The 72,089-nt window shown below is 44.6% G+C and overlaps 3 protein-coding genes across 6 annotated transcripts; all 3 read right to left on the bottom strand.

The window, feature by feature from the left end:
- Positions 1-16,722: 16,722 nt before the first annotated feature.
- Positions 16,723-40,454, bottom strand: LOC120061265 (acetyl-coenzyme A synthetase, cytoplasmic-like). 3 transcript variants are annotated; one of them, XM_039010952.1, is made up of 18 exons: positions 39,468-40,454; positions 38,471-38,666; positions 32,791-32,986; positions 32,208-32,280; positions 31,472-31,547; positions 31,144-31,255; positions 30,260-30,307; positions 25,786-25,923; positions 25,488-25,658; positions 23,400-23,533; positions 21,675-21,807; positions 21,002-21,058; positions 20,796-20,876; positions 20,498-20,606; positions 20,232-20,300; positions 19,758-19,934; positions 19,554-19,628; positions 16,723-19,383 (listed from the first exon to the last, which is right to left on the bottom strand). In XM_039010952.1, the coding sequence occupies exons 1-18, from the start codon at positions 39,592-39,594 to the stop codon at positions 19,256-19,258; spliced, it is 2,100 nt and encodes a 699-aa protein (XP_038866880.1). In that variant the 5' UTR covers positions 39,595-40,454; the 3' UTR covers positions 16,723-19,255. The 3 variants fall into 3 exon arrangements, with proteins under 3 accessions (XP_038866880.1, XP_038866881.1, XP_038866882.1); XM_039010953.1 differs by lacking the exon at positions 30,260-30,307 and having other exon boundaries at positions 39,468-40,453; XM_039010954.1 differs by lacking the exon at positions 38,471-38,666 and having other exon boundaries at positions 39,468-39,580.
- A 298-nt stretch (positions 40,455-40,752) lies between these two features.
- LOC120061608 (WD repeat-containing protein on Y chromosome-like) lies at positions 40,753-59,578 on the bottom strand. The gene is made up of 22 exons (XM_039011513.1): positions 59,493-59,578; positions 58,420-58,606; positions 53,796-53,955; positions 53,554-53,638; positions 52,649-52,764; positions 52,434-52,504; positions 51,556-51,686; positions 50,959-51,026; positions 50,589-50,737; positions 50,274-50,411; positions 49,942-50,049; positions 49,583-49,810; positions 49,407-49,477; positions 49,025-49,229; positions 46,954-47,172; positions 46,624-46,755; positions 46,235-46,450; positions 44,909-45,077; positions 44,279-44,411; positions 43,855-44,026; positions 43,518-43,613; positions 40,753-41,189 (listed from the first exon to the last, which is right to left on the bottom strand). The coding sequence occupies exons 1-22, from the start codon at positions 59,576-59,578 to the stop codon at positions 40,956-40,958; spliced, it is 3,174 nt and encodes a 1,057-aa protein (XP_038867441.1). The 3' UTR covers positions 40,753-40,955.
- Positions 59,579-62,917: 3,339 nt separating this feature from the next.
- LOC120061263 (microtubule-associated protein RP/EB family member 1-like) lies at positions 62,918-69,152 on the bottom strand. 2 transcript variants are annotated; one of them, XM_039010951.1, is made up of 7 exons: positions 68,923-69,152; positions 67,993-68,280; positions 67,635-67,780; positions 66,684-66,876; positions 66,201-66,310; positions 65,911-66,060; positions 62,918-64,598 (listed from the first exon to the last, which is right to left on the bottom strand). In XM_039010951.1, exons 2-7 carry the CDS (start codon positions 68,111-68,113, stop codon positions 64,548-64,550), a joined length of 771 nt encoding a protein of 256 aa, XP_038866879.1. In that variant the 5' UTR covers positions 68,114-68,280; positions 68,923-69,152; the 3' UTR covers positions 62,918-64,547. The 2 variants fall into 2 exon arrangements, with proteins under 2 accessions (XP_038866879.1, XP_038866878.1); XM_039010950.1 differs by having other exon boundaries at positions 67,993-68,116.
- Between the last annotated feature and the right edge of the window lie 2,937 nt (positions 69,153-72,089).

Here is a 72,089-nt window from a genome sequence, read left to right as displayed (position 1 = left end):
TTTGTCCGTGTGGTGACTTAAAGAGTAAAATGAAGTTCTCAACATCTTAATGAATTTATCTGAACTAACATTTATCTGAATTTCTGTTGGTGTCCATTTTGAAAGTGCTGAACGAAGGCCTACATCTTCGCAGCTCGTTTGCTTGCACTTAAATGTAATGTTTGTGTATGGTTAAAAACTCAAAACTCATGTCGGCATTTGTTATTATCGATTTACACAAATCCACAAGGAGTCAGTAGAAACCATATTTATTTAAGTAAGTCAGCCACCTCATCTATCGTTTTTAAAAAGGCATAAAATGAGGCTGATTGAATTTTTTCGCTGCCAGATGAGGCTCCGCTTAAAGCCAGGTGCATCGGTGGTAAGGATTCACTCCATGGTGCTGAAAAGAAAGCTCTGCTGTTGGGACAGCTTTATGTAGACCCTAACTATTTGCGTGCACGGTTTGTCACCATTATAGTGTAATTAATGTATTATTTAGTGTTGTGTTGTGTAGTGGCTTTGCTGGCATGCATCTAAAAAAAATGGTTGCGTTTGCCCCACCAAGATTTACATGCTAAAATCCCCACTGGAGAAGGTACTGCTCCGTTTCAGCCGTTATGGGCAGCCTAGCTGTGTGGAGGAGAAGGTACTGCTCCGTTTCAGCCATTATGGGCAACCTAGCTGTGTGGAGGAGAAAGTACTGCTCCGTTTCAGCCGTTATGGGCAACCTAGCTGTGTGGAGGAGAAGGTACTGCTCCGTTTCAGCCGTTATGGGCAGCCTAGCTGTGTGGAGGAGAAGGTACTGCTCCGTTTCAGCCATTATGGGCAGCCTAGCTGTGTGGAGGAGAAAGTACTGCTCCGTTTCAGCCATTATGGGCAACCAAGCTGTGTGGAGGAGAAGGTACTGCTCCGTTTCAGCGGTTATGGGCAGCCTAGCTGTGTGGAGGAGAAGGTACTGCTCAGTTTCAGCCATTATGGGCAGCCTAGCTGTGTGGAGGAGAAGGTACTGCTCCGTTTCAGCCATTATGGGCAGCCTAGCTGTGTGGAGGAGAAAGTACTGCTCGGTTTCAGCCATTATGGGCAGCCTAGCTGTGTGGAGGAGAAAGTACTGCTCCGTTTCAGCCATTATGGGCAGCCTAGCTGTGTGGAGGAGAAAGTACTGCTCCGTTTCAGCCATTATGGGCAGCCTAGCTGTGTGGAGGAGAAGGTACTGCTCCGTTTCAGCCATTATGGGCAACCTAGCTGTGTGGAGGAGAAGGTACTGCTCCGTTTCAGCCATTATGGGCAGCCTAGCTGTGTGGAGGAGAAGGTACTGCTCCGTTTCAGCCATTATGGGCAACCTAGCTGTGTGGAGGAGAAGGTACTGCTCCGTTTCAGCCATTATGGGCAGCCTAGCTGTGTGGAGGAGAAGGTACTGCTCCGTTTCAGCCATTATGGGCAGCCTAGCTGTGTGGAGGAGAAAGTACTGCTCGGTTTCAGCCATTATGGGCAGCCTAGCTGTGTGGAGGAGAAAGTACTGCTCCGTTTCAGCCATTATGTGCAGCCTAGCTGTGTGGAGCAGAAAGTACTGCTCGGTTTCAGCCATTATGGGCAGCCTAGCTGTGTGGAGGAGAAAGTACTGCTCCGTTTCAGCCATTATGGGCAGCCTAGCTGTGTGGAGGAGAAGGTACTGCTCCGTTTCAGCCATTATGGGCAACCTAGCTGTGTGGAGGAGAAGGTACTGCTTGGTTTCAGCCATTATGGGCAGTCTAGCTGTGTGGAGGAGAAGGTACTGCTCTGTTTCAGCCATTATGGGCAGCCTAGCTGTGTGGAGGAGAAGGTACTGCTCCGTTTCAGCCATTATGGGCAGCCTAGCTGTGTGGAGGAGAAAGTACTGCTCCGTTTCAGCCATTATGGGCAGCCTAGCTGTGTGGAGGAGAACGTACTGCTCCGTTTCAGCCATTATGGGCAACCTAGCTGTGTGGAGGAGAAGGTACTGCTCCGTTTCAGCCATTATGGGCAGCCTAGCTGTGTGGAGGAGAAAGTACTGCTCTGTTTCAGCCATTATGGGCAGCCTAGCTGTGTGGAGGAGAAGGTACTGCTCCGTTTCAGCCATTATGGGCAGCCTAGCTGTGTGGAGGAGAAATTACTGCTCCATTTCAGCCATTATGGGCAACTTAGCTGTGTGGAGGAGAAGGTACTGCTCCGTTTCAGCCATTATGGGCAACCTAGCTGTGTGGAGGAGAAAGTACTGCTCCGTTTCAGCCATTATGGGCAGCCTAGCTGTGTGGAGGAGAAGGTACTGCTCCGTTTCAGCCATTATGGGCAGCCTAGCTGTGTGGAGGAGAAAGTACTGCTCCGTTTCAGCCATTATGGGCAACTTAGCTGTGTGGAGGAGAAGGTACTGCTCCGTTTCAGCCATTATGGGCAACCTAGCTGTGTGGAGGAGAAGGTACTGCTCCGTTTCAGCCATTATGGGCAGCCTAATTGTGTGGAGGAGAAGGTACTGCTCCGTTTCAGCCATTATTGGCAGCCTAGCTGTGTGGAGGAGAAGGTACTGCTCCGTTTCAGCCATTATGGGCAGCCTAGCTGTGTGGAGGAGATGGTACTGCTCGGTTTCAGCCATTATGGGCAGTCTAGCTGTGTGGAGGAGAAGGTACTGCTCTGTTTCAGCCATTATGGGCAGCCTAGCTGTGTGGAGGAGAAGGTACTGCTCCGTTTCAGCCATTATGGGCAGCCTAGCTGTGTGGAGGAGAAAGTACTGCTCCGTTTCAGCCATTATGGGCAGCCTAGCTGTGTGGAGGAGAACGTACTGCTCCGTTTCAGCCATTATGGGCAGCCTAGCTGTGTGGAGGAGAAAGTACTGCTCCGTTTCAGCCATTATGGGCAGCCTAGCTGTGTGGAGGAGAAGGTACTGCTCCGTTTCAGCCATTATGGGCAGCCTAGCTGTGTGGAGGAGAAAGTACTGCTCCATTTCAGCCATTATGGGCAACTTAGCTGTGTGGAGGAGAAGGTACTGCTCCGTTTCAGCCATTATGGGCAACCTAGCTGTGTGGAGGAGAAGGTACTGCTCCGTTTCAGCCATTATGGGCAGCCTAATTGTGTGGAGGAGAAGGTACTGCTCCGTTTCAGCCATTATGGGCAGCCTAGCTGTGTGGAGGAGAAAGTACTGCTCCGTTTCAGCCATTATGGGCAACCAAGCTGTGTGGAGGAGAAGGTACTGCTCCGTTTCAGCCGTTATGGGCAGCCTAGCTGTGTGGAGGAGAAGGTACTGCTCAGTTTCAGCCATTATGGGCAGCCTAGCTGTGTGGAGGAGAAGGTACTGCTCCGTTTCAGCCATTATGGGCAGCCTAGCTGTGTGGAGGAGAAAGTACTGCTCGGTTTCAGCCATTATGGGCAGCCTAGCTGTGTGGAGGAGAAAGTACTGCTCCGTTTCAGCCATTATGGGCAGCCTAGCTGTGTGGAGGAGAAAGTACTGCTCCGTTTCAGCCATTATGGGCAGCCTAGCTGTGTGGAGGAGAAGGTACTGCTCCGTTTCAGCCATTATGGGCAACCTAGCTGTGTGGAGGAGAAGGTACTGCTCGGTTTCAGCCATTATGGGCAGTCTAGCTGTGTGGAGGAGAAGGTACTGCTCTGTTTCAGCCATTATGGGCAGCCTAGCTGTGTGGAGGAGAAGGTACTGCTCCGTTTCAGCCATTATGGGCAGCCTAGCTGTGTGGAGGAGAAAGTACTGCTCCGTTTCAGCCATTATGGGCAGCCTAGCTGTGTGGAGGTGAACGTACTGCTCCGTTTCAGCCATTATGGGCAACCTAGCTGTGTGGAGGAGAAGGTACTGCTCCGTTTCAGCCATTATGGGCAGCCTAGCTGTGTGGAGGAGAAAGTACTGCTCCGTTTCAGCCATTATGGGCAGCCTAGCTGTGTGGAGGAGAAGGTACTGCTCCGTTTCAGCCATTATGGGCAGCCTAGCTGTGTGGAGGAGAAAGTACTGCTCCATTTCAGCCATTATGGGCAACTTAGCTGTGTGGAGGAGAAGGTACTGCTCCGTTTCAGCCATTATGGGCAACCTAGCTGTGTGGAGGAGAAGGTACTGCTCCGTTTCAGCCATTATGGGCAGCCTAGCTGTGTGGAGGAGAAGGTACTGCTCGGTTTCAGCCATTATGGGCAGCCTAGCTGTGTGGAGGAGAAGGTACTGCTCCGTTTCAGCCATTATGGGCAACCTAGCTGTGTGGAGGAGAAGGTACTGCTCCGTTTCAGCCATTATGGGCAGCCTAGCTGTGTGGAGGAGAAAGTACTGCTCCGTTTCAGCCATTATGGGCAGCCTAGCTGTGTGGAGGAGAAGGTACTGCTCCGTTTCAGCCATTATGGGCAACCTAGCTGTGTGGAGGAGAAGGTACTGCTCCGTTTCAGCCATTATGGGCAGCCTAGCTGTGTGGAGGAGAAAGTACTGCTCCGTTTCAGCCATTATGGGCAGCCTAGCTGTGTGGAGGAGAAGGTACTGCTCCGTTTCAGCCATTATGGGCAGCCTAGCTGTGTGGAGGAGAAAGTACTGCTCCGTTTCAGCCATTATGGGCAACCTAGCTGTGTGGAGGAGAAGGTACTGCTCCGTTTCAGCCATTATGGGCAGCCTAATTGTGTGGAGGAGAAGGTACTGCTCCGTTTCAGCCATTATGGGCAGCCTAGCTGTGTGGAGGAGAAGGTACTGCTCCGTTTCAGCCATTATGGGCAGCCTAGCTGTGTGGAGGAGAAGGTACTGCTCTGTTTCAGCCATAATGGGCAGCCTAGCTGTGTGGAGGAGAAGGTACTGCTCTGTTTCAGCCATTATGGGCAGCCTAGCTGTGTGGAGGAGAAGGTACTGCTCTGTTTCAGCCATTATGGGCAGCCTAGCTGTGTGGATGAGAAAGCATTTTTGTTTCCTTTAGTGTCCTTGCATCAACAGCCTTTGAAATTTCTGAATCCTTATGATGAAATGGGATTTCTGGATTCAAATGAAGTATTTAAAATGTGTGTGTGTGTGCGTGTGAGAGTGTTTGTACATACGTACCTACGTGTGTGTGTGTCAAAGGGAAACTAATTAAGCGAGGTCACTCACTCAAAATTGAGCAAGTAAGATTATTGCAACAATATTTCTGTGAGAAAATGTATTGTGTACACAGTATTCGCTTACCAGGGGCAGAAGTTTACGATAAATAGAACTTGGTGTGGGTCTTCTCTGGTGGTTATAATTCCATCAGCATATGTTCCTCCACCAGCATCCATTATTCATGCAGTATATCTACAACTACTCCAACACCTGACTCCCACCGCTTCACCACTTATCTTCACACAACTGTTTCCCAAGAAACATAGCTAAGGGTTGCGTCCAAAATGCCACCATGTTCCCTATGTAATGCACTCATTTTGTCTAGAGCCCTATGTGTCTTGGTCAAGAGTACTGCACTAAATAGAATAGGGTGCCATTTGGGACGCAGTCGAGAAGTGAGTGAACCTTTTCAGATGATTAAAAGGGATGTAAGGTCCTGGGGCAGACGGAAGGGAACACTGAGGTGGCCCAGTAATGACTTTTTAATTGCATTTGTCCCCTGAGGAACACCCATCCACACCACAGGGGAATAGTTTAACTTTAACCCCATACACACATATCCACCCTTCATGCATCAGGGCACAGGGGGAAGGGCGAGCTCAACTTCAGCAACACCTGGTTGTTCCTGATTTCATTCCAGTGTGGATACAATCTGGGTTTTACTTGTGAGTAAACACTAGCATGAACTAGCGCAATTCCCAACATACGCACGCACTCTCACATTCTCAAACACGCACGCACTCTCACACACGCACGCACTCTCACACTCTCAAACACGCACGCACTCTCACACTCTCAAACACGCACGCACTCTCACACTCTCAAACACGCACGCACTCACACTCTCAAACACGCACGCACTCTCACACTCTCAAACACGCACGCACTCTCACACTCAAACATGCAGGCACTCTCACACTCTCAAACACGCACGCACTCTCACACTCAAACATGCAGGCACTCTCACACTCTCAAACACGCACGCACTCTCACACTCAAACACGCATGCACTCTCACACTCAAACATGCAGGCACTCTCACACTCTCAAACACGCACGCACTCTCACACTCTCAAACACGCACGCACTCTCACATTCTCAAACACGCACGCACTCTCAAACACGCACGCACTCTCACACTCTCAAACATGCACGCACTCTCACATTCTCAAACACGCACGCACTCTCACACTCTCAAACACGCACGCACTCTCACACTCTCAAACACGCACGCACTCTCACACTCTCAAACACGCACGCACTCTCACACTCTCAAACACGCACGCACTCTCACACTCTCAAACACGCACGCACTCTCACACTCAAACACGCACGCACTCTCACACTCAAACATGCACGCACTCTCACACTCTCAAACACGCACGCACTCTCACACTCAAACACGCACACACTCTCAAACACGCACGCATTCACACTCTCAAACACGCACGCACTCTCACACTCAAACATGCACGCACTCTCACACTCTCAAACACGCACGCACTCTCACACTCTCAAACACGCACACACTCTCAAACACGCACGCATTCACACTCTCAAACACGCACGCACTCTCAAACACGCACGCATTCACACTCTCAAACACGCACACACTCTCAAACACGCACGCATTCACACTCTCAAACACGCACGCACTCTCACACTCAAACACGCACGCACTCTCACACTCAAACACGCACGCACTCTCACACTCTCAAACACGCACACACTCTCAAACACGCACGCATTCACACTCTCAAACACGCACGCACTCTCAAACATGCAGGCACTCTCACACTCTCAAACACGCACGCACTCTCACACTCTCAAACACGCACGCATTCACACTCTCAAACACACACGCTCTCACACACTCTCAAACACGCACGCATTCACACTCTCAAACACGCACGCACTCTCACACTCTCAAACACGCACGCACTCTCACACTCTCAAACACGCACGCACTCTCACATTCTCAAACACGCACGCACTCTCACACTCTCAAACACGCAGGCATTCACACTCTCAAACATGCAGGCACTCTCACACTCTCAAACACGCACGTACTCTCACACTCAAACATGCAGGCACTCTCACACTCTCAAACACGCACGCATTCACACTCTCAAACACGCACGCACTCTCACATTCTCAAACACGCACGCACTCTCACACTCTCAAACACGCAGGCATTCACACTCTCAAACATGCACGCACTCTCACACTCTCAAACACGCACGCATTCACACTCTCAAACATGCACGCACTCTCACATTCTCAAACACGCACGCACTCTCACACTCTCAAACACGCACGCATTCACACTCTCAAACATGCACGCACTCTCACACTCTCAAACACGCACGCATTCACACTCTCAAACATGCACGCACTCTCACACTCTCAAACACGCACGCACTCTCACACTATCAAACACGCATGCATTCACACTCTCAAACATGCACGCACTCTCACACTCTCAAACACGCACGCATTCACACTCTCAAACATGCACGCACTCTCACACTCTCAAACATGCACGCACTCTCACACTCTCAAACATGCACCCACTCTCACACTCTCAAACACGCACGCATTCACACTCTCAAACATGCAGGCACTCTCACACTCTCAAACACGCACGTACTCTCACACTCAAACATGCACGCATTCACACTCTTAAACATGCACGCACTCTCACACTCTCAAACACGCACGCACTCTCACACTCAAACACGCACGCACTCTCACACTCAAACATGCAGGCATTCACACTCTCAAACACGCACGTATTCACACTCTCAAACATGCAGGCATTCACACTCTCAAACATGCAGGCACTCTCACACTCTCAAACATGCAGGCATTCACACTCTCAAACATGCAGGGATTCACACTCTCAAACATGCAGGCATTCACACTCTCAAACATGCAGGCATTCACACTCTCAAACATGCACACACTCTCACATTCTCAAACACGCACACACTCTCAAACACGCACGCACTCTCACACTCTCAAACACGCACGCACTCTCAAACATGCATGCATTCACACTCTCAAACATGCAGGCACTCTCACACTCTCAAACACGCAGGCACTCTCACACTCTCAAACACGCACGCACTCTCACACTCTCAAACACGCACGCACTCTCACACTCAAACATGCAGGCACTCTCACACTCTCAAACACGCACGCACTCTCACACTCTCAAACACGCACGCACTCTCACACTCAAACATGCAGGCACTCTCACACTCTCAAACACGCACGCACTCTCACACTCTCAAACACGCACGCACTCTCACACTCAAACATGCAGGCACTCTCACACTCTCAAACACGCACGCACTCTCACACTCTCAAACACGCACGCACTCTCACACTCTCAAACACGCACGCACTCTCACACTCAAACATGCAGGCACTCTCACACTCTCAAACACGCACGCACTCTCACACTCAAACACGCATGCACTCTCACAATCAAACATGCAGGCACTCTCAAACACGCACGCACTCTCACACTCTCAAACATGCAGGCACTCTCACACTCTCAAACACGCACGCACTCTCACACTCAAACACGCACGCACTCTCACATTCTCAAACATGCAGGCACTCTCACATTCTCAAACACGCATGCACTCTCACACTCAAACACGCACGCACTCTCACACTCAAACATGCAGGCACTCTCACACTCTCAAACACGCACGCACTCTCACACTCAAACATGCAGGCACTCTCACACTCTCAAACACGCACGCACTCTCACATTCTCAAACACGCATGCATTCACACTCTCAAACACGCACGCACTCTCACACTCTCAAACACGCACGCACTCTCACACTCTCACACTCTCAAACACGCACGCACTCTCACACTCTCAAACACGCACACACTCTCAAACACGCACGCACTCTCACACTCTCAAACATGCACGCACTCTCACACTCAAACATGCAGGCACTCTCACACTCTCAAACACGCACGCACTCTCACACTCTCAAACATGCACCCACTCTCACACTCAAACATGCAGGCACTCTCACATTCTCAAACACGCACGCACTCTCACACTCTCAAACACGCACGCACTCTCACACATGCACGCATTCACACTCTCAAACATGCACGCACTCTCACACTCTCAAACACGCACGCACTCTCACACTCTCAAACACGCACGCACTCTCACACTCTCAAACATGCACGCACTCTCACACTCTCAAACATGCACGCACTCTCACACTCAAACATGCAGGCACTCTCACACTCTCAAACACGCACGCACTCTCACACTCTCAAACACGCACGCACTCTCACACTCTCAAACATGCACGCACTCTCACACTCAAACATGCAGGCACTCTCACACTCTCAAACACGCACGCACTCTCACACTCTCAAACACGCACGCACTCTCACACTCTCAAACACGCACGCACTCTCACACTCTCAAACACGCACGCACTCTCACACTCTCAAACATGCACGCACTCTCACACTCTCAAACATGCACGCACTCTCACACTCTCAAACATGCACGCACTCTCACACTCAAACATGCAGGCACTCTCACACTCTCAAACACGCACGCACTCTCACACTCTCAAACACGCACGCACTCTCACACTCTCAAACATGCACGCACTCTCACACTCAAACATGCAGGCACTCTCACACTCTCAAACACGCACGCACTCTCACACTCTCAAACATGCACCCACTCTCACACTCAAACATGCAGGCACTCTCACATTCTCAAACACGCATGCACTCTCACACTCTCAAACACGCACGCACTCTCACTCTCAAACATGCACGCATTCACACTCTCAAACATGCACGCACTCTCACATTCTCAAACACGCATGCACTCTCACACTCTCAAACACGCACGCACTCTCACACTCAAACATGCACGCATTCACACTCTCAAACATGCACGCACTCTCACACTCTCAAACACGCACGCACTCTCACACTCTCAAACACGCACGCACTCTCACACTCTCAAACACGCACGCACTCTCACACTCTCAAACACGCACGCACTCTCACACTCAAACATGCACGCATTCACACTCTCAAACATGCACGCACTCTCACACTCTCAAACACGCACGCACTCTCACACTCTCAAACACGCACGCACTCTCACACTCTCAAACACGCACACACTCTCACACTCTCAAACATGCACCCACTCTCACACTCTCAAACACGCACGCATTCACACTCTCAAACATGCAGGCACTCTCACACTCTCAAACACGCACGCACTCTCACACTCAAACACGCACGCATTCACACTCTCAAACATGCACGCACTCTCACACTCTCAAACATGCACCCACTCTCACACTCTCAAACACGCATGCATTCACACTCTCAAACATGCACGCACTCTCACACTCTCAAACACGCATGCATTCACACTCTCAAACATGCACGCATTCACACTCTCAAACATGCAGGCACTCTCACACTCTCAAACACGCACGCACTCTCACACTCAAACACGCACGCATTCACACTCTCAAACATGCACGCACTCTCACACTCTCAAACATGCACCCACTCTCACACTCTCAAACACGCACGTACTCTCACACTCAAACATGCACCCACTCTCACACTCTCAAACACGCACGTACTCTCACACTCAAACATGCACGCACTCTCACACTCTCAAACACGCATGCATTCACACTCTCAAACATGCACGCATTCACACTCTCAAACACGCACGCATTCACACTCTCAAACATGCAGGCACTCTCACACTCTCAAACACGCACGTACTCTCACACTCAAACATGCACGCATTCACACTCTCAAACATGCACCCACTCTCACACTCTCAAACACGCACGCACTCTCACACTCAAACATGCACGCATTCACACTCTCAAACATGCACGCACTCTCACACTCTCAAACACGCACGCACTCTCACACTCAAACATGCAGGCATTCACACTCTCAAACATGCACGCACTCTCACACTCTCAAACACGCACGCATTCACACTCTCAAACACGCACGCATTCACACTCTCAAACATGCAGGCATTCACACTCTCAAACATGCAGGCATTCACACTCTCAAACATGCACGCACTCTCACACTCTCAAACACGCACGCACTCTCACACTCTCAAACACGCACGCACTCTCACACTCAAACATGCAGGCATTCACACTCTCAAACACGCACGCATTCACACTCTCAAACACGCACGCATTCACACTCTCAAACATGCAGGCATTCACACTCTCAAACATGCAGGCATTCACACTCTCAAACATGCACACACTCTCACACTCTCAAACACGCACGCACTCTCACACTCTCAAACACGCACGCACTCTCACACTCTCAAACACGCACGCATTCACACTCTCAAACATGCAGGCATTCACACTCTCAAACATGCAGGCACTCTCACACTCTCAAACACGCACGCACTCTCACACTCTCAAACACGCACGCACTCTCACACTCTCAAACACGCACGCACTCTCACACTCTCAAACACGCACGCATTCACACTCTCAAACACGCACGCACTCTCACACTCTCAAACACGCACGCACTCTCACACTCTCAAACACGCACGCACTCTCACACTCTCAAACACGCACGCACTCTCACACTCTCAAACACGCACGCACTCTCACACTCAAACACGCAGGCACTCTCACACTCTCAAACACGCACGCACTCTCACACTCAAACATGCAGGCACTCTCACACTCTCAAACACGCACGCACTCTCACACTCAAACACGCACGCACTCTCACACTCAAACATGCAGGCACTCTCACACTCTCAAACACGCACGCACTCTCACACTCAAACATGCAGGCACTCTCACACTCTCAAACACGCACGCACTCTCACACTCAAACACGCACGCACTCTCACACTCAAACACGCAGGCACTCTCACACTCTCAAACACGCACGCACTCTCACACTCAAACACGCACGCACTCTCACACTCAAACACGCACGCACTCTCACACTCTCAAACACGCACGCACTCTCACACTCAAACATGCACGCACTCTCACACTCTCAAACACGCACGCACTCTCACACTCAAACATGCAGGCACTCTCACATTCTCAAACACGCACGCACTCTCACATTCTCAAACACGCATGCATTCACACTCTCAAACACGCACGCACTCTCACACTCTCAAACACGCACGCACTCTCACACTCTCAAACACGCACGCACTCTCACACTCTCAAACACGCACGCACTCTCACACTCTCAAACACGCACGCACTCTCACACTCTCAAACACGCACGCACTCTCACACTCTCAAACATGCACGCACTCTCACACTCAAACATGCAGGCACTCTCACACTCTCAAACATGCACGCACTCTCACACTCTCAAACACGCACGCACTCTCACACTCAAACACGCACGCACTCTCACACTCAAACATGCAGGCATTCACACTCTCAAACACGCACGCATTCACACTCTCAAACATGCAGGCATTCACACTCTCAAACATGCAGGCATTCACACTCTCAAACATGCAGGCACTCTCAAACATGCACGCACTCTCACACTCTCAAACACGCAGGCACTCTCACACTCTCAAACACGCACGCACTCTCACACTCTCAAACACGCACGCACTCTCACACTCTCAAACACGCACGCACTCACACTCTCAAACACGCACGCACTCTCACACTCTCAAACACGTACGCACTCTCACACTCTCAAACACGCAGGCACTAATTAGGTGGTTGATGTTGCTGTGTCATCAGCTTAGCGAATGAGCTCTCCTACTTTATAGCTCTAGGAGCCTTATACTGCTGAACTACACATGACCTTTATGCCTAGCCATCATTTTCTTGCAGAGGTAATGCTATGATATGAACTTATTATCCATGTGCTGTGCCTGATGCAGTACATTTGCATTAAAAAACACTTGGTCTATTCTAGAAAAACACCGTATTTTTTTCCACTGGCAATGACACAATGACACATACAGCGTACAGTGAGTCCTGGCTGACATCTCAAACGTCTTAGTCTAAGCAGGTCTGGGTGCAGATCAGCTTTAAATGGGGGTCTACGCTGGCTGAAATGGCAGGTCACTCCAACCAGCCAGTCACCTCAGTCCACTGGACAATCTGTACACACAAAGCAAGGCCCAGACTCTTGTCACAGCTCCTTCCAAAGTGCTGATTTGTTCTGGTTATTTCTGAAGCAGGTTAGAAAGATGGCCAGGGACAGAGAGAGGTGGAGAGAGAGAGAGAAAGAGTGAGTGAGAGGGACAAAAGAGAGAGATTATAGAGAACTAAATCATTTGAGGGAGAGATAAAGATAGAAAGAGAAAACAACACGAGCGCATCATTGTGATGACAGAGACAGACGGGTTATTGTGTGGAGACGAGGCTTTAAATTCCTCCATTTGTCCATCTATCTGATCTGTAATGACATGGATTTACTCACTTGGGCTTGCACAGGTCTCTAATAACACGGATTTACTCAGTATGAACCCACACTCACATTGTAGTTGGAAATATAATACCTCAGCTAGACAGAGGGAGAGACAGACTGACAGCATAGCTAGGTAGATGGAGTGAGTGGGGAAAAGTAGGAGAGGTAGAAGAGGGGAAAAGTAGAAGAGGTAGAAACAGAAGTACAAACAGAGACTCAAATCCCCCTGGACCAGAGCACACAGCCCAGGGAGGAGTGATGGAGGAGAAGAGGGACTTAGGGAGTGGGGACGGTTACTGGCTAGTTCTCCCTTTCCCTTTCTCTGTCTCCCCTCCTTCCTTAAGCCTCAGGGGCTGGAATCCCCAACCTGAATGGACTGTGTCACATGGAAGGGGACTTTGAGGGGAAAATCCAATAAGGTGCTAGAGTAGATTGACCAGGCCAGGTTAAAGGCTGAGTCAAGCAAGTCTTTTTCTCGATCTGTTACTTATTGCCTACCCTTTGTTTCTCTCTTTCTCCCTCTTTCTAGTCACTCCTCCCTTCCACTGCCTGTCTTCATCAAATCAAATCAAATCAAATGTATTTATATAGCCCTTCTTACATCAGCTGATATCTCAAAGTGCTGCACAGAAACCCAGCCTAAAACCCCAAACAGCAAGCAATGCAGGTTTAGAAGCACGGGGGCTAGGAAAAACTCCCTAAAAGGCCAAAACCTAGGAAGAAACCTAGAGAGGAACCAGGCTATGAGGGGTGGCCAGTCCTCTTCTGGCTGTGCCGGGTGGAGATTATAACAGCACATGGCCAAGATGTTCAAATGTTCATAAATGACCAGCATGGTCAAATAATAATAATCACAGTAGTTGTCGAGGGTGCAACAAGTCAGAACCTCAGGAGTAAATGTCAGTTGACTTTTCATAGCCGATCATTGAGAGTAACTCTACCGCTCCTGCTGTCTCTAGAGAGTTGAAAACAGGAGGTCTGGGACAGGTAGCACGTCCGGTGAACAGGTCAGGGTTCCATAACCGCAGGCAGAACAGTTGAAATTGGAGCAGCAGCACGGCCAGGTGGACTGGGGACAGCAAGGAGTCATCATGCCAGGGAGTCCTGAGGCATGGTCCTAGGGCTCAGGTCCTCCGAGAGAGAGAAAGAAAGAATTAGAGAGAGCATACTTAAATTCACACAGGACACCGGATAAGACAGGAGAAGTACTCCAGATATAACAGACTGACCCTAGCCCCCGACACATAAACTACTGCAGCATAAATACTGGAGGCTGAGACAGGAGGGGTCAGGAGACACTGTGGCCCCATCCGATGATACCCCCGGACAGGGCCAAACAGGCAGGATATAACCCCACCCACTTTGCCAAAGCACAGCCCCCACACCACTAGAGGGATATCTTCAACCACCAACTTACCATCCTGAGACAAGGCCGAGTATAGCCCACAAAGATCTCCGCCACGGCACCAACCCAAACATTCACCGTACATCCTCATATCCTCCTGCCTTGCACTCCTCTGTCACCTTCTCTCTCTCCCTTCCTCTGTCACCTTCTCTCCCTTCCTCTGTCACCTCTCTCCCTTCCCCCTCCCTGCTCTCTGAGGCCTCTAGAACCCTCTCTTCCTCCTGTCCAGTCTCCTGTTGTCACAGTCAGCCTACTGCATGCATAAACAACAACGGCCTGCCTCTCCACTGCACATTATGCTCACAAGGGTCAAGCGGCTGGACAGCTGGGCCAACACGCCCAACCAGTGCACCCAGGGGACTCCCAGGGCTGTCCCCTCATCCTGCCTGCCTGCCACCCCCAGACGGACCCCATCAACAGGCCATGGTGGGGGACTGACACACCCTACTTTAGTCTTAAAATTACACATGTATGGGCAATACACACACGCAAGTACAGAAACACGTACAGGAACACACACAGAGACACGAACGCCCGCACACACACACACGCACACACACTGTGAGACTGAGTTTCCTATGATTTAAATCCTGTCTCAGTGGAGCTGCCCTTCCTACCCAGACTACAGCACAGACAAGACCAGCCCCCTCCCATTAAAGAAACTGCAAGTTGGCCGTTTGACTGGCTGGCCAGGGTCTACTATTACTGACCTGAATAGACTGTATCTATCACCAGAGGAGGGTTGAGAAGATGAACCTACGGATGAATGGATCAATCTGAGCTTGTGTCCAAAATTGCACTCTATTCCCTATATAGTGCACTACTTTTGACTAGAGCCACATCGGCCCTGGTCAAAAGTAGTGCACTATATAGGGAATAGTGTGCCATTTCAGATGCAGCTTGGGGGTGCTCAGGTTTTATGTGTGGAGGGAATGCTAAAAAGAGGACAAAGCATAGAGGCACATACCGTAGGTCTCATACTGTGAACTAGCTAGGTATGGATTTTGGTGACCTGGACATACAATAACCTGACACATCATGTGGTCCCCCAGCAACTCTCTCTCACACACACCTCACCAAAACATGAGGACAAACCCCTTTGCTTCACCTGTCTCATTGATGAACGACCACAGCGTCGTTAGGGCTGTTCATGTCCCTGAGCAAAACTGAGCTGGAAGAAGGGAGCCAGATATATATAATGAACACATGCTGCTGGACATGAATACAATGAATACGTCCAGCCTCTACCCCAAAACCAATAACAACTTCATCAATTATTCAGTCCCAGCCATCCCCATGGGCAGCAAATGGTTCATGTTACCGATCAACATCACACAAGTGCGTATCAATTTCCTATACTAGATAAGCATGTATTTCATTATATAGACTCAATAGAATTTGAAAAATCTATATATTCATAGCTAGAGTTCAGTGGAGGCTGCTGAGAGAACGGCTCATAATAACGGCTGGAATGGAGAAAATGGAATGGTATCAAACACATGGAAACCACATGTATTTGATACCATTCCACTTATTGCACTCCAGACAATACCATAAGCCTGTCCTCACTAATTAAGTTGCCACCAACCTCCTGTGGAGTATACCCTCTCTCCAGTCTACACACAATGACAAAGGATACTACTATAGTTACTAAGTCTCATCTATGCTCCATCACTGCCATCTTGGGGGTGGTGCTGGTTCCACTTAAACAGAAGGCAGGTTCCATTCTAGGAGAAATCTGAGAAGAAATCAATCAGTGAGTAGAACACGATGAAGAGCGAGTGGATCATTAATATATTTATTCATCTTCGACTCTACAGGATACTGGCTGGTGGCTTCCAGTTAAATAGGCAGTTGATGAAAAAGGGCATGAACAAACAATACAAAAAAATAATGGGTCAGCTACAACTCAATTATATAAGCAAGCCAGACAGCACACACATAATTACTTAATTTACAGCAGTAGCATATCCTTTAATACATTCACACTTTCCAATATTAGACTATTTTATGATTCAGTCAAATGACCAGAAAAATGGATGCGACACAAAAAGGAAAGATTAAGGGAAAGATTAAGGACTTGTTTACTCATCTTATGATAATGTATCCAAGTGACCCTGAAATTTTTTTTATGCCAATTATTGCAGACAAATGTCAATTATCGACAAGATGAAGAAGCCCCTAGTTGTTTTAACAGTCAGCGTAGCATAAAGCAGTAAGGCTGATTAGGGAAGTATCTATGGTAGTGCCTCTATGGCACTGCCCGTGCTATCTCCATTTCGAAGTAGTCAATTTTCTTCTTCACGTTTGGCTGATCCCTCCTGATGACACGGTTGGACATGACCCAACAGGGTCACCAGGAGGGATCAGCCAATGAAGTTGGAAGTCCCACCCAATGATTACACTAAAATGGTGGAAGCATTCAACGGTGCTGCCCATGCTAACATGGCCTTTTGGCCACTACAGGACTCTATCATTCTTTTTGTCAGATACCCAAAGATCCTGTTCTTTAAAACTAGAGTTCTTAATTGAAACAATACAAAGCAGTCAATAGCCTTTGTTTCTGTAAAAGTTGAGGGATGGGCCTGGAGAAATGGAACCACTCAAATTCAAAGATAGAGCTATGGCTGCAATGTCTGACCATCCTTGATATTACAATTAGTTTAACCATGTTTTGAGCCCATATATTGTTTGTTTACAAACATTGGAATAAAACAAGCTTATAGAGTTCTGATGGTGTACACCAGTTAAACTAAGCCCATGAGGCATTTATATATCTTTTTCAAGAAACAATGGATATATACATCATCCATTTATGAGTAAAAACAGTAGCAACTAAGGATTCCAGCTAATAACTGAACACAGTATACTGTAGGTCTTGTATAATAATAGCACCATCTACTGGGAACGTAGAAAGTCAAGAAGAACTGCAAAGGTGTGAGATGAGACGCAGCTGAGCGATTACAGCGCTCCAACATGCCCAGCACAGAGTTGTACTCATTAGGACATGCGATGGAAAACATTTTTACAAGTTTTACAACAGAAAAAAAAAAAAAAAATGTAAAGTCAAAGTAGTCTCTCCCTGTTGGTTTGTTTTCTACCATTTGGTGCCTAGAACACAGGTTTATATCCCTAAATAATAAAAACAGATCACAGGAAGCAGTCAGTCCATTTACTGTTATTGCATGTCACTTTGATACAAAGGGGCAACAAAAAGATAAAACTGCAAAACATGTGACATAACAGACAAATGCTTTCTAAACAAATAGCTTAGTCTTTTTTTCCCTTTTTTTTTTTTTTTTTTTTTACAATGTTGGCACATGAACACAATGATAGTTTATGAAATATATATTTAAAATACTAGAATACATTTAAACAGGTTTTGCATTTTATGTTTGGTCCCACTTTAAACAAACTGAAGGATTTCAAAACTTCATAAGGACTATATAAGTTATTCACAAATCATATACACTGAGTTACAAAACATTAGAAACACCTGCTCTTTCCATAACAGACTGACCAGGTGAAAGCTGTGGAACACTTGCGACACCTTGTAGAGTTTATGCCCCGACGAATTGAGGCTGTTCTGAGGGCAAGGGGGGGTGCGACTCAATATTAAGAAGGTGTTTTTAATGTTTAGTACACTCTGTGTAGAAGCAAAGCCATAGCATATATAAAGGGTAATAGAACAGGTCCTTGAATCTATGCCAAGTGTGGCATAACCCGTCAGACCCTCTTAAATAGCATGACAGTTGCTGGTGAATGACATAGGCCATATAAATGGGTTTTTGAAAGCTTCAGTTATCCTTCATTTATTTCTTCAAAGGGGGACCTTGGATTTATTTCTAATACAATCAACCCAGTCTAAACAGAGGAAAGAGGAGTGTTCAGCGCAGTTCTGCTAGTACACACTAACAAGCCCCCTCTGATACTCGAAAAAGACAAAGATGGAGTGGAAAATGCATCTCAACAACTTAAAACATTTCAAGCGTGCAGACAAACATGCATAGCGATCCTTTGTCAAACGGCAATGAAATAAAAAGGACAAAAGTCTACATAGTTCAAATGGAGAGAAAAAAAAATAACTTTTGAATCTAATAGTACATCAAGTGTACTTCATAAGAGGGGAGAACTGAACTTCTGACAAACTAGAGGGATTTTGTTGTGTTTCTTTAACCCCAGTGTTGGCTTGAGTCCCACAGTGAAGGCTCTACAGTTACATTTATACATCTCCTTCTGCTCCTCGTCCTCTTCCTTCCTGTTTAGCCTCGGTAAGAGTGTCAGGGCTCTCTGACCTCCTCTGTAGTTGTGAGCTCACATTGCGCCACAGCAGCGGTTCTGGAAGAGCAGTTCGATGACCGAGGAGTCGGCTAGCGTGGACACATCGCCCAGGTCTTGCTCGTTACGGGCAATCTTACGTAGCACACGCCGCATGATCTTACCTGTGTACACAGAGGGGGAAGTAAAGGCAAGTCAGTCACTAATGAAGTTACCAGCTCTCATTCAAAACACCTTTCAAATCATAGTGGAAAATGTTACATGTTCACATACAAAACCATGTTTGTACAGAATAAAATCATAACCAACAATCATAACCAAGGTACACGCTCACCTGATCTGGTCTTGGGAAGGCCTGGGGCATTCTGTATAAAGTCTGGAGTGGCAATGGCACCAATCTTCTCTCTCACTATCAAAGCAGATAAACAGTACAGAAACCTATTGTCGGTGTGGGATGCATGCAGACAGTGTAGGACAATCCCCTTTATCATGTTCAGTGACAGTACTGTAGTTGGCTTTATACACACATAAAACGTACCTTGTTTCTTTAACTGGGCCTCCAGGGTGCGGCTGAAGCTGACTCCGTCGGTAAGCGTGACGAAGCAGTAGAGACTCTCCCCTTTGATAGGGTGCGGCCTGCTAACTACCGCTGCCTCGACCACCGCCTCGTGCTCCACCAAGGCTGACTCCACCTCTGCCGTGCTCAGCAGGTGACCTGATGTACACACAACCCACAGGATTATCATATAGTACAACAGTCCACTGATCTCTACTGTAAATCACAAGTAAGAGAAGGTTATCTTACATGCAATGCAGCATGACTAGAAGACAACCATTAATATTTCACAACAGCAGACAGTGCCCTAGTAGTGGTAGTTCTATACCTCCCCAGCTCAAGATATATGAACACCTGTTAGAGCACTATACTAGCAGTAGTGCAGATGACAGGACAGACGACTCCAACACACTGTACATCACATTTCACAGAGCTCCAGCTGATGGAAGTGCTCACCTGAGACATTCAACATGTCATCTATCCTCCCTGTGATCCAGTAATACCCGTCCTTATCTCTACGGCAACCTGGGGGGGAAAACAGCAATATATTAATGCGATTTCCATGTCAACAACAGAGGGTCTTAATTTAGTATACAAAAAAAACCCTGTCCATGACACAATGAGACTCAAAGAATACATATGGTAAATGTGTGAGTTATTCTACAAAACGTCAGTCATTAATGGTGCTCAGGACTGTGTTAGCCATGTTAGACTCATCTTACCGTCACCAGTGACGTAGTATCCTGGGAATTGCTCGAAGTAGGTGGTCTCAAACCTCTGGTGGTTCCCATACACAGTCCTCATGACTCCTGGCCAGGGCTGTTTGAACACCTGAGGGGGATAAGAAGCAAGGATGTCCAAAGTCAAACAAGCAGTGAAGATCCACTTCATCAAATATAGACAGCCGACAGCATACTGCAGTGAGAATATTGCGTATTGGAGTGAGAATTAATCTAATGTTTAGTACTGGGTAGATCTCTACATAAACTTCTGGATAACTAATTGCTCCCGTTGTCTTACCAGGTAACCCTCGCTTGGTCCCTCAAGCTCCTCCCCAGACTCATTCAAAATGGCAGGGACAACTCCAAAGAAAGGAAACGTCTGGTGGAGAAATGGGAAAAGACCAGAAGGCAATTTAGACCAACTTATCCCACATGATGACAGGGAGGGAGCATCTCAGTGAGCAGGAATTGGGAAGTTGATATTGTCAATATAACAACACTTACAGCAGAGCCAGGCTTCATGGGCGTGGCAGCAGGTAGAGGAGTCAACACGTGGCCACCCTGAGACAGCCAATGGGAAGAGATTCAGTCAGAACAGAGATTACAGTTACAGAAAGATGTCCATTCAATAAATTCATCCATGTCTTTAACGTATTGAATCAAGACAGACTGCGTGACCGAAGGTAAACGCCCCATTCCTCCCCCACCGGAAGCATCTTACCCAGAGCTAAAGAACCAAATCACATTCTGAAATGTTTTGATCAACATGATAAATGTAACCTACGTCTGCCTTATTTATGAACAGCTGAAATAAAAAGCCCACAGTGATTTGAACCAACACTCCAAAAATATATTAGGATGTAGGCTATTTCTGTCTGTTGTAACTAAGAACATTGCAGTAGCACACAGACTGCCTGTCGGTGTCGTGCTTATGTTTGTAATAGCCTACTGTTACAGACAATGACGTTTGTTGTACAAATCGATCATGTCTTCGGTACACGTCGAAGTTTGTAGGCTACGCCAGTCAAAGACCGATCATCGCCACAGGGGACAAAAAAATGTGCGTGAAGTAGAGAGTCAAGAGAATGCAGCCACTCCATTCAATAAAATCTATTCAGTAACATTATTTTTTGATGTGTGTTAATCTAAAATTCATTAAAAAGAATAAACTGCTGACGGTCTCAGTCTGCCAGAAGGTGTCGACCACGGGGCACCTCTTCTCCCCCACCACGCTGTAGTACCACTGCCACGCCTCCGGGTTGATGGGCTCCCCCACCGTCCCCAGCACCTTCAGAGAATCCCGCTTGTACCTGACACACACAGGGAGGGAAAGGGTTAACAGACACCCCCATAGCCTCAAACAAAACATGCAGACATTTGCCAACACTTATATATATCAGTTTATAAACTGGGTGGTTTGAGCCCTGAAAACATGTATTTTTACCGCTCTAATTACACTGGTAACCAGTTTATAATAGCAATAAGGCACCTCGGAGGTTTTCGGTATATTGCCAATATACCACGGCTAAGGGCTGTATCCAGGTACTCCGCGTTACGTCATGCTAACATGGCTCCGTGGAAATCTAATGAGCATAATACAAAAATCCCCATCAAAATCTGTCAGTTTAAGCTAAAGATGTGTTTTAACACGGGCTGCATCTCAATCCACTGCATCCGCCGATGTCAGCCTTACACATCTGCTGTGAAAGGTGGCAAAGCTAGAGCGGTGTTTGTCAGGTAACGAGACAGCCCGAAAATCAGGATGTCTCTATGGAAAGATGGTGTTCTCTGTTTTGCTCTACGACCCGCACAAGAGTCATAGGACTTGTCTGAAGTCTGTAAATCCGATCTGCCAACTTCTGTCTGTAGCATCTGAACCGTTTGGGCTACACACTAATATGACCCCTTTGTGGAAAGGTGAATGTCTCACGAACACGTACGTCGTTTGTTTTGCTCTAGGACACCCACAAGCCTCGTCTGAAGTTCCCTCAGTACCAGTTGAGTAAATATGGAGATCAGATATATTTAACTAAACTTTCTTATATCTCTCAGATATAGGACTTCAGAACAAACTTTGTTTGGGACTGTCTGTTTATCCATGTATGAAGCTGACAGTGCTGAGTAAAACCTTAAACTCAAAAACAGCAGCTCTTTGCTGTATTTGTTGCCAGCCTCGCTCTAGTCATGGTTTAAAAAGATTAGAAATCTCACAGTATCAACTTTGCTGTAGCTTTCTTTTACACCTGCTACGTTACTGCAGACACGGTAATCTGAGCCATCCGATTGGCCAGTGGTAGGCCTATAGTGCACTTGATTGGCTCCCCCCGGGAAAGGCAGAGTTCGTAACTTCAGACATGAAATGGTTCAAAAAGTTGCCTACCCGGTACACAGAGCAGCTGAAACAGGTGCACCTACTGCCAACAGCCTGGGACAAATAAAAAAATAATAGGAAGGCAAGGCGTACTGTTGTTTTTTTAATAGAAATGTTTGGCGATCGACTAGGAATACCTTGGAGATCGACCAGTCAATAGGTGGTTGGTGACCACAACCTTATTAAGTGGTCCATAAACTCAAATAGCTAAATTATTCTTGGTATGACCATCTTAAACCAATTCCATATAGTTTAGTAGAACCCCCCCCCTCATCTTAGACTCTAGTGGATTAAATGATAATATAAACAGATGGAGAACTCAATCTGTAGATACAGGAATGCTTCTTCTGTACTATGAAGCCCTATCATACTCAGGCCAAGGTCATGTTCAATAGGATAGATTTTTTTTAAATTTTAAACAGGGTCAACAAGGAGGTACTGTCCAATTTGAACAGTTTTGTTACAGTGTGCCCTAATGAACACAATCCTTGTGCGGAACAGGCTGAATGAGCCAAGAGTGTGGAGACTCACTTCTGGACGGGCTCGCTCCCATATTTCATGAGGAGGCGGATGGCTGTGGGCGCCGTGTAGAACTTGGTGACTTGGTACTTGTCGACTATCTCCCACATGCGGCTGACGTCCGGATAGGTGGGCAGACCCTCGAACTGAACATGTATCAAATTCACATCAAAACAGAGGCAGATGGTGTAAACACAACCTCATGATCATAACCTAACTAAGTCATCAATAGCTGTCTGAACTACAGGAACAAGTAGAGGTAGAAAATAACATCCCCTTCCATCTTCCCCTCCTGTTTATACACACATGAGAATACCTTTTTATGAGTCGCTTTATGATATTAGTCAATAAAACCATGACTTGGTTATAAAACAAATATCTCTAACGTTTGTCAAACTGGACTATGGACGTTTTAGACACATTTAAGGTCATACAACATTATGAAGTCCTGTTGCACAACATTGTAAAGCCTTCGTTCAATATAACAATGATAAACTTATCACATTTAATCATAAAAATACTCTGGGTGTGTCCAAGTGTCCAAAAGAGCACCCTATTCCCTATATATAGTGCACAACTTTAGACTAGGGCCCTATTCCCTATATACAGTTGAAGTCGGAAGTTTACATTCACCTTAGCCAAATACATTTAAACTCAGTTTCACAATTCCTGACATTTAATTCTAGTAAAAAGTCCCTGTCTTAGGTCACTTAGGATCACAACTTTATCTTAAGAATGTGAAATGTCAGAATAATATAGTAGAGAGAATTATTTATTTCAGCTTTTATGACTTTGTTGTCCTTAAGCCATTTTGCCACAACTTTGGAAGTATGCTTGGGGTCATTGTCCATTTGGAAAACCCATTTGCAACCAAGCTTGAACTTCCTGACTGATGTCTTGATGTTGCTTCAATATATCCACAGTTTTCCTACCTCATGATGCCATCTATTTTGTGAAGTGCACCAGTTCCTCCTGCAGCAAAGCACCCCCACAGCATGATGCTGCCACCCCCGTGCTTCACGGTTGGGATGGTGTTCTTTGGCTTGCAAGCCTCCCCGTTTTTCCTCCAAACATAATGATGGTCATTATGGCCAAACTGTTCTATTTTTGTTTCATCAGACCAGAGGACATTTCTCCAAAAAGTACAATCTTTGTCCCCATGTGCAGTTGCAAAGCCAGTTGTAGTCTGGCTTTTTTATGGTGGTTATGGAGCAGTGGCTTCTTCCTTGCTGAGCGGCCTTTCAGGTTATGTCGATATAGGACTCGTTTTACTGTGGATATAGATACTTTTGTACCCGTTTCCTCCAGCATCTTCACAAGGTCCTTTGCTGTTGTTCTGGGATTGATTTGCACTTTTCGCACCAAAGCACGTTTCATCTCTAGGAGACAGAACACGACTCCTTCCTGAGCAGTATGATGGATGCGTGGTCCCATAGGGTTTATACTTGCGTACTATTGTTTGTACAGATGAACGTGGTACCTTCAGGCATTTGGAAATTATTCCCAAGGATGAACCAGACTTGTGGAGGTCTACAATTTTTTCTGAGGTCTTGGCTGATTTCTTTTGATTTTTCCATGATGTCAAGCAGAGGCACTGAGTTTGAAGGTAGACCTTGAAATATATCCACAGGTACACCTGCAATTGACTGAAATGATGTCAATTAGCCTATCAGAAGCTTCTAAAGCCATGACATCATTTTCTGGAATTTTCCAAGCTGTTTAAAGGCACAGTCAACTTAGTGTATGTAAACTTCTGATCCACTGGAATTGTGATACAGTGAATTATAAGTGAAATAATCTGTCTGTAAACAATTGTTGGAAAAAGTACTTGTCATGCACAAAGAAGATGTCCTAACCGACTTGCCAAAACTATAGTTTCTTAAAAAGAAATTTGTGGAGTTCCGACTTCAACTGTTTATAGTGCACTACTTTAGACCAGGGCCCTATTCCCTATATATGGTGCACTACTTTAGACCAGGGCCCTATTCCCTATTTATAGTGCACTACTTTAGACCAGATTCCAAACAGAATAAGGTTCCATTTCAGACAGCCCTCTTTCTCCTCTAAATGACAGTATTAAGCCTGTGGCCATCCACTCACCAGAACACTGGTGGCCCCGTTAGCCAGGGGCCCGTAGGTGATGTAGGAGTGGCCCGTGATCCAGCCGATGTCGGCCGTGCACCAGTACACATCATCAGGATGGTAGTCAAACACCAGTTTGAAGGTGGTGGCCACGTAGAGCATATAGCCACCGATCGTGTGCAGCACACCCTGATTACAAGACACATGATCACCACAGCAGCATTTACACGTATGTGAAGACAGAGTGCAAAAATCTATATCAAAATGAGAGAAAGGGAGTTAGAAACGGAGTGCCACTGCTGCATAGCATGTGTACCTTGGGTTTCCCGGTGGAGCCGCTGGTGTAGAGGATGAAGAGGGGATCCTCAGAGTCACACCACTCTGGTTCACATTCCTCAGACACACCACTCAGCAGGCTGAGCCAGCACTGATCCACCTCAGGGTTCCACGGCACCTGGCGGAACCACACACACTCTGGTAAAAACCACACAATGACATGGATCCCTGAATTTTTACAGCTCTTGAGAGACCACATCAAGACATCCTGATAACGATCATAGGCAAAAAAAAAGAAAAAGAAGTCTAATCTTACTTTGATTCGGTCAAGAGCAACAACCAAGCCTAATTGATAGCAGTAGGAAGAAAAGTATAAATGCTTCTAATCCCTAAATCAGGAGTGAGAATGTTAGCTCAAATCAAACATGGTCAGATAAGACAAAAAATGAGCTATAAAAGGTGCTGGTAAGTCTAAGTGAATCAGCGTGGTTTACACTTTAACAGTCTGAGACAATGGCGAGAGAAGTTAAAACATTTGTTAACTCCTAGAGTTCACAATCAAATTACTCTCCTAAAATGCTGCTCTCGGGGTTAACTTCTTATGGCTGCAGGGGCAGTATTGAGTAGCTTGGATGAAAGGTGCACAGAGGTGCCCATAGTAAACTGCCTGCTCCTCAGTCCCAGTTGCTAATATATGCATATTATTATTCGTAATGGATAGAAAACACTCTGAAGTTTCTAAAACGGTTTGAATTATGTCTGTGAGTATAACAGAACTCATATGGCAGGCAAAAACCTGAGAAGTTCCACTTCCTGTTTGGATTTTTTCTGAGGCTGTTGGAATTTCAACCAAGCTCCCATTGAAATTACAGCGAGATATGGATGAGTTTTCACTTCCTACGGCTTCCACTAGATGTCAACAGTCAATAGAACTTTGTCTGATGACTAATGTGAAGGGGGGCCGAAGGAGACAGGAATTAGTAATCACTGCCATGAGGTGACCACGCGCCTTCACATGAGGACCTCCGTTCCACCGCTCTTCTGAAGTCAATCTAATTCTCCGGTTGGAACGTTATTCAAGATGTATGTTAACAACATTCTAAAGATTGATTCAGTACATCGTTTGACATCTTTCTACTGACTGTTACGGAACTTTTGGACATTTCGTCACGTTATAGTGGATGCGCTTTGTGACTTTGGAATTGTTTACCGCTAACGCGCTAACCAAAGTAGCTAATTGGACATAATCGAACAAATCAAGCATTTATTGTGGACCTGGGATTCCTAGGACTGCATTCTGATGAAGTTCATCAAAGGTAAGGAAACATTTATCATGTATTTTCTGGTTTCTGTTGAGTCCAACATGGCGGCTAATTTGGCTATTGTTCTGAGCTCCGTCTCAGATTATTGCATGATTTTCTTTTTCTGTTATTTTTTTAAAAATCTGACACAGCGGTTGCATTAAGGAGAGGTATATCTATAATTCCATGTGTATAACTTGTATTATCATCTACATTTATGATGAGTATTTCTGTTGAAACGATGTGGCTATGCAAAATCACTTGATGTTTTTGGAACTAGTGAATGTAACGCGCCAATGTAAACTCAGATGTTTTGTTATAAATATGAACTTTATCAAACAAAACATGCATGTATTGTGTAACATGAAGTCCCATGAGTGTCATCTGATGAAGATAATCAAAGGTTAGTGATAAATTTTATCTCTATTTCTGCTTTTTGTGAAAGCTATCTTTAGCTGGAAAAATGCCTGTGCTTATTGTGGTTTGGTGGTGACCTAACAATCGTTTGTAGTGCTTTCGCTGAAAAGCATATTTGAAATCAGACACTTTGGTGGGATTAACAACAAGATTACCTTTAAAATTATAATAGACACATGTATGTTTGAGGAATTTTAATTATGAGATTTCTGTTGTTTGTATTTGGCGCCCTGCAATTTCACTGGCTGCTGTCATATCGATCCCGGTAGCGGGATGCAGCCATAAGAAGGTAAAGGTCACTACATGGGTGGGGCTAATGAAATACACTGAACAGATGTTCTAAAAATATGGGTAGGGCCCTGCATTTCTTGAATTTTTTTTCTGAAATATGCCAAATGTGCATAACATTGATAGTGTTGCACATGTATTGATATACACTCAGTGGACAGTTTATTAGGTACAACAACCTGTTCACAAAAATGGTTCTCTCCAACATACGATGAGTCAAGTGGTCGTGGCTTGCTATATAAAGCAGGCAGACAGGCATCGGAGCATTTACTTACTATTCGATTGAACGTTATAGAATGGGTCAAACAAGTGATCTAAGTAACTGATCGCCGGTGCCAGGCGCACTCGTTCCAGTATCAGAAATGACCAGTCTCCTGGGCTTTTCACGCACGACAGTGTCTAGGGTTTACCGAGAATGGTGCTACAAACAAAAAACATCCCGTCAGCAGCAGTCCTGTGGGCGAAAACAGCTCGTTGATAAGAGAGGTCGAAGGAGAATGGCAATAATTGCGCAAGCTAACAGGCGGGCCATAAACAGGCAATTAACGGCGTAGTACAATAGTGGTGTGCAGAACGGCATCTCGGAACGCGCAACTAGTCGGTCCGTGTCACTCATGGGCTATGGCAACAGTCGACCACACCGGACTCCACCCCCATCAGCTAAAAACAAGAAGAAGTGGCTCCAGCACCAACAGTGGACAATTGAGGAGTGGAAAAACATTGCCTGGTCCGACGAATCCTGGTTCCTGTTGCGTCATGCTGATGGCAGAATCAGGATTTGGCGTAAGTCCACGGCCCCATCCTGCCTGCTGTCACCGGTAGAGGCTGGTGGTGTAATGGTGTGGGAAATGTTTTCCTGGCACACGTTAGGTCCCTTGATACCAACTGAACAACATTTCCACACCCCGGAGAATTTGGGTTGTTCTGGAGGCAAAGGCGGGTCCGACCCAGTACTAGATGGGTGTACCTAATAAACTGAGTGTATTTGACAGTGGTGCACAATCTCAGTAAGGCTTTAAAAAAAAACAGACATTATCTGAAGCATGAAATGAAAGACCCCACTTTCAATTACATCTACATGGAGTCAGGGGTCAATTACCTCTTATCTGAAACCTTAGTCATTGTTTATCCTTCAGTGAGTGTGGTTACATGCACACAATAATGTGATTATTGTGGATAGTCAGATTAATAAATAGTTTGAATAAAAGTTTACATGCTTTGCAAGAAGAATGATTTCTTTAACAATCCTGTTTGTATGGACACATCTGAAATCAGGCTACTTGATGGCACTCTGATAAATGCAGAAAACACGCAATCAAAATAAACGTTCTACAACAGCAAACATGTTATTTTTGGGAAGCATATTTGATTCGGAGTTCGAACATGTGAAAACTACTTCTAAGACCCATACATTCAGTTGTTCCGAACTCACTTCACTCACACTAAAGCGGTTGGCTCGCTCGGCTGGTGCTACCACAAGCAACGATCAACTACACCGCTGGAACGCCGATTACGTTGTTTACAGGGCTTAATAATTAGAAAGATTGCTCAGAAAATCTGTTGTTTTAATTGGCGTATGTTTACTTCGATTTTGACCTTACGCCGATTAAGATAGCAGAGTAAGGCGTTTACATGACTATTGCATAATTTGCCTACTGCCATAAATCAGTTTAAGGTCGAATTATTAGTGTGCATGTAAACGTATCCAGTGTTTCTTTCAGGTCAAACCTAATAGTATTTATCACCATCTTAAAGATGCACTACGCAGAAATTGGTCAGACATTTCCTGGCTGGTAAAATTCTAATAGTTAATTCTAATAGTCTAATAGTTCTAATGCCTAATTTCAGTTTGTGACAATACAAGCAGTGAAATATAAATATGCAGTGAAATACAAATAACGCAGTGAAATATAATTTCCATAACCAAAAATATTGTATTTTCAGCTGTTTGAAAGTAAAAGACACAAAAGCGATACATTAGAACGGGAAGGATAGAAATATTTTTTTATTTAACTAGGCAAGTCAGTTAAGAACAAATTCTTATTTACAATGACAACCCACCGTTCCCCGGTAGGCCAACAGCCTTGTTCAGGGGCAGACCGACAGATTTTTACCTTGTCAGCTCGGGGATTCGACCTTTCGGTTACTGACCAAACGCTCTAACCACTAGGCTAACTGCCGCCAAAAAAAAGCTCACATCTACCGCTTCTTAGACTTGCTCTCAATTAGTGACAAATCTATAACACACATTTCTATGTGGATTTGGTCAGGTAGCCCAAAAAGTTACATAATGCAGCGAAAGTAAAGCCTAAAGCCAGGCAGAGATCAGGTAAGGGACCCCTGACAGGTGTGAGCTGACAGACAGAAACTCAGACAGAGGGGTGTTACTATATGTGTAACACGATTCACCCCCAGGGTTAGCCTACCGCTGACAAGTAGATCAGACAGGTGTTAAGAAGAAAAGGACAAGAAATGGAGAGAATTCAAGCTCAGGGAAATCTGAAATACCTGAGGGACGGGACGGATTTTCTTTACTCTGTCTTTCTGTTTCTCCTGCTAGAAGGGGTTAATGGAAATGGTTAGGCCTATTTGAACAAACATAAAAAGAGGTGGCTTCATGTCATTTGAACCATGACATCGAGACAAAGCCGTACAGGCTTCGCCAAAGGACTATCTACGTGTTGACTGTTTCTGGAGATACGTGAAAAACAAACACAGTAGGGAGTTAACATTAAAGTGAAAATAAGGTATTTATTAATTAAACAGTAGCCCCAGTAGCAAATGTTAAAGGTGAGAGACCTGCCCTATGAACACAGTGGTCGTATTCATTAGGCACCAACCGGAAAAAACTAACAGGGAGGGACAGCGGTCTAAGGCACCGCATCGCAGTGCTAGAGGCGTCACTACAGACCCGGTTTCGATCCCAGGCTGTCTCGCAACCGGGAGACCCATGAGGCGGCGCACAATTGGCCCAGCATCGTCCTGGTTAGGGGAGGGTTTGGCCGGCTGGGATGTCCTATCGCGCGGGCCAGGCGCATGCATGCTGACTTCGGTCGCCAGTTGTACGGTGTTTCCTCTAACACATTGGTGAGGCTGGCTTCCGGGTTAAGAGAGCAGCATGTCAAGAATCAGTGTGGCTTGGCAGGGTCGTGTTTCGGAGGACACATGGCTCTCAACCGTCGCCTCTCCCGAGTCCGTAGGGGAGTTGTTGCGATGGGACAAGACTAACTACCAATTGGATAACACGAAATCGGGGAGAAAAAGGGGTAATTGTCCAAGAACAAACACCCATTTTTAATTTCCGTTGCAAAACAGTTTGCTGTGGTGTGCTCTAATGAATAGAACCCTGTAGAGACAGAGGCGCGTGAGAGAGCTTTTGCTGGTGGTCTCACCTGCAGGTCAGGACAGGGCCGCTTGGCTGGGGGAGACTGAGAGCTGAGGGGAATGGCCTCCACCTCCTTGGACAGGTGTTTAAGCATGATACACCTCTGTACTGGGAAACTCCTGACAGATGGAAAAGAGAGTTGGGCAGTGTGAAAGAGTAGAAGAAGAGACAAAGTAAAAGGACAGAGTCGTGATTCACATGAACAAAGTCTGCATGACCCTCTCCAAGTAAACATACAGATATCTATCGGTAAGGATGTGTTGTAAATATCAAGCAAAGAGAGAGTAGAAGTCTGTATACGCGACTGGCTAGTCAGATAGAAAGTGTGTCCTTACTTGTCCCTGCATTTCTGTAGTGCGTCGTCAGCGATCACCTTCAGGTTGATGAGCTTATCTCCTCTGTAGAAGCCATCTGAGAGAGGGGGGGTATGATGGGATGGGGGAGTTCAGAACGGATGAGGTCAAAGGGTGCACACCGATCAATGAGAGAAAGGCAGGGCAGTGCTTGCTATCGACAGGACTTCACTGGTACTGTCGGTCTGACTGCATTGGCATAAACCTGTCACAACCTGGGAACAATCTTCATATTGATATTTTAAAATCCGCTGACAACAAAAATGAATGATTCTTAGATTATATTCATATGTAGCAAAACATTTTAGTATTGCGTGCTCAGCTCCAAAATGTTTTAGGATATCAAATGAATGCATGTCTGGGTTCTAGTGTAATTGAACAGCAGCCAACGGGTGTCGCTAATGTGCAACGTTTTTAATTCCCTTAATTCCCCATGTAACAGTCTTCAGCCATAGACCAAAATTGCCCAGGACCACACCCAGTCACTCACAATGGGTCACCATCTAAAGAGGTTATGGTGGTTATCCGATTAGTGTCACTCCAAATCCAAAGCTGTACAGTGATGCAGTAGGCCTGTACAGTGGGCTGGGCTCACTATGATGAGTACAAAGCCACGCTAATTAACACTGTGGATTAGGGGGTCAGGGGATAATCTGTGGCACTGTAATCCAATCTAATAAGAGTGTCTTTATTACTGCAGTTTAGTTTGCAGTCTCACCGGCCGTGATCAGCAACGAGCACTGGGAGTCCAGGATCCTTTCGCACAGCGACTCTGCCGAAAAGCCTGCAAACTGGATAGTACACACACATAGAAATACACACATCAAATACACAGTGTACTGTGTGCAAATGCACTGTAAAGTGTTTGCCTATTCTGTTTGCCTTGTAGGGTGTTGGTAGATAGATCTGTTCCTTCTAAGTCTGTATGAGGAAAAAGCTAGCAAAATGGGTATTACAGCCACTTTACCTACTAATTCAAGGTCGCTGAAGTGCACTTTAATGACGGTATAAATCCGGCTGGTATGATGTGCCTATAGGTTTTAGGGTTGTCAATGATACCAGTATGACGTCAGGAAGAAAAGGAGCAAACATGAAGCAGACTTAGAGCAAAACAGTCCTAATGTTGGAAAACACAGCCTCATGTTGTCACCCAGTCACACTTATTTCGCAAGCTAGAGCACACAATATTTTACATAAAGTAGGATTTTAAAAGGATCATAAAGTCTGCTTCGTGTTTTATTTTTTGCCACGGAAAATCTGCCTAATCCAGACAGTTTAGGTGTATGTTGTTAATTACTCACCACGATTGAGTGCACAGCCCCGATGCGGACACAGGCCAGCATGGCCACCACCAGCTCCACCACCATTGGCATGTAGATGGACACGCGGTCGCCCTTCTTCACCCCCTGGGACTTGAGCACATTGGCAAACTGGCAAACCTGCTGGAGCAGCTCTCTGTATGTCACCGTGCTCTCGTCGCCAGGCTCGTTCCCTTCCCTGTAAGGGGACCAACAGCATAGATATCATACAGAGATACAGTGCATTCTGAAAATATTTAGACGCCTTCTCTTTTTCCACATTGTTACGTTACAGCCTCATTCCAAAATGGATTAAATAAAAATCCTCAATCTACACACAATACCCCATAATGACAAAGGAAAAACTGGATTTTAGAAATTTAAAACAGAAATACATTTACATAACTATTCAGACCCTTTGCTATGAGATTCAAAATTGAGCTCAGGTGCATCCTGTTTCCATTGATCATCCTTGAGATGTTTCTACAACTTGATTGGAGTCCACCTGTGGTAAATTCAATTGATTGGACATGATTTGGAAAGGCACACACCTATCTATATAAGGTCCCACAGTTGACAGTGCATGTCAGAGCAAAAACCAAGCCATGAGGTCGAAGGAATTTTCCATAGAGCTCCGAGGCATACACCTGGGGAAAGCTACCAAAAAAGATCTGCAGCAAATGAAGGTCCCCAACAACACAGTGGCCTCCAGCTTTCTTAAAATGGAAGAAGTTTGGAACCACCAAGACTCTTCCTAGAGCTGGCTGCCCGACCAAACTCCGCAATTGGGGGAGAAGGGCCTTGGTCTGGGAGGTGACCAAGAACTCAATGGTCACTCTGACAGAGCGCCAGAGTTCCTCTGTGGAGATCAGAAAACCTTCCAGAAGGACAACCATCTCTGCAGCACTCCACCAATCAGGCCTATGGTAGAGTGGCCAGACAGAAGCCACTCCTCACCCCAGTAAAAGGTACATGACAGCCACTTGGAGTTTGCCAAAAGGCACTTAAGGACTCTCAAACTATGAGAAACAAGATTCTCTGGTCTGATAAAACCAAGATTGAACTCTTATGCCTGAATGCCAAGCATCACTTCTGGAGGAAACCTTACACCATCGTTACAGTGAAGCATGGTAGCGGCAGCATCATTCTGTGGGGTATTCCAGTGGCAGGGACTGGAAGACTAGTCAGAGTTGAAGGAAAGATTAACAGAGCAAAGTACAGAGAGATCCTTGATGAAAACCTGCTCCAGAGCGCTCAGGACCTCAGACTGGAGAAAAGGTTAAATTTAAAATGGATAAAAATGGGATTTTGTGTCACTGATCTACACACAATCCTCTTAATGTCAAAGTGGAATTTTGTTAGAACATTTTAGAAATGTTTATTTAAAAAAAAAAAGTTAAACGTTGTCGAGTCAATAAGTAGTCAACCCCTTCGTTGTCAAGCCTACGTAAGTTCAGGAGTAAAACTGTGCCTAACAATTCCACAAGTTGCATGGACTCATTCTATGTTCAATAGAGGGTAACATGATTTTTGAATAACTACCCCATCACTGTACACCACACATACAATTATCTTTATGGTCTCTCATTCGAGTAGTGAATTTCAAGCAGAGATTCAACCACAAAGACCAAGAAGGTTTTTCAACGCCTTGCAAAGAAGGGCACCGATTGGTAGATGTGTAATAATGAAAAAAAGCAGACGCCGAATATCTCTGAGCATGGTGAAGTTAATTAACAGGTGTCCTTCCTAACTCAAGCATGGTGGTGGCTGCATCATGTTATGGGTATACAGCTAAGCACAGGCAAAATCCTAGAGGAAAACCTGGTTCAGTCTGCTTTCCAACAGACACTGGGAGACGAATTGACCTTTCAGCAGGACAATAACCTTAAACACAAGGCCAAATATACACTGGAGTTGCTTACCAAGACGACATTGAATGTTCCTGAGTAGCCTAGTTACTGTTTTGAAAATCTATGGCAAGACTTGACAATGATCAACTTGACAGCGCTTGAATCATTTTAAATAAGAATAAAATGGGCAAATGTTGTATAATCCAGGGTTGGAAAGCTCTTAAGATTCACAGTTGTAATCGCTGCCAAAAGGTGCTTCTACAAAAGTATTAACTTTGGGGTGTGAATACTTACGTAATATGATATTTAAATTTGAAATACATTTGCAAACATTTCTAAAAACAAGTTTTCACTGTCATTATGGGTTGTGTAGATGTGCGGGGAAAAAAAGATTTAATCCATTTTGAATTCAGGGTGTAACAACAAAAATGTGGAAGTCAAGGTGTACGAATACTTTCTGAAGGCACTGTAGATGTTATCCCCCCAAAAATTCTGAAGACGAGTAATACTAAACCCCTGCTTTCTACTCAAACCATTCAAGCACACCAACATGCTCACAAACCTAATATTCAATGTGGATAAATTCTAGCTAAGTATCCCATGTGCCTACAGTTAAAGTAATAAACTGTGACATTGTGGCTCTCTGCTTTACTCAGCAATGTGCCTGAGCTGTGGAATCATTTGTCTCTTGGAATCACCTTTAAAAACGAGAAACGCATGACCGGCAAACTAAGGACAAGCTCTTAAAATGGCAGTGTGCGCACTAACGGTAGAATTTGGGACTGTGTGGTTACTGGGCATGATTGTACCTCTGTTAATCCTTAAGAGTCTATCGACTCCCGTGCTTCAATCGAAGTATCAAAATACAAAAATCTGCTTCAGAAACGGTCAGTTTAAGCTAGAGATGTCAGCTTGAGAGATATTGCATAGGCTACGTCTCAGTCCAACGCATCCGCCTATGGCCGCGCTACAGCGGTGTTCGTTAGACATCCCGAATATCAGTCTTCACGAAAACGTCTGTAACGTCCAAACGGTTTGGCCTACAGTACTATTATGGCCACTCTATGGAAAGGGGAAACTCACGAACATGTTGTTCTCTACACCCTCACAAGAGTCACAGGACCCGTCTGAAGGGAACCCATACAAACGAATGGAAGGATGAAGGTAGATTTGTGGCAACAAATATTTTTTATATATACCTAAAGTGGTCCTAAAAATTCAAAATCAAATAGCTAAATCATCCATGGTATGACCATCTTGAAACAAGTCCATATGTTAGCTTAGTCCCCCACCCCCACCCAACAGCTTAGACTTTGAGGTTAAAGCACTGTGTCCCTTACACAGTTGGCCCTCTTATCCCACTGGCCCATAACAAGAGCCCCTAGGGACTTCTACAAAATTAGAGCAAAACTCACTGTAACCAAGTTCACCCAATCAGCCCACATTCCACCCAAGGATAACAATCACTAATTGTGTAGTTGCTCTGCCATACCTTGTTAATTTGAGTACGAAAGTAACTCTGCCAGACAGAAATCAGTGTGGGAGAGAAGATAATGGATTTCTCATTTGAGGTAGCAAATGCATTTGAGCAAACAGCACATAGACTTATGATAAACTTAATAGCATTTGGAGTTCTCCTCTACAGTCCAGGACACACATTGCTTAATATAAACAAAACACAGCCGTGTCTAATAGGAAATCTAAAGGAAAGGCCGAGTTTGGTCTTTCCTATTGTGCAACACAATAGGCCTCCCAGATACTGTAGAAGGCCACTGTTATCTCACAACGTTTTATGTGCAAGAGCGCGAGGAGGAAAATACCCATGCAAAGCTCTGCTTTCACACAACATGGATCTCTCACTAGAGACTGCCCACTGCTCCCTTTTAGATTTATGTTTGTGAGCTGCATTCTGCTCATTGGCAGAAAACTACACCATTGCTGGTAGGTCAAGGTCATCCAAACAGTTTCCCTCTCTCTGGTGGTGACAGAGTGTGGCGAAACACACACACACACTCCTATAAATAGTCAGCAGAAGAAAAAAATCTTTCCACTCACGTTCAAGATGTCAAAGTACAGATGACAAAGACGCCAACTCTGTTGTGAGGTTGGCAGAGGACAGACAAAAACATAGGCCTGCCTATTACCTACACATGCACTAAATAAACAAACTATAGTTAAGCAATAAGGCCCGAGGGGGTGTGGTATATGGCCAATATACCAAAGCTAAGGGCTGTTCTTATGCACGACAACACAGAGTGCTAAGACACAGCCCTTAGCCGTGGTATATTGGCCATATATCTCAAGCCTTATTTCTATTATAAACTGGTTACCAATGTAATTAGAGCTATAAAAATAAATGTTTCATCATACCCATGGTATACGGTCTGATATACCACGGCTTTCAGCCAAATCAGCATTCAGGGCTCAAACTACCCAGTTTATAATACAAATTAGATAATTTAGGGACAAAACAGCTAAAGTAGACTATCCCCAGACAAAAAGCTAGCCTATTACAACATTGCGAGACCAAAAAGTAACTTGATAAAGAAAAGGACATATCCATTGGATTGAATAAGCTGAGAAGTAGCAGGGCAAATCTAATGGTATGGCTGACAGTACATTGGAACTGATAGGACAGACATTCACACTTGAGGAGTCATGAGCACTGGAAGAGACTGCAGAGAACATTGCATTTTACGCTAGAGCAACGTGGGACAAAGAAATGTCTAAGTTTTGCAAAATCTCTCCCAACTTTAATAACTGTAATGACTAGCCTGTCGGCAAGGAATACACTTCAAAATTCTACTAGTGAGAAAAAACATCTCCTATAGTGAGAAGTCGGTTTTCTAAAATCAGTTAAGTTGAGACCTCCGAGTAACATACGCAGTCAAAGTCAAGTGTAGGCCCAATGCTGTTCATCATTAGACATCAACTGGTAAATGCACAACAATTTGCAAGACACATACACTTGAGACTAGAGCATATCAAAACTGCAGCATACATCGATGTCAGTTCCCTGTGGTCTAAATGACCTAGTCTGGTGTGGTTAATGGGGTGAGCAAAGAGCATGTGTGTATTGTGTCTCAACTTCAAAGCTCTCCTATTCACTCATACCAACAAAACACACAAGTAGCTACCACATCCCTAAATAACCCACCCAGCACTAGAAGTCTATCCGTCCTCATAGATTCACTATTCATTCATGAGGACATCTCTGACCTGGGGCTGGCTTTACAAAAGAGGGGGGCGGGGGTTTTGAGCACTAGTCATTTCAGACAAGATCAGATACAAAGGACCGAGGATCATTGTAGAAGCATTCAGCCTCCTGTCCTAGAATTCCATCAAATTGTTCCAGAGGGGCACTCTCCTCAAGCAGTGAACCATACAATGTCAAGGAGAGAGTGCTTTGACAGCCTCCATAACCCCTTTCAACACACATACACAGGCCATCAGACTTTTAAACAGCCATCACTAACACAGTGAGGCTGCTGCCTACATACAAACTTGAAGTTATTGGCCACTTCAATAACTGGATTACTAGTCACTTCAATAATGTTTACATATCTTGCATTACTCATCTCATATGTATAAACTGTATTTTATACCATCTATTGCATCTTGCCTAAGCCGCTCAGTCATTGCTCATCCATATATTTAAATATTCTTATTCCATTCCTTTACTTAGATGTGTGTATTAGATAGTTGTGGAATTGTTAAGATTACTTGTTAGATATTGCTGCACTGTCGGAACTAGAGTCACAAGCATTTCGCAACACTCGCAATAACATCTGCTAACCATGTGTATGTGACCCATAAAATTTGATTTGACACACCAGTAGAATGCCACTTTGTCCCCTAGCCTCCTCTCATGAACGTTACAGTCCAGGACGTTGTAGCAGATGTTGGTGGTGGCCCCCTCCATGCACTTGATGTAGATCTCCCCCTTCGTCACGTCAAAGTTGTAGTCCATGAACTGGCCCGTGTGCTTCGACTTCCAGTAGAAGTCTTTTGCAATGTCACCCCAGAACGCTGGAACAAGGAAACATAATGAAGGGCCATTCTGATGACCCATGACAGGTGGCTGATAGGAACAATCATCCTCCCCCACCAGAGAACACAGAAATGACAAACACATTCATTTCTTGTGTCACATTTCCTTGACATGCCCACAGTTGTTGGAAAGCTTCCGAGTAAGATTCTCCCAAATGTCTAAACCATGTTACAGGAAAAAAAGCAAACATGAAGCAAGACAAGCACACTAGCATAGACATGTGAAAGATATGCTGGCAAAATCTATACACTGGGGTCTGAAGTAAAACAAGACCTACTGCTGGTATAAGTCAAAGGTTTTTGTTCATGCAATACTTTTATTTCCACAAGGCTTTGATAAGCCACCCCAGCCATAGACAGTTCGCTCTGCTACCACACGACAAGTGGTACCGGAGTTCCAAGTCTAAGTCCAAGAGGCTTCTTAACAGCTTCTACCCACAAGCCATAAGACTCATGAACATCTAATCAAATGGCTACCCAGACTATTTGCATTGCCCCCCCCCCCCCTCTCACGTTATTATATATGCATTGTCACTTTAATAACTCTACCTACAAGTACACATTACCTCGACTAACCCGTACATAATCTCGCTATTTTTTTTTTTTTTTTTTTTTTTTTTACTGCTGCTAGTTAAACTACTTGTTACCTTTATTTCGTATTTTTTAAACTGCATTTTTGGTTTGGGGCTTGTAAGTATTTCATTGTAAGGTCTACACCGCTTGTATTCGGCGCATGTGACTAATTCAATTTGATTTAAATGTATTTGTAAATAAACCTACCATCTGGATTTTCAATTGATTTCAGGTAGAGTTCTTTGTACTTCTCAAAGTTGGGTACATGAGCATCCTTCTTTAAGTCTCCTCCTGCATGAAATACATCCTCCTTCGGTGCTTTGTCTGGAATCATTTTGCCCTCGAGTCAGCTGGCTAGCTATCTATCCTAACTATCGAAATACGAGACAAAAGATGGCAAAGCTGCGAAAAATGGTATTGACGATAAATTGCGCTATTTGTTCGTGCTTACTGCAGCTCAAACTACTACGTGCAATTTAAAAAAAGCCTCCAGTGAGTCACCCTCTCACTGCATGGTATTGAACAAAAACAATGGTACAACTGGCATAGTTCATTCTTACTTCCTTGTTTAAGGATGCTTCTTTAGCCTCCTAGCTACTTTAGAAGTCGACTATCTCGATTAATGCATAGGAAAGCAATACAGTACGTTAACTGAGATAATGACGTTAGCTAACTGTCAAACTAGCCAACGTTAACTTAGCTGGTTGCAAATCCAATCAATATTTCCAGGCAGTGGAACCCAAAAGAAACGAGATAGCAGCTAGCTAACTTTAGCGACATCAGCTATTCAACGCGTTAGAAAATAGCTTAAAATATAAACCACTTCTTGCTATTCAAAAGGTTCATAACTGCGTTTTCAGTTAGCTAGCTAACTTAGACCCACCGCTGGCTGGAGTTCAAATCCTTGTAAAAAAAAAAAAAAAAAATCTAGCTGCTATAACTATAAGGAAGTAGCAAACGATTGACTTGAGAGCGAGACGAGGCCGTTCTGTTTGAAGTGGTAGGTTGGACACCACTTGACTTGATGGCGCCTTCTTCCATTCAAATTAAGCAACATGGAATGTTTATCTGCAAAAGTATCCGTTTTCCCTGAAGTGGAGGTGGTCTGCCCTTCGTCCAAATGTTGTCTTTTGAAGACAGAGACAACGCGAAGAGCGCATGAGGAATGACGGTAAACTGAACTCCGGTTGGCCCTAAAATGGGCGGAGCGGCAGCCAATCATATTTGAGGAGAACGATTACGATTCCATTAAATACGTTTGAAAGATACCTCCACTTCCTCCAAAGCCAAAGGGTATTTTTGTTGATAAACTTTCCTCTCATCAGGTGTGTGTGTGGGTATGTGTGCAAATCAAATTGTATTTGTCACATGCTTTGTAAACAACAGGTGGAGTTAAAGTGAAATGCTTACTTATTGGCCCCAACAATGCAGAGTGTGTGAGCATGCATCTCCAGGGGTCAGTGTTTTGTGTTAATGAGGTCATAAAGAGGATGCAACTGGAGATAACTGATAGCCCTAAGTCCACTCGAAGGTTGTCACCACTGTGTGGTAGACAGTGAAACTGGTGCCAATTAAAACAATTTAATAACATGACAGTAATTACACAAAGTGTGTATTGAAACAGTTAATTCAGAAACAGGGAGAAATAACAGGTAAAACCAATGGACACTGCCACAATCACAGCTACTCAGTTCCCTAGGCGATGCTGCTGCCTCCCCTGATCTGCTGTTTGGGAGCAATAGACTTCCTGCGCGCCCCTTTGGCCGAGCTGAAGCGTACATGAGCGCCACGCTTGTTGTTCCTCTTCTGCTTGCCCAGCATGTCAGCCCCGTCCTGGGTCTTCTGCTGCTGCTCCTTCAGTAACTCAGGTACCGGAGGCTGGATGATGGGCAGCAGGGATGTGCAGGGCATCGACTTGTACACCCGTAGCTGCAATGGACAATGAAGAATGTTAGAGTAGGAGCTGAATACACACAGAATTAGTATTTGTGTCTCCTGTGAGGCTTTACATCTATGACAAGCATTGAGTCTTGCTGTATATAATGTTACATTATGAGGTAAATCCTCCAGGGTTGGGGTCAATTCCAGTTTAATTAGAAATTCAATTGTTGAATTCACTAATGAAGTGGAGAATTCACATTGAATTCAATTCAAATTAACAATCATCAAGTTATGGAATTTAAATTAGACTGCTTGAATTGGGAAAAACATTTAACCTTTGGAATTGAATATTTGTACATTTCCCAGTAATTGGAATTAATGACCTTAGTATAAAAAAATTCACTGCAGGTGTTAAATCATTTCAACATGTTTTTATATATTTCCAGCTAGGCATTCTGAACAGTGACATGATCAGCCTGAAAGCCTGAGGGAATTTAATTAGGATTTGTGGAATTGTCGGGGATATTGAATTGGGAATTTAATTATTTGAATTGACCCAACATTGGAATTGAGAGGAAATTAATTATCTCTGAATTTAAAGACTGACCTAGAATTTTAAGTTAATTAAATGGAATTTCCAGGGAGAGCCCAGCTACCACATTTGGTTTCTTGAAAGTTGTGGGAACGCACGTTTTTGGATTCCCATTGTTTCAGGGAGCGAAGCCATACGTTTCATAACCAGTGAAACTGAACGTTTTTTTAAACGTTCTGAGAATGGATGTTTTGCCTGTTCTGGGAACATTCATTTGTAGGTTGCAGGGAAGTCAGAACATTTTACTATGGTTCCCAGAATGTTTTAACGTTCTGAAAACAGAAATTATAAGTTATTTGAAGGTTTTTGAATAACTTAACTTTCACTGAATGTTTCAATAAGACTTAATAACACTGCTAACTTTGTTTGGGTTAACTGTTTAACTCCAAGCACAGATAGGACACACAAATTAATTTGCTTATGCATTAATCATGCAAACACATTTATTTTTTATTGTTGCACGTGTCAGTGAGATTCAAACCTATGATCTCTTCTATATACCTGGAATTAGTCCACTGTGCCACCAGGATGGTGTTTTTAAAATTCATACAAAGCTGTTCATTTTAATCTACTCAAAACAGACCCCATTTCAAAAGGAAATAAGCACTCTAAGATGAGGCATGGCAAATTAGTGGGCGCAGCAAACACACTTAAGATGGAGGATAGAGTGTTTTGTTGATGCTGAGAATGGAATGCATGTTTTTAAATCGCATTCTTAGAATGTTCTTTTTATGGAAAGTTCTTAATGTTCTGACAACATGACTTTAAATAGAACCACGAGGAAACCTGCTGAAGTACTGAAATTCCCACAGAAAAACTTTGTTTCTTAAATGTTCTCAGAACAATGAGAACATTACTTTAAAATAGAACCACAAGGAAACGTTATGCTGAAGCAAGCGGTACTGGAGCACCAAGTCTGGGACCAAAAGGCTCCTGAATAGCTTCTACCCCCAAGCCATAAGGCTGCTCAACAGTTAATCAAATGGCTTCCCGGAATATTTGCATTGACCCCCTTTTTATTTGCACTGACTCTCTTGCACCGGCTCTATGCAGACTCACTGGACTCTACCCACATACTACACTGACACTCCAACACACACCCACCCACGCACACATATTGACGCCACATGCACGCACACACTTTCACATATGCTGCTGTTACTCTGTTTATTATCAAACCTGATTGCCTACCCCTACCTACATGTCACAAGAGGTTGGTGGCATCTTAATTGGGGAGGACAGGCTCATGGTAATGGCTGGAGCAGAATGCTATCAAATACATGGTTTCCATGTGTTGATAACATTGCATTTACTGTATTACATCTACCTCTTACCCCTGCATATTGACTCGGTACCGGTACTCCTTGAATATAGTCTCGTTATTTTATTGTGTTACTATTTTTTAACTCTGCATTGTTGGGAAAGGGCACGTAAGTAAGCATTTCACAGTAAAGTCTACACCTGTTGTATTCGACGTAACAAATAAAATTATATTTGTTTTGAAGTACCAAAATTCCCACCTATGAAACATATGGTTCTCAGAACGTTATGTGCTAGCTGGGTATCCTGCAATATTCCCAGAATGCTGTGGGAAGGTTGTATGCAAAATAACCATAGGATAACCACACGCTCACCAAGCTCTAAGATACATACGGTTCTCAGAACGTTAAGTGACAGCTGGGAGGTAATTGAATAAGAATTGAATTTGTGGAATTTACCCCAACCCTAATAGTCTCATGCGGAGGAACAAGGAGATGGTCATGGTAAAAATGGGAAGCACCCACCTGCTCTCGGCTGCTAAAGGACACCTGGAGGTCCAGGGGACAGGAGGGCCGGTGCCTCACTTTCTGCTTGTAGGCAAGCCCCAGGATGGCACTCGTCTGCAGGGGAAATACAACATATAGATTAGTAAGTAATGCTCTCTCACACCTAAACCCAACCACACTTTACAGTGCTATATAACATTCAAATTAAACTTGATTAATTTGAACAATATAACCACAAAGATTTGAAAGTAAGATTGTGGAACTAACAATTCAATGTGATATAGCTGGCCATATATATGGAGCACCTATGTATCCCCACTATCCAGTACCCCGTTGTCATCCTCCTGCCTCTCACCTGTTTGCCCTTCTCTTGCCAGTGCTGCCAGGTCTCCTCGATCTGGTCGTTGCTGTACTGGGCGATTCGTGGGTCGGCTGGCACCAGTTCCTGCAGGTCAGAGGCAGTGCTTGCCATGGCTGTATGCCGGAGCTTCTGCTGGGTCAGTGTCTCCAGGATACGCTTGGCACAGCTGTTTAGTTTTTTGGGCTCAGTTCAGTAAATCTTTATCGTCACAGGTGGGCAATGTGTGCAGCATTAGAAATGTAAAACCATAGAGCCACAACACACAATACAATAAATTTAAAAAGCATGTAGGCTTACTGTATAGTAGGACATGTTTAAGTCAAAAACCAATGGCTCAGCAATGCACTCACAATAGAGGAGTCACAGTGAGACCAAAAACTCCCAGGTTGCACTTTGCCCTTTCGGGTTTGAGACTTACTTCCAGTGGGGTTGTGTTCCCTGGTTGAGCACTTTGAGGGTCTGGCAGGAGCCAACCCTCCTCAGGTCCACTGGCAGTTCCCAGGGGAAGGCATGGTGGTCTCCCACACACCACTGGGCCTGGCCAAATGTGCCTGAAGGAAACACTTCTAGTTAGCTTGACATTACCTCTACCCTAGCCTCAAACCAGACATGCGCATCCATCCTCTATTATGACTGATAGCTCAAACATTGTATTGTGATTATATTTGACTGTACAGATGTGATTCAATAAAAAATAAAAAAATAAAATTTAAAAAAAAAAGACTGATAGCAAGACCCCCACTGTCCTAAAAGCATTTCACTGTTACGGAGCATGTGTCAAATAAAACTTGATTTGAAATGATACAATTTTCATCTAGGTGCTTTTGAAACAAGAGCACACAGGGCAGCAGGTACACTAGTGGTTAAGAGCGTTGGGCCAGTAACCGAAAGGTTGCCGAGTCGAATCCCAGAGCCGACTAAGTGAAAACTTTTGATGTGCCCTTGAGCAAGGCACTTAACCCTAATTACTCCTGAAGTCGCTCTGGATAAGAGCATCTGGTCAAACGTAAAAATGAGACCGCAACAGGCCCATATGAGAGCACCACACCTATGTAGCTGCCAGCGATGGTCCACAGTCGCACGTTACAATCCAGGCTGGCGGTGACAATGAGGCGGAAACGTTCCACGTACTCCAGACTAACGATGCCCTTCAGGTGACCCCGCCAGGAGCTGAGGAGGGGCGGAGGGGTGAGGGAGACGCTCCAGCCATCCACCACCTGGACAAGTGGAAACCGTGAAGAATTAATGAATAAATGAGACAGGGTTATAAACTCTACAATCCTCTTTGATTGGAATGAAATGGATAATGTGGTGAAAATAATATATCCATGTACACTGAGTGTATAAAATATTATGAACAAATGCTCTTTCCATGACAGTGTAGAAGGAGAGGAGACCGGTTAAAGAAGGATTTTTAAACCTTGAGACAATTGAAATATTGGATTGTGTATGTGTGCCATTCAGAGGGTGAATGAGCAAGACAAAATATTTAATATTGTGCACTGGTTTGTGTCAAGAACTGCAACGTTGCTGGGTTTTTCATGCTCAACAGTTTCCCATGTGTATCAAGAATGGTCCACCACCCAAAGGACATTCAGCCAACTTGACACAACTATGGGAAGCATTGGAGTAAACATGGGCCAGCAACCCTGTGGAACACTTTTGACACCTTGTAGAGGGCAAAAGAGGGTGCAACTCAATATTAGGAAGGTGTTCTTAATGTTTTGTACACTCAGTGTATAATAATTAGTCAGTGAAAAAGCAACAATGGATTTGTTGCTATGCATTTTCAATATTTATTTCCCAGAAAGCCACTGAAATCAACATGTAAAATTTGTCTGAACAGGGTTGTGTGCGGTAGGCACGAAGCAGAGAAAACGTTTTAAAATGGAGGATGTGCTACAGAAACTTGCGTAACACTGATATCGGTCTTCTGTTGCAAAACATTTCACTACAGTGTGCCATACAGAACATGACTGATTTTGTAACCATCTATCTCATCCTACTCTCACCCACCAAATTAGAATGCTAGAAAGGTTTATGACGTGTTACTCTAGTATGTTCTCTCTCTATGCTGCACCTCGGTTCTCTTCTCCACCTTCATCCTGCGAGGCCCAGTCACCTTACAGTACCTGGGGATGAGGCTGGGCAGATGAACGGCCTTTTCCAGAGGGGCCATCCCCTCCCGCTCCCCTTGCATACAGAAGCAGTACCTCTCTATGTCCCACAGCTGGGGAGGGGGATAGAAAGTGTTAACTGCAAGTTGCTTCAGATAAGCGTCTGCTAGCAGCTAAACAACCATATTCTCATATATCGTAATATTCTGATATGGGAACGTCTGCGCTACTAATCCTCTACGATTCTTCCGACCAACCATGATGTAGCCGGTGCTGTCCCCAGTTAGCAGCATCTGGTCTTGCAGATCAGTAGACATGGTGGTGATGGCCGTGCCCTCGGAGTGGACCGCCCGGAACTTTCCCAGCAGCCCCCCCAGGTGGTGGATGGACCAGGCGTACACATAGCCGTCAGCTGCACTGGTCAGCAGGATGGCTGTGTCAGGGCTCCGCTCCCTGGTTCCCAGGAAAAGAGCCTGAGGGAGCGAGGAAGTGAAGGAGGGGATTTGTGTGTGTTCAACCACTTTGTTGGTACTTGTTACATCATTGTGACCTGATCTGCTCTGATGTCGTGGGAATATTGCTCAGTGTCTGAGGGTGTCCAATGCTGCGTCCACAGACTCTCACTGACTGGTCCATTAGCCCATACCTTCTCCACAGCCAGTCTGGGTTTCTCTAACTCTTTTGCACTGATCGGCTGAGGTTTGCCGCTCTTGTGCCGCTGCTTTGGCGACTTCTTCTGATGAGTTCTCTCATTTTCTTTCTCAGCGCCTGACTCCTCCTGGTGGGGTCAAACAAGGTCAAATATCAACTAAGAGAGAAGCCAAAGGGAGGGTTAGAAGCAGGGTTGAGGTCAATTCAGTTTTCAATTCAGGCAAATAATACATTCTCATTGAAAACACATAGCGATTTATTTTTTCAATTCACTTCATGAATGGATCTTAACCCTGGTCAGCAGTTATGGGTCAGAATGTCTCACCTGGATCATCTCAGGGGGGCTGCTGCAAGAGCTGTCCTTGTCCTCCTGAGGAGAGGGGGGATGAGGTGGGGGTGCACCGGGCCCCACTGAGACCCCCTGGCTGGAATGGGAGACTGTGGCCTCCCCTCTGTACTCTGATGAATCTGTCCATTCGCTCTCATCAAACGAGCCCTTAGACTCTGACGCCTCAAATCTGTCAAAAGCTGACCTGTCAATCACCTGGAAGGCAGGATTGGGCAACAAAAACATGATCATTTAGCCTTCTAGCATAGGGGTTTTCAAACTTTACTTGCCCAGGGACCCCCTGCCCAGGCAAACTGGCAACCCAGGGACCCTCATCATATGTTAGCAAAATATAAATAAACTTGCGTCTTGTAGCCTGCGGCTATGGAACCCTGACCTGTTCACCGGACGTGCTACCTTGTCCCTGACCTGCTGTTTTCGACTCTCTCTCTCTACCGCACCTGCTGTCTCTCACACTGAATGCTCGGCTATAAAAAGCCAACTGACATTTACTCCTGAGGTGCTGACCTGTTGCAACCACTGTGATGATGATTATTATTATTATTATTATTATGATGATTATTATAATACCCGGCTGGTCATCTATGAATGTTTGAACATCTTGTCCATGTACGGTTATAAATCTCAACCCGGCACAGCCAGAAGAGGACTGGCCACCCCTCAGAGCCTGGTTCTTCTCTAGGTTTCTGCCTTTCTAGGGAGTTTTTTCTAGCCACCATGCTTCTACATCTGCATTGCTTGCTGTTTGGGTTTTAGGCTGGGTTTCTGTACAGCACTTTGACTTCAGCTGATGTAAAAAGGGCTTTATAAATACATTTGATTGATTATCAGGTGAATGATAATGGCAAGTAGAAGTAATCAACATTTTAAAATGAATAGAGTTTCATTATTTTGACCTCCACACACTTAATTGGAAGAGGAAGTGTAAACTCTAACATAACCTATTAGCTAGAAAGGTATCTTGGCAGCTGAGAAAATATTTAGCAGTTTTGAAGCTAACATCCAGCAATTCTACACAGTTTGGCATAGAGCTGAGAGACAATTTTGCAGTTTTAAAGTCCTACAATAGTATGCATTGTTAGTTCTCAAAAATGGTATTATAAAATAATATATATAGTTCAATATCTTTTCTGGATGCTTTCTATCTGGTTTGGTCGTTTAAGTTAACACTGAAAATTACCATTTAAACTGGCCACCTAAGAATGTTCTATGCAGAAAAAAAAAATGTAATTAGTGACCAATTTCCTCCATATTAGACGGATAATTCGAGATTTTGGCATGTTAACTGTTTCTGTAGATTCTAATTAATTGTGCTAATTGAACTTCCTTCATACTGGATGCAGACATAAAAATGGCATTCTGTTGTAGCTAGCAATATTCATAAAATAATGCTTTTTCTCCAAATAATAAAAAAAATATTTTAAAAATTACGCTGACGGGCCTCCCGGGTGGCGCAGTGGTCTAGGGCACTGCATCGCAGTGCTAACTGCGCCACCAGAGTCTCTGGGTTCGCGCCCAGGCTCTGTCGCAGCCGGCCGCGACCGGGAGGTCCGTGGGGCGACGCACAATTGGGCTAGCGTCGTCCGGGTTAGGGTGGGTTTGGCCGGTAGGGATATCCTTGTCTCATCGCGCTCCAGCGACTCCTGTGGCGGGCCGGGCGCAGTGCGTGCTAACCAAGGGGGCCAGGTGCACGGTGTTTCCTCCGACACATTGGTGCGGCTGGCTTCCGGGTTGGAGGCGCGCTGTGTTAAAGAAGCAGTGCGGCTTGGTTGGGTTGTGCTTCGGAGGACGCATGGCTTTCGACCTTCGTCTCTCCCGAGCCCGTACGGGAGTTGTAGCGATGAGACAAGATAGTAATTACTAGCGATTGGATACCACGAAAATTGGGGAGAAAAGGGGATAAAATTTAAAATAAAAAAATAAATAAAAAAAATTGCGCTGACCCCCTGCAGTACCGCCGCGCACCCTAGGGGGCCATGGACCCCAGTTTGAAACCCCCTGTTCTAGGGGATTGGTCAAAAAGTAAGTATGATCACTATCCCCTCACCCGATTGGGCAGCAGTGGTCGCGAACTCTCGCAGGCGTTGAAGCGGCAGAAGGCTCGCCCCGAGTCGATGTTCCATACGATGATGTCACCACTGTAGGAGGCGGTCACAAGCATCTTGTTGCCGTGGGCATGCATGGAGTAGATATCCTCGGCATGGTACTGGTTCCAGATACGGTACTCCATCTCCATATCCTCCTTCACATCCCTGGCAGCCACAGCAACAACCACACTCCATCAGAGGAGCCTTAAAAAGGTACACTCAGCAATACAACATCATCCAGCATGAAGTTGTTCCACAGTGTATGATGTCATCACATTGCTCAGTATACATTTAACCCTGCAGACTTTAATGACACATGGTGTCGATGGGAGGTGTACTCACAAGTACCACATGACCCTTTTGCTCCAGCCGGACACATATATCCTTTGGTTGATGTAAATGACCCCCGTCACCTGGAAAAAGAGCAGGGTCAGATTTTCTTATCCCCCTATTGGATAAGGCTGAACGAAGGTAGGCTAGCTACTGATCCCTGATCTGTAGTTAGGCGTAACTTCTACCTCGTTATCATTCAGTATGGGGAGTGTAGCTAGCAGCGCTCCGTTGTTGAAGTTCCACAGGCGCAGGCTACCATCCTTGGACCCCGTGATGAGGCGGCGCTTGGGCCCGTCAAACGTCATGGCCGTCACCTCCACCGCCTTCTCCGGGGATGTCTGGAATTGCATGACCTTCTCCCCAGTCAGGATTTCCCACACACTCACCACGCCGTTATGACAGCCACTCACTACCTGGAACAGAGAGAAGGCAGGCACATTGGGGTTCAAATGGGACAGAACATTGTTCTTTCATCTCTTAATGAATTAGTTATTTGTTCATTCATCCAGCCACCTGGTGTTTTAGAGTATACCCAACAACTTACCTGTTTGAAGTTGGTGTTATAGAGAGCTGTACACAGGGGCTGCTCATGTGATGTCTGCAGCTTGTGAACAGTATCCACATCATCCACCACTCCATGTAGAACCCCTATCTGCACAAAGATTGCCGTTATAATAGGCAAAAAAAAGCATAGCTGTTGATGCTAGAGTAGCTGTAACATATTTGTGTGAGACGATAAATCGCATTTGCATGGCTTCCTCGATGCCCATTAGCGGACCACTTAGCCAGCGCTAATCTTCCTAGGGCTTTGATTACTTCAATCAGTCCCCTTTTATGTGTCCTACAGTATGTGAATGAACAAGGTGGGGAGCCTACCAGAAAGGTGGCCAGCACCAGGGTGTTGGTGTCTCTGTTGTAGTGGACACTTGAGATAGGGAAGCGACTCATGGTCACATTCCTGGAGTGGATGTTCTGGAGACAGGCACAGTCCTGCAGGTCCCACACACGCACATTCTGAGACACAGACAGAGAATAGGAAAGAAAACAGTGTGATCATGTGCGTGAAATCAAGCAGTGCTTCTCTTACATTCATGGCAATTCTTGCTCATCACATTTCTCATAACATGATTTCAAGTAATCCTGATCACCGAGGAACCAGAGACCGTAGATCAGGTTTGTCCCCAGACAGACCTTGTCCTTGGAGATGCTGATGATCTTGTTGTCGCTGCTGTTGACCACGATGTGTGTGATGGCTGTGGAGTGGCCCTTCATCTGAGAGGTGGCACAGTTGTTCACGTAGGGGTTCCATATCCTCACAATGCGGTCAAAGCCTCCAGTCACTATGACAGGGATTCACATTCAAAACACAACCCTTCTTTTAACTTTGTAATTCATTTATCTACACAAAGTAAAGATTTGACAGTAAAAAAAAATGTAAGAAACAAAAATGCAGGTGGTGAAAAAAAGACTGCTGATATTTTTGCACGAAAATAACGCAAATTACTAATTGCCTTATTATTAGACTTTAGTGAAGGAGGATTCATCCTAATCAATCTCTTACCCAGAATGTTAAACTCGGGAGAGTAGTCAAAGCAGAGGATTCCCTTCCTCAGCTGAAAGAATGAGTTGCTATGATGGAGAAAGCACACAGTCACTTTTGGAAACAAATTGTATTCCTAAACATTTAGTACTTTTGGAAACAAATTGTATTCCTAAACATTTAGTACTTTTGGAAACAAATTGTATTCCTAAACATTTAGTACTTTTGGAAACAAATTGTATTCCTAAAACATTTAGTACTTTTGGAAACAAATTGTATTCCTAAATATTTTGTACTTTTGGAAACAAATTGTATCCCTAAACATTTAGTATTTCTAGAAACAAATTGTATTCCTAAACATTTAGTACTTTTGTGAAAATGAGCAAAATGCTACTGTAACAATCAGGGCTCTTAAAAATGTTCAGTGTCTTAAAAGTAGGACTTTTAAAGGGCAGCTGATCCTAGATCAGCACTCAAAAACGCTTTGTGAATATGGGCCCTGTTCCTCTGTAAGGTCGACAGAGATACAGATATGTGTGAGTGGAATAAGGTAGAAGAGAGAGTTCCTGGACCACTATGTAGGAACATGCACTGTGTGCAAGGGCATGGTGAACGTACTGGATTTTAGCCTTCTGAGAGTGGGGCACAGTGGTGAGAACCATGGAAGTTTGGTCAGATGCACAGCAGGTGGCGACAGCGTTTAACTCCGGTAGAAAGCGGATCTGATGGCACCAGTTATTGTGCAGGGCCTGGGGGGGTGGCACAGAGGCATGAAAAGAAGAGATACAGTAATGACGTGAAAAAGGTGGGATACTGATAAAATAAGAGACCAAAGTAATAAATAGGCAATAGAGTAGTGTAATAAAGGCTGCTGAGAGGGAAATGAAGGCACATGTGGTCTAATGGAAGTATGAGGTCTACTGAAGTCAATCAGTCCATCTTCCAGCCCAGGCTCCCCCCTGACAAGCAGACTATCATCTTCGACCTGATTAGTATGTATTAGTCAAGTGATATGTCCCCAGGGTCACAGATGGGTAATGGGACAGTCCCTTTGTGACAGACTGATCCATCACAGAGGTAGAGACACTCTCTCCATAACCCCATCCCCTTCTCCATCTCTCACAATGCTGTTGTCATCCCTTTCTTTTTCCTTCCTCTCCAACAGACGTAAAACTGTGTTGACTATTATAAAAAATAGAGACCTTATCATTAACGTTATTTTCATCAAATCCTTTACATCTCTGCAAAACTCTGGAGCAGGAGAGAGGGTTACCGTCCACCCAAATCTTCATTCCAGTCCTAAAGATCTACTGGTGGGTAGACATTCATTCAAAAGCCTACAGTAACAGACCCTAATTCAGCATAATTGTAAGTAAAGTGAAGACCTTAATTAGTTAAATATTTGAATCAAGTGTTACTGCTGGGCTATAACAAAACCATGCACAGATTCCTGCTCTTAGACTGACCAGAATAATTGCCTTTGTAGAGTAACGTACCACTTTGAAACACAGGAAATACTTGGAGGTGTTCTTCAACAGAGCTGGGACAGGGATGCGGCAATTCCCCCCTGAGACAGAGAGAGAGGGTAACCATCCACCCAACTAGCTGAGAACCATCATAAGGTGAAGAGAAAGGGTTTGATAATGTACAGTGAAGGGTTTGATAATGTACAGTGAAGGGAGTGTTGGATCAGGACAGGGAGGGTTAGTACCAGACTTAAAGGCCCCGCTGTTGAACAGTCCATACTGGAGCACATCACTGGAGATGAAGACAGACACATAACCCTCAATGTCCCCTATCGAAAACACTGCTTTGGTTCCATCTGACCTGGACAGACATATAGACAGACAGACAGTGTGGGAAATTAGCCATACACAACAAAATGTATCGTTAACAGATCCTCCCGTCGACTGACCTGATGTTTTATCTAAATGTGTGATGCCCTATAGCCAATGTCATACCAGTAATTGAAAGTCCTAGCCAATGCCCTATCAGCAGTGGTGTAAAGTACTTATGTAAAAATACTTACAAGCACTACTTAAGTTGTTTTTTGGGGTATCTGTACTTTTTACTCCATACATTTTCCTTGACACCCAACAGTACATTTAGAAATGCTTAGCAGGACAGGAAAATGGTCCAAATCATACACATCAAGAGAATATCCATGGTCATCCCTACCGTCTTTTATCTGGCAGAATCCCTAAACACAAATGCTTCATTTTAAATTGTGTCTGAGTGTTGGAGTGTGCCCCTGGCTATCAGTAAATTTAAAAACAAGAACATTGTGCCATCTGGTTTGCTTAATATAAGGAATCTGAAATTATTTACACTTACTTTTGACACTTAAGTACATTTTAGCAATTATTCACTTTTGATACTTAAGTATATTTAAAACCAAAATACTTTTAGGACTTTTACTCAAGTAGTATTTTACTGGGTGACTTTCACTTGAGTAATTTTTTATTAAGGTATCTTTACTTTTACTCAAGTATGACAATTAGGTACTTTCCACCACTGCCTATCTGTAATCTAAAAACATAGCCATTGTCCTATCAGTAATATAAGTTACTAGACTAGCTGGTGCCAGGAAATCCAATGCACTTGCCAATGCCCTACCAGTAATCCATGACAACCGCGTAGCCCTCCAGTCCAGTCAGAGAGAATACAATGTCACACTTGCTGGCGCTGATGTCATAAAACTCTAACACACAGACAGGCATAATACACAGAGAAACACATCAAATAATGTCTAAAGCTATACAAAGTGAAAGCAAGGGATGTTAAATTGCTACTGCCGAATCTGGTCTGATTTGGTTCATGGTTTTGTTCAGGGTTAATTACAATTCTTACAGACACACCCTCACATGCACTTGCTGCAGGCTCCACACATGCATACACACCAACGTCTCGTCCGGTGGAGGCGATGGCCAGGAGGTTAAGGTTGCTCAAGCAGATCATGTCGGTTACCCAGATCTGTTGGATGGAGGTGGAGGGGGGGGCTCGTTTCAGCTGGTCCAACTGATAGAGGACAGACAGAGGAGGAAGGTCAAAAGTCAGTAGACCACTAGAACCACACATACAGTGGGGCAAAAAAGTATTTAGTCAGCCACCAATTGTGCAAGTTCTCCCACTTAAAAAGATGAGAGAGGCCTGTAATTTTCATCATAGGTACACTTCAACTATGACAGACAAAATGAGGGAAAAAAATCCAGAAAATCACATTGTAGGATTTTTAATGAATTTATTTGCAAATTATGGTGGAAAATAAGTATTTGGTCACCTACAAACAAGCAAGATTTCTGGCTCTCACAGACCTGTAACTTCTTATTTAAGAGGCTCCTCTGTCCTCCACTCGTTACCTGTATTAATGACACCTGTTTGAACTTGTTATCAGTATAAAAGACACCTGTCCACAACCTCAAACAGTCACACTCCAAACTCCACTATGGCCAAGACCAAAGAGCCGTCAAAGGACACCAGAAACAAAATTGTAGACCTGCACCAGGCTGGGAAGACTGAATCTGCAATAGGTAAGCAGCTTGGTTTGAAGAAATTAACTGTGGGAGCAATTATTAGGAAATGGAAGACATACAAGACCACTGATAATCTCCCTCGATCTGGGGCTCCATGCAAGATCTCACCCCGTGGGGTCAAAATGATCACAAGAACGGTGAGCAAAAATCCCAGAACCACACGGGGGGACCTAGTGAATGACCTGCAGAGAGCTGGGACCAAAGTAACAAAGCCTAACATCAGCAAGGGCATTGAAGATGAAACGTGGCTGGGTCTTTCAGCATGACAATGATCCCAAACACACCGCCCGGGCAACGAAGGAGTGGCTTCGTAAGAAGCATTTCAAGGTCCTGGAGTGGCCTAGCCAGTCTCCAGATCTCAACCCCATAGAAAATCTTTGGAGGGAGTTGAAAGTCCGTGTTACCCAGCAACAGCCCCAAAACATCACTGCTCTAGAGGAGATCTGCATGGAGGAATGGGCCAAAATACCAGCAACAGTGTGTGAAAAGCTTGTGATGACTTACAGAAAACATTTGACCTCTGTCATTGCCAACAAAGGGTATATAACAAAGTATTGAGAAACTTTTGTTATTGACAAAATACTTATTTTCCACCATAATTTGCAAATAAATTCATTAAAAATCCTACAATGTGATTTTCTGGATTTTTTTCCCTCATTTTGTCTGTCATAGTTGAAGTGTACCTATGATGAAAATTACAGGCCTCTCTCATCTTTTTAAGTGGGAGAACTTGCACAATTGGTGGCTGACTAAATACTTTTTTGCCCCACTGTACACTACCATTCAAAAGTTTGGGGTCACTTAGATATGTCCTTGTTTTCAATGAAAACATACATGAAATGAGTTGCAAAATGAATAGGAATTATAGTCAAGACGTTGACATGGTTATAATAATGGATTTTTTATTGAAATAATATGTGTCCTTCAAACTTCGCTTTTGTCAAATAATCCTCCATTTGCAGCAATTACAGCCTTGCAGACCTTTGGCATTCTAGTTGTCAATTTGTTGAGGTAATCTTAAAATATTTCACCCCATGCTTCCTGAAGCACCTCCCACAAGTTGGATTGGCTTGATGGGCACTTCTTACATACCATACGGTCAAGCTGCTCCCACAACAGCTCAATAGGGTTGAGATCCTGTGACTGTGCTGGCCACTCCATTATTGACAGAATACCAGCTAAATGCTTCTTCCCTAAACAATTCTTTCATAGTTTGGAGCTATGCTTTGGGTCATTGTACTTATGGAGGAAACTGGCTCCAATTAAGCACCGTCCACAGGGTACGGCGTTGCAAAATGGAGTGATAGCCTTCCTTCTTCAAGATCCCTATTACCCTGTACAAATCTCCCACTTTACCACCACCAAAGCACCCCCAGACCATCACATTGCCGCCACCATGCTTGACAGATGGCGTGAAGCACTCCTCCAGCATCTTTTCATCTTTTCTGCGTCTCACGAATGTTCTTCTTTATGATCCAAACACCTCAAACTTAGATTCATCCTCTGTCCAGTGTATGTGTTATTTTGCCCATCTTAACTTATTTTTATTGGCCAGTCTGAGATATGGCTTTTTCTTTGCAACTCTGCCTCGAAGGCCAGCATCCCGGAGTCTCCTCTTCACGGTTGATGTTGAGACTGGTGTTTTGCGGGTACTATTTAATGAAGCTGCCAGTTAAGGACTTGTGATGCATCTGTTTCTCAAACTAGACACTTATGTACTTGTCCTCTTGTTCAGTTGTGCACCGGGGGCCTCCCACTCTTTCTATTCTGGTTAGAGCCAGTTTGCGCTGTTCTGTGAAGGGAGTAGTGCACAGCATTGTACGAGATCTTCAGTTTCTTAGCAGTTTCTCACATGGAATAGCCTTCATTTCTCAGAACAAGAATTGACTGAAGTTTCAGAAGAAAGTTCTTTGTTTCTGGCCATTTTTAGCCTGTAATCGAACTCAAAAATGAGGATGCTACAGACACTCAACTAGTCTAAAGGCCAGTTTTATTGCTTCTATAAATCAGCACAACCGTTTTCATCTGTGCTAACAAAATTGCAAAAGGGTTTTCTAATGTTTAATTAGCCTTTTAAAATGATAAACTTAGCTAACACAACATGCCATTGGAACACAGGAGTGATGGTTGCTGATAATGGGCCTCTGTACGCCTATGTAGATATTCCATAAAAAATCTGCCGTTTCCAGCTACAATAGTCATATACAACATTAACAATGTTTACACTATTTCTGATCAATTGGATGTTATTTTAAATGGGGGGAAAATAATATATATATATAACAAAGTGCTTGTCTTTCAAAAATAAGGACATTTCTAAGTGACCCCAAACTTTTGAACGGTAGTGTACATATATACACTGCTCAAAAAAATAAAGGGAACACTTAAACAACACAATGTAACTCCAAGTCAATCACACTTCTGTGAAATCAAACTGTCCACTTAGGAAGCAACACTGATTGACAATAAATTTCACATGCTGTTGTGCAAATGGAATAGACAACAGGTGGAAATTATAGGCAATTAGCAAGACACCCCCAATACAGGAGTGGTTCTGCAGGTGGTGACCACAGACCACTTCTCAGTTCCTATGCTTCCTGGCTGATGTTTTGGTCACTTTTGAATGCTGTCGGTGCTTTCACTCTAGTGGTAGCATGAGACGGAGTCTACAACCCACACAAGTGGCTCAGGTAGTGCAGCTCATCCAGGATGGCACATCAATGCGAGCTGTGGCAAGAAGGTTTGCTGTGTCTGTCAGCGTAGTGTCCAGAGCATGGAGGCACTACCAGGAGACAGGCCAGTACATCAGGAGACGTGGAGGAGGCCGTAGGAGGGCAACAACCCAGCAGCAGGACCGCTACCTCCGCCTTTGTGCAAGGAGGAGCACTGCCAGAGCCCTGCAAAATGACCTCCAGCAGGCCACAAATGTGCATGTGTCTGCTCAAACGGTCAGAAACAGACTCCATGAGGGTGGTACTCCAAAAGGGATGATGGCCCATGTTGACTCCCACAGTTGTGTCAAGTTGGCTGGATGTCTTTTGGGTGGTGGGCCAATTCTTGATACACACAAGAAACTGTTGAGCGTGAAAGAAAACAGCAGCGTTGCAGTTGTTGACACAAACCTGGCACCTACTACCATACTCTGTTCAAAAGGCACTTAAATAGAAGTCTTGCCCATTCACCCTCTGAATGGCACACATACACAATCCATGTCTCAATTTTCTCAAGGCTTAACAATCCTTCTTTAACCGGTCTCCTCCCCTTCCTCTACACTGACTGAAGTGGATTTAACAGGTGACATCAATAAGGGATCATAGCTTTCACCTGGATTCATCTGGTCAGTCTGTCATGGAAAGAGCAGCTGTTCTTAATGTTTTGTATACTCCGTGTATACTGTGTATAGACCACTAATCCCATGTAACAAGGTTTAAGTAAAACACCTGCTTGGTGCATAGGTCTTCTGGATCACATTACAGAGATAGCATCCCATGCAAGATTCAGAGGGTTTAGATATATTGAGATGTTGGTAATCTTGGTCAGCCTTTACAGAAGCAGTGGTTTTAACAGACCCATGGAGAGACGAGGCAATCCGCCTTCGGTGTCCTCAGTGGCCCGCCCAATCAGACGGGTGATGTGTGGCACCACCTGTCCCCGTGGAGCTGAACTATGCCGGTCTGATTTATTGCCATGGCAGGTGTCTACTTTATATCCATGGATGAGTCATTGTGGCCAACTTTAAAATAGACTAGGTGGTGACAGGACATCCATCCTTCTCTATGGAAGAGTAGCATCGACTCAATTCATGTTTTTTCATCCTACCATGCAATGCACTGAATTCCTCTCTCCTCAGTCTAACCTCTGAAGGGAAGTACTCTGGTGTTTTAAGTGCGCGCACACACAAAGATGCACTTGTACACACACAGTGGCGTGCACACACAGACACACTCACGTTGACAGTGCGTGTCAGTTTGAACCTCTCGCTCCAGTAGTTGAGGATGCCATCTCGGCTGACAGACAGGTAGCGTCCCAGCTGGGCGCGGGTTTTGGGCACGGCCCTGCCCTGCCCCCCGTTCTTCTCTGCCTGGGGGGTCTGGAAGGGGTAGAACTGCAGCCGAACGATGGGCTCACAGTGGGCACTGCAGAGAACCAGACAGAAACGACACAGACCTCACAAACCACCAAGACATCAGTCAAAGAACAAAACCTGTGTGGATTATTGGACATTTAGGATTCAGAGTATTTTGTTTGTCAAATACATATGAGAAAAAAAGTGGCAAGCTGCAATATTTCTAAAGACCTGTTCTCCAACGATTTCATTAAATGACATTATCTTAGCCATTCTCTGGTGATATTTATAGACTGCCTATATCCATGTCTCCTACAGTCAGAAATAGACCCCCGGGGACTGGATGCCAGTGATCTCAGATAGACACACCGTGAGTAAGGAGAGTAGCAGTGATGTGTCATCCATGGACATGAGTCATTGACAGACAGGGGGATGCATGCATGGCCACACCAGACACACACACACACAACCCCTACAGACAGAGAATAGTAAAGAAAGCATACACTTGAGAGAACAGAAGAATGCAAAGGGCGTGGGTGTAAAGAGTGGGGGTTAGAAAGTATGGGAGATTCATGGCAAAAATCCTTGGACCCTTTGAATAATTTACATGTGAAACTACAAAAGGCGCTGTTATATGCAAATCATCTCTTTCACCCTCTCCACACACATACAACTGGGGAGTAGTTGTCCTAGCCAACGATAATAGGAACCATCCATGTCTATCGGAGAGCCATCACTCGTCTCACATACAGCAGTAGCATCCCATCCTTCTCCGGTCTCCCAGTCATGGCACCGTACCATGACAACACACCTAACCCAGGGTCGAATTAATGGACTGAAATACAGAGGGACTGCTTGGACTTTTCCAATAAGAAATGCTTGTTTTTGTTTTCCATTGCAAAACGTTTTGCTACGGTGTGCCGTAATGAATAGGATCCAAGTGAGAGAGCACTTACACAGGGACGATCTTTAGAGGTTTGGGGAAGTAGAGGGGACGGTTCTGCTTCTGTAGGGAGTCCTTCTCCCTGTACTCCAGCAGCATGTAGTTTAGATACTCATCCTACAGGCAGACAGGCACACATCATGAGCTACTGTATGTCCAAAGGCGAATAAGAAATGGCACCCTATTCCCCACGTGCGCTAGAGAGAGTAGGGAATAGTGTGTCATTTTGGATGCATCGCACTCTAGGAGCTCAGACGCAATCATTTTATAACCAATGTTCCGACAGCCAAGCTGTCTTCATCAGAGTATAATGACAAACACTGCAGATCACTAGTTTATATAGTTTGAAAGGACACACACACGCACACACCGGTGTCCATAATCAAAGCTAGCTGTGGCTTGATTTCATTGGTTGATTTACAGATGTCAATAGACATAAGTCATGAATGGATAACATGTGATCATAAATACAATTTGGCTACATAAGCCTACAAACACTTATGATAGCAAAAACACAATAGCTTCAGATCAAACGCTACGTTGAATGTGCAGCTCTGCTTTTCTTTTTCAAGTGTTCTACTCTATTAGCCAGCACCTCTTCTAAGCAGGTGTGCATTTCTGTGCCTTCATTTTGGATGCAGCCATTAAGTATGTGGAGAAAGGTGGAGTTTTAACAATATTGGGGTTATTCAGTCTTCAGGCATTTAGATAAGAGATTCCCACCACAGTCACCCTCTGTCTCAGCACACAGACATCCCTGGTCTGGCCCTCTGTCTAGTAACAGGGGAGCGATCATCATAAATAATGGTTTGGGGTGGCAGCTGGGGGTTTGAGGCAGAGTGGGCTCACTGTGCGAGACGAGTGTCACTCTTTGGGACACACCCACCGGAACATGTAAAAAGCCTGAGGAAGGATGTAATTTGACTCTTTTCATCCTCCTAGTCCCAATTACGCCCCACCGTGTACCCATTAACCCATACCCTGAGAAATATAAAAAGCCTTTGTTTTACGGTCCTGAAAACTACCAGCTTGGCCAGACAGACACCCACCCAGTCCACACCGCCGTCACAGTTGGTGTCCACCTTCATAAAGATAATGTCCACATCTTCATCATCAATGTCACCCATGATCTTCTTGATTGCCTCACGAAACTCTTCCATATCCAATCCTTTCAGCGAGGGAGAGAAAGAGAGGAGAAAAGAGGGTCATTAGGATAATAGTGTTGAACCATGGTTGTATTTCTGATCATTCCACAACGTATCTTCAGACGGTGTTGAAAATGAGCACAGCGATGGCACTGCTATAGTCAAGAGGCTTTCATGAGGAGTGAGACATCAGAACGGTTCCCTTGTCTCCAGGTTCATTTCTACCGCATATAGACAAGACGTCAAGCTAGTGGATTTCTCTATCAGAACTGGATCAACAGGAGATGGGGTGTGGATGAGAGGTACGAAATCTATGTACCTCCCCCTCCGTCGGTGTCTGCTTCATGGAACATGGCCTCAATCCGTTGAAGGTGCTCCTCGTTGATCTGGTCCTCCACACGTCCCTGGTTCTTCTTCTCTCCCTCCTCAGGGGAGTCACTCTTGGTGCACCCGCTGCCAGCAGTCGGCTACACAACAAGGGACGGGATAGAAGGAATAACAGTACTACATCTCTCACAACCAGACAATCAGACCAAGAAGAATACAGTAGAAGGGTCTGTAACGCACAAGTGGTCTTTACACTATACCTGTGGTACATTTTGTTTGTGCTTGTCTCCATCAGTAGGGGACCTGGAAGCAAAGTTATTTATGCAGACAATTGTGATAAACATTTACAAAATGATGATCCTCAGTGTAAATGGCTAGACAGAAATCTTATCACTCAATACACATACCAGGCCTCTGAAGATACCTTCATCATGTTGGTATTGCTGCCCTGGGGCGAAGTACTTCCCATGACTAACATTAAGCCATATGGTTGGTTTGTTGTTGTCTCAGGGTTTTCAACAATTGAGTTTCACTAAATAATTGACATTCCAGAATAATGCACACTCTTTATGATGTCACAGCAATGGAATTCCAATCTGGCAAGTTGACCTGGAAATGGAAATGTGAATTTCAAATTCTGAACTAGGACTGCTTGTTTTGTCAACCGAATAAACAGACCTTTTCTGCCATACCGAATAAACAGACCTTTTCTGCCATATAATCACCTTTATATTAGAGAAAAGGGAGAGAAAAAAATTAACAGAAGGGGGGGGGGGGAAATCTTGAAATACTGTTTTATTGTTTGTAAGAAACTTGATTCGGCAAACATGATTTAAGTAAATCAGAAAAAATAAAACACATTTCCCGCTGATTTTTTTTTTTAAATCAATAAAAAATGTAAATTAATTGTTTTTTTTAAATTAAAATAAATTAAAAATCAACAGAAAAAAAAGGAGAGCAGAAGGTGGCACAAGGCCCACAGTGTACCAGAATGTCAACTCAGATTATTATGTCACAGGGGATATCTGATGAGCACCACTGATCTTTCACACCCCAAAAACACAAGAGCTGCAAGGGCTCCTTCCAATTACCACACTAATCATTCAGAATATCTAGAAAATAATACAATCAGGAACCAATAGCTAACAGGGAGTTGCTCGATGGTTAAAAGGTCAAGATTGGCACAAGGTTAGATTGAAACAGGTCATTGCGGGGTTCTGCCTTGCATATAAAATGCACTTTACCAAAACTATTTCCACCTTCCAGACTGACTACATTGTAGATGCCTGCCAGATCTCAACTCATGGATAAGTGTTTAATATCTGCAAACCACATATGATATAGCAAACTGATAGACTGCGCAGTCGATGACGTTGCACACAACCATTGGTTGTAGACTGCTGGAACATGACCCGTGTTTAAGACCCAAATACCCACAAATCTGCCACCAGGATAGTTTAGTCTTTAAACAAGCCAAATTCAAAAAAGACAATTATGTTTTTAAACTATCACTCAAAACAAATGTTTCTGGACTCAAGGTTAACAGTCACAATGATTATTTCTGTGTGTTACACATACACATTCATATCCCAATACATTTTGAAAAACTGTTTTGGACATGGTAATCCCAAAAAGTAGACAAATGAAATTAGGGTTGTGGTCCAGAAGAAAGTAACGAGGACCAAAACGTAAAAATAATATTACAGCCAGGCATCCCCATGCATTTCGGAAGGTTTTTGCACGACATTCAAACTTCCTTCATTGCCTAGAAAGGTTCCGTTTTAGTGCCAGACAACTAAAGTACACCACAATGGTCAAATCTATGTGCAGCTCCCACGTGGACTTCAAGCCAATAGGCAATTCATTACATATTCAGCATCAGAAAATCCCCTTCATAAAAAAACGACATGCAAAACTAATGCCCAGCGACCAGCACAACCAAAGGATGCTATAGATCACATTGTTGTGGCATTACTGTTCAATTTATTATACACATTATTTAACAGGCCCTGCAAGGAGGCAAGACTTTGGACTTGACAGTTATGTACTTCTAATTAATCAGCTGGGTCATTTCAGCCAACAGATGGGTGGCACGAGTTAGATTAAGTACACCAATAAGTTCAGAACACTTCAAATGAACCATCAAAGATGTACAAATGTAAATTGGTCTTTGTCAGAGCAGTGTATTAACTGGAAAACTGAACATCTATTTGACAGATTCTCTAGACGGCCATTCAGAGCAGCAGAACAAAAAAAAGATCTGAAATGACAATTCTTTCAATCGAATTACAAACATTTGCCAAAAAGAGAGTACAAAGTCACATATGTAGGTTATGAAAGGTATTTAAGAATAAGGCAATTCATAAAACTTAGAAAATCTCTGATCTTCCAGTGCAGAGACTGGCAGTTCTATTTGCGCATCAGCGTTTTGGGCCTAGAACCTGTCAATGGTGCAGTGGCTCCATAATCAAAACAGATTAAGATGCAAGACCGGAGTAAAAAAATAAATAAAAATGAAGGTAGAAAATAGAAAAACATCAGTCACCTTTTGCATTCCCTAAGAAGATGCATTGACACTAGAGGTGCTAAATCAAGTTAAAACTTTATCCCATGCCAACTGAACAATTTTAGACAAGAGAAATGCCAACAAAAAAAAAAAAGTGGGTAATTTGGGATAAGCTTGGGACCAGAGCGTTTCTGGCATCCACAGTGCACATGCCTTCCAACATCCAAGAGACAAACAAAACAGATAAATCACGCACAAAGTATTCCACCATAAGCTTGTAGTTTCTAACATGTTTCTTCATAAATATCGTCAGGTTGTTATGAGCTGTCCCGAGAATTGCAGCCACACTAAGAGGCGTTGACCTGAATCTTTGAGAAAAAAATGCCACTTTCCTGGAATAAAAAGGATTGCACCGTTTAAAAAAAGGTTAATATCCAAACAGGAGGAGACCAAATGAAAGTAGTGAACTCAACTAGGTTTGAGGGATATGAACAGTTGGTTAGTAAAGCAAAGAAAATGTCCCACGATCACTACATTAAGCAAGTAGAAACTCAAAGTGAATTTGCTCAGACCCAGAAAACAATTGCTACACGTGGCAAAAACAGTGATAATTTAGGAAACAGGTAAAATAAGAAAAATACTATGTACAAAAGTGAGTGCAGGTTCCAATGAACTTGTAACGCCAATTCCCGGAACAGACACAGAAATTGAGGGGAAAGACAAGCAAACAAAAAAAGTGACATCTTACAGATGGACAGTTCACTCTTCTGGACCCAAATAGAGCCAAAATGGCTGCCTTCTACCAACATGATGCTGATACGGGCCAATGGGATGACCCAGGGAAGGGCTTTCAGAAGAGGAGGTACTTCACACACACACACACACACACACACTTCACTTATTTCAACTTGATTTTACAGAAAAAAAAACATTTGATATACAGTCCACTCAGAGACCACGAACACATAACATGATACATTTTTTGGAGGGGGTGTTGTAAGTAGGGCGAGGATGGAGATGTGGTAGCTGATTGAAGGGGTTTGGTGGGTTGAGGGGTTGTATTAAAAGCTGCATGATCCACTCTTGAACGTTAGAATTCCTCCTGGTGCTCTGACTCAGCGTCCGGTATGACAAAGCCCTCCTGAGATCACAGAGACGGATGAAGAGGAAGATATCAGGTTAGATATTAGGTTATAGGACTCTACGTAGCGGAAAGACACTCAAATTGAGATCGAAGTCTGACCTGGGTCAAATACACTACACAGCCAAAAGTATGAGGACATCCCTTCAAATTAGTGGATTTGGCTATTCCAGCCACACCCATTGCTGACAAGCACACAGCCATGCAACCTTCATAGACAAACAACAGTAGAATGGCCCGTACTGAAGAGCTAAGTGACTTTAAACATGGCACCGCCATAGGATGCCACCTTTCCAACAAGTCAGTTCATCAAATTTCTGCCCTGCTAGAGCTGCACTAGTCAACTGTAAGTGCTGTTTTTGTGAACTGGAAACGTCTAGAATCAACACCGGTTCAGACGCGAAGTGGTAGGCCACACAAGCTCACAGAACGGGACCGCCAAGTGCTGAAGCCCGTCATTTAAATTTTGTTTTTTTTAAGTCACCTGTCCTCGGTTGCAACACTCACTACAGAGTTCCAAACTGCCTCTGGAAGCAATGTCAGCACAATAACTGTTTGTCAGGAGCTTCATTAAATGGGTTTTCATGTAAAGGGAAATCCTAACGCTACGCCAGTCAATGACATGCTAGACGATTCTGTGCTTCCAACTTTGTGGCAACAGTTTGGGGAAGGTCCTTTCCTGTTTCAGCATGACAAGGCCCTGTGCACAAAGCAAGGTCCATACAGAAATGGTTTGCCGAGATCAGTATGGAAGAACTTGACTGTCCTGCACAGAGACCTGACCTCAACCCCATCAAACACATTTGGGATGAATTGGAACTCCGACTGCAACCCAGGCCTAATCACCCAACATCAGTGTCCTATCTCATTAATGCTCTTGTGGCTGAATGGAATCAAGTCCCCGCAGCAATATTCCAACATCTAGAGGAAAACCTTCCCAGAAGAGTGGAGGCTCTTATAGAAGCAAGGGGGGGGGGGCAACTCCATATTAATGGCCATGATTTTTGGAATAGTCCCAAAAGTGCAAAGTAAGCTAAACCAAGCACACAAGTGTTTTGACATTTATTCGACGCAGGTCTGATCTAAGCACGCATGAATTTCGAACAGAATGAACCAATCATGCGTCGCCTGATGGAAGGAAACTGCACAAGCTGTATGAGCATACGTTAGCATTCCGTTTGAGCTACATGCATGCCATTCCACAAACTGAATTTTAAGGCATCAGCAGTTGTTTGAACCAAAACACATGGCCTCAAACCTAAAAAAGCTGAAGTGACCCGTCGAGGCTGTGTGTAATGTTGACTAAACTCACATCTGTGGCGTAGAGTATATCCACGATCCTCTGCAGTGTGGGATCACCCTCTCCTTCCTCTTGGCAGATGAGCTCAATGTTCCTCAGTTTGCCAAAATAAAAGTCCCTCTCCTTCTCCATGTCCTGGATGGTGGACTTCAGTATATTCACCTGGGAGGAGGGAGGTGGGCAACAGATGATACAACCTGTATATCTCTGAACTTTGAGTAGAGCTTCAGTCAAACCAATTGTTATCATTTCTAACAAGACATGGCACATGAATTCATGAATGGAAGGATGGATGACAGTACCTCCTGGATGAGTTCTGCCCGCTCCTCGTCACCTCCGCCAGCCCCTGGTCTCCGCGCCAAGCTGGGCGCCATTTTGGGTGCTACCTTGGCAACTGCTGCTCGCTGGGGTGCTGATGGGAACAAGCCACCAGTCAGAAAAGAGATGGGGAGAGGTTGTTATTGACAAGCTCAGTAGATTTACGTATGGAAAGACAAATCACCTCTAGACTGCTTACAGAAGCCATTTCTTGCTGCTAGTCAGTGTTTCTCCTACAGTGTTTCCATTCTCCCCCCAAACTAAAACAATTTTGATTTTGTTGCTTTCAATTGACAATTTTAGTTCAACAGGTCTCAAGATGTTGATTTTGGGGTCTTTGTGCCCCACCTTGAACCTTCTGTAGGGGAACCACTCCTAAAAAGTAATTCTACAGTGAAACAAAAAATAATTATATATATATATATATATATATAAAAACATTGCACAGGCTCAGCCACTATTCTCACCAGCATTGAGGATTTTCTTGGGCTTGTTGAGGGCCAACATGGCGGGGTTGGACATGGAGTCTTGGCCCTGGCGAGCCTCCACAGGGTCGTACTCTTTCCCATCATAGTTGGCATCAAAGAACTTCTTGAACCACTGCACAAACTCAAAGTTGTCCTGGAACTTGCTTTTTATCAACTTGTCAACAGGGATGATCTTGGGAAGAACAAAGCACCAGGTAAGTGGATTCAACACCACAAAAAAAGGGTTAAATTAACACTAGTGGATGTGCACATCATACACAGCTGATTTAGACTAAACATGCATTGCAGAGGTAGTGACTACCGTTACAAATGCTGTCGGGATGTGGATATAACACACAGAGACGAGGACTGTCCATTTCTAAGGGACTTTGTCATGACACTGGATTGGAGAAAATCAAAACTCTCGCTCTGAAGTGTGTTGCTCTCTGTCTCCCTCTCAAAGAGAGGACAGCTCTTCACTGTGCAGTAGCCAAATCCAACAAATACGCCATCTAACTGCTGGATGAGAACCAATGACTAAGAGTGGAGACTGTATAGGATGCCAACAGTCCTGTCTCTGCGGGCACAGGAAAGTCAATATCAGTGAGCCACTGTAGAGAGGCCATGCTAGCTCAGCAGTAAACACAATTAGCAAGCAGTGGCAGAGAAGTATACAGCAGCTGACATCATTGGTACACACACAGACAAACCCACACTACGGGCAACTCAGGTGTGTAAATCCAAAGGAGAAGGCAAAGATTGGGATTAGAGAACACGCCGTTGTTGAATTGTTATCATGTTACAAGCCAACACATGGTAAAGACCGGAAGCAAAAGGATCAATAGATTAATATGCTTCAAAAGCAACCAGTTCAAAAAAATATAATCAGCCTGGCAAATAGAGCTATGAGCCTAGGACATGCTGAGAGGGAAAATGGAATAGCCTACTTACTTTTTCGACACCCATTCTTTTGAAGCCAGCTTGCAAGATCTTATAGTTGTGAATGAATTCGTGCTCTAGTTTTGCAGCAAATTTGACTTTCTTCAAAGGCACACAGCCGGGGAAGAGCATGTCCATGAACTGGCAGTAGGCCGCACCTTGAGAAGACAGGCACACCAGGGGTCAACACAAATGCTAATGAACTATTCCTCTATGATGATATACTGACACTAAAGGAAAGTAGGCTTAACCTTCAGGCTACATCAATTACAGGATTTACTTTAATTTTCCCTAACCATCTAAGCAATCTCCACCTTATGAAGTAATGCAAGAACAAATGCAGTTGTGCCATCCATAACCTGCCAATTACCTGAACATAACAGCTCTATCTTAGTCAGGTTGATCTGTAACGATTCGTTGATCCATGCAAGCATGTCATGACGACTCAAGTTGTCACTACACACTGAGGTTGAGTAAACGTTCACAGCCATTTTCTGTTGAAGCACAAAAGGATAAATGTTGATTTCAACTTCATGTCACGTTAGAAAAAGCACACAGGTGATTATTTTTATTAGGACATTTCTATGCCATATAATCATGTCAGAGATACAACAGGTGGTGGTGGGGGGGCCTACTACTGGTTCAGTGGGGACCATTCCTGAAACGAAGGGAAATGATCATGGTCAGGAGAAGAGGAGTTGAAAAAAGTTGCAGCCAGTTCTGTTAACCAAAGACTGAATCACTTCTGGACACTGGCTAGCTAACTATATCAGATAACTAACTAGGTAGTTTAGTTCAGTTGGACTAGCTTTCGTAACGTTGGGTAGTTAATTCAGACGTATTGGTGAGTGGAAATTACGAGGATGGAAGTAAGCATTGTCTTGCAGATGTGTAAGCTACCCAAGTTAAGTAGCTAGAATGGCCCTGAAATTACTATCAAATAAATGTGCCAACGTTAGTTAGCTATATCATGAAGTCTGCTTGTAATGAAAATTAGCTAGCTAACGTTAACTAGGTTGTCATTTTCAACCTAACAGCTAGCTTATCGAGCTGGTAAAGACAAAGTAATGTTAGATAGCTACGTTACATATTAATAGTGCGCAAACTATCTGTGGGTGGCTAACTAGCTGGTCTGGTAACATTTCCCCCCGCCCAACTCAGTCGTGCTAGCTAACTAAACCCCCATATATCATATGCATTCAATCTAACCCCGGCCTCTGCGCCCCATCCATGCCATTGGCTAACTAAATGCTAGCTAGTTAAATTACACGTTGCAAATATTGCTGTATAAATGACTTACCCTGTTTTGGCGTAGGTGTTGCCAATATATTAATTCAACAGACGTCAATGTTTACTGCTCTCAGTTCATTCGAGAAATCTACGGGTGAGGTGATTTCTTTAAACGCAACTGCGTGCGTTTGTTCTCAAGTCAAACGACGCCAAGACGTAAAGTCTAGACGCATGCTGGAGCTCACTGGTGGATATGGGAAGAGATGGATAACTGGGCCCAATGAGTGTCGAATTTAGTTATCGAAAGATGTCATGGATTATTTGCTACGTGTGGTTTATTTGATCAAATATACGTTTCGTAATGCATAGTTAGGTTGTTACGAGTGTACTGATATAAGTAGGACACGTGACATCCCAGCAATTTTGAGAAAAATATCGGCGTTGTGCCTGATAACGCACTCGTATCTGCCCTCATTGGCAAGAATGGTCCCACCTGTTATCGCCACCTCCCAACTGTCTTCCATATTTCTTTGAATACATGTATTTTTATTGTTAGAGCGCCCAATTGAGTATCACACACACTAGCTGGTGGGCTAAGTCAGCAGAAGACACGGAAGCCCGATATCCTCCCATAAAGGGGAGAGGTAGGAATGAGCTGTCACACAGCCTTGGAGGGCAATTTTCGCGCTCTGACCCACAGGTCACAGTTGCCCTGTGGTCATAGCTAGGCTCACCTGAAATTATTTTGTGGGTGCTGTACAGCTCCTAACAGATTATTGTAGCTCTCTATTGTATCATAAGGTGAATGCACCAATTTGTAAGTCGCTCTGGATAAGAGCGTCTGCTAAATGACTTAAATGTAAATGTATACCCTTACTGTGTATTGTGGTAGCTGTTGTATACAGTCTCCGGTTATTATTATATTACTTAATTTGATGAATTAGTATATTGCATATTGCATAAGAAATATTATATATTTATATTTTGTAAATTATTTTATTCACATTCTGAGCTGAGAGAACACTGCATCACCATGATGCTGGGCATACATGGCTGCTCCTCTTGTTCTACAAGTAGAAGATGGTCATGACCTGTGCCCCGCCTGCCTAGGCATTGGCCACCTACGTGAGGCCCTTTCTGACCCCTGCATTAACTGCGCCATCCTGCCTGTGAAGGTTGAGGGCCTGGATTTCACAGATAATTTACTAGTGTTCGGCGGTGTTCGCCAGGACCCACCCAAGGCCACCAAAAGAGGGACAGCCCACAAAACCGATGGCGCCCCCCTGGTAAAACAGTCTAAAAATAAGAGCCTCACTCGGAAGGTTTATTACTTATCCTCTGAGATAGAGCAGCTAAAAACACTTTTGCATTTCTTCAAGCCCCCTGAGTCGGTGCTCTCTAGCACTCCCTCCAGCATGGGGAACGCAACAGAGGACTCAGATAGCCGTGATGATGACCTGCTCTCCACTCGGGCATCCAACCGCCACTTTAGTGACCAGAAGGATGACACGCCCAACATGGTGAAGGAGGTGCCAACCAGTGTTGTGGACCCATTCAGTCTCAACGCTAAAGATGGGTCAGAGGAGTCATTCCGAGGCTCTGATCACACAGAAGAAAGCTCTGCCTCACTATGTGCTGTCCTGCGTGTGGCCTTAGCTAGGCTAGAGCTTGATGACCCTCAAGCTACAGCTCCTGCAGCTAACCCGTTCTTTAAGAAGGCCCTGGCAGCTACACCTTTCAGTGTGCCACCTTCACCGGCTTTTGTTACGGAGCTTCAGAGATGCTGGTCCGACCCACGGGCTCTCGCCCACCATAGCAAGGACAGTAGGACACTATCTGCCATGCACGATGCAAAACAACATGGGCTGGACCATATGCCTAAGGTGGATGAATGCATAGCAGAGCTGATGCTCTCCTTAGATGAAGGATGATGGCCGTTGCCCCAGACCTCATTGCAGGGCCACAGATGAGCTACTGTCACGGGCCTACAACACATCACCCCGCATTGGGAACTCCCTTTCAGTGCTCATGCTAGCACAGAACAGTATGCTCCAGCCGGACCACGCAGACCTGGACCTCTGCAACCTGAATGACGCATCTCTTCAAGCATTTGCGTTCATGACCAGAGAGCTAGACAGACTGATGTCCACCCTTGTTGTGACTCGTCACCAGGTCTGGCTCGCCCAAGTCCCAATGTCCGATGACTCCAGATGGACGCTGAGAAAGCTCCCAGTAGCGCTTCCGCAAACAATTCTTCTGCAATAATTCCAGTTGAATGCATTGGTGAAGGTACGAATGTTCCAACAACTGATGGGCATGCTTGCTGGGTGACACCATTAGGCCTGCTGTCTTTAAGGCCACTACAAGTGTGGTTCAACGACCTTCACGTGGAGGAAGAGAGCCTACCTGATTACAGGTGTCCCTCTCGGATCATTTCCGGCAAGGCGGGAAGTAGTGACGACCAACGCTTCACTAGCAGGCTGGGGATCAGTGTGGCAACACAGGTCTATACGGGGAGAGAGGTGCCCCCGCTGGAGGAAAGAGCACATCAACGTGCTAGAACTTCAGACAGTTTACCTCATCCTGAATCACTTTCTGCCGGTTCTCAAACACAAACATGTCCTGATACGATCAGACAATACGTCAACAGTGTTCCACATCAACCATCTACCACATCTGGCCTCCCTACGAGCCTACCACATCTCTGAACAAGGTGGCAGACTTCTTGTTGCGACAGAAACCGCCCCTGGGGGAGTGGAGACTTCACCCACAAGTAATGAAGATGATATGGCAGTGGTTTGAAACAGCACATTTGGACCTGTTCGCCTCAGAGGAAACATCCCACTGCTCCCTCTGGTTCTGTCTGTCAGAGTCCAAGAACCCCTTGGGCATGGACGCCTTAGCCCACACATGGCCAGATTGCCTACTGTATTTTTACATGACATAGGGTTGAGCGTTCTGACCTCACAACGGCTGTCAAGCACTTAAGGTAACTAGCTAAAGTAACTAGCTATTTAATGGAAGCCTCTCCAACATAATCCAGGTAGAGTCAGGCATTCTCCAGGGCAGCTGTCTAGGCCCCTTAATTGTTTAAATCTTTACTAATGACCTGCCACTGGCTCTGAGTAAAGCCTGTATGTCCATGTATGCTGATGACTCAGTACCTTACAAGACAGCTACCACAGCAAGTGAAATCACTGCAACACCTGACAAAAAGCTGCAGTCAGTTTCAGAATG

This window comes from Salvelinus namaycush, chromosome 16 (genome assembly GCF_016432855.1).
Source record: "Salvelinus namaycush isolate Seneca chromosome 16, SaNama_1.0, whole genome shotgun sequence".
In the NCBI taxonomy this organism is placed as follows: Eukaryota; Metazoa; Chordata; class Actinopteri; order Salmoniformes; family Salmonidae; genus Salvelinus; species Salvelinus namaycush.
The sequence above is the reverse complement of the archived record's forward strand: the minus strand, read 5'-3'. Positions and strand labels throughout refer to the sequence as shown.

Excerpts from the sequence above, each read along its gene's own strand:
- LOC120061608 (XM_039011513.1), bottom strand. The coding sequence starts at position 59,578 with ATGCTGCTGGAGTACAGGGAGAAGGACTCCCTACAGAAGCAGAACCGT. Across the intron at positions 49,811-49,941 it reads ATAACACCAACTTCAAACAG|GTAGTGAGTGGCTGTCATAA; the intron begins GTAAGTTGTTGG and ends TCTCTGTTCCAG. Across the intron at positions 43,614-43,854 it reads GGCAAGAGAAGGGCAAACAG|ACGAGTGCCATCCTGGGGCT; the intron begins GTGAGAGGCAGG and ends TTTCCCCTGCAG.
- LOC120061263 (XM_039010951.1), bottom strand. The coding sequence starts at position 68,113 with ATGGCTGTGAACGTTTACTCAACCTCAGTGTGTAGTGACAACTTGAGT. Across the intron at positions 67,781-67,992 it reads GATAGAGCTGTTATGTTCAG|GTGCGGCCTACTGCCAGTTC; the intron begins GTAATTGGCAGG and ends TGTCTTCTCAAG. Across the intron at positions 66,061-66,200 it reads GGGCAGAACTCATCCAGGAG|GTGAATATACTGAAGTCCAC; the intron begins GTACTGTCATCC and ends CCCTCCTCCCAG.
- LOC120061265 (XM_039010952.1), bottom strand. The coding sequence starts at position 39,594 with ATGATTCCAGACAAAGCACCGAAGGAGGATGTATTTCATGCAGGAGGA. Across the intron at positions 25,924-30,259 it reads AAATCCGTCCCGTCCCTCAG|GTGCCGTGGAACCCTGAGGT; the intron begins GTATTTCAGATT and ends TGGTTCCGCCAG. Across the intron at positions 23,534-25,487 it reads ACGGGGCCACCAGTGTTCTG|TTCGAGGGTCTGCCCACCTA; the intron begins GTGAGTGGATGG and ends ATACATGTTCAG.